Source organism: Phascolarctos cinereus, unplaced genomic scaffold (genome assembly GCF_003287225.1).
Source record: "Phascolarctos cinereus isolate Bilbo 61053 unplaced genomic scaffold, phaCin_HiC Scaffold_3;HRSCAF=262, whole genome shotgun sequence".
NCBI lineage: Eukaryota > Metazoa > Chordata > Mammalia > Diprotodontia > Phascolarctidae > Phascolarctos > Phascolarctos cinereus.
This window is the reverse complement of record NW_027555736.1, coordinates 11164217-11235668: the sequence shown is the minus strand read 5'-3', so window position 1 is coordinate 11235668 and position 71452 is coordinate 11164217. Positions and strand designations below refer to the sequence as shown.

The window sequence follows — 71452 nt, the reverse complement described above, 5'->3', positions numbered from 1 at the left end:
GAGCATTCCAGGCATAGGGGACAACCAGAGAAAATGCCTAGAACCAAGAAACGAAGTTGTCTTGTTCATAGAACAGCCAGGAGCTCGGAGTCACTTGATCAAAGAATACACGCAGGGGAATAAGGTGTAAGCAGCCTGGAAAGGGAGGAGGGAGTCAGGTTATAAAGGCTTTGAATGCCAAGCAGAGGATTCTGTATTTGATCCTGGAGGACCCACTGGAGTTTATTGGGGGGCGGGGAGCGATGACGTGGTCAAATCTGCACTTTAGTGGCTGAAGGAAGGAGGGACTGGAGCGGGTGGAGACTTGAGGCAGGCAGATGCCCCCAGCGGCTACTGCAATAGTCCAGGTGATGAGGGCCTGCTCTAGAGTAGAAACAGTGTCAGGACATATTCAAGGGATGAAATTTCAAAGGTGAATTTGCACCATATTATATTTGGAGGGTGAGGCCTAGTGAGGAATTTAGGATGGTTCTGAGGTGATGGAGCCTAAGGGGACTGGGAGGATGGTGGTGCCCTCTACAGTAACTGGAAGGGGGGGCAGTTTAGAGAGAAAGGTAATGAGTTCTCTTTTGGACATACTGAGTTCAAGATGGATGGACATCCAGTTGGAGATGTCTGAAAGGCATTTGGAGACATAAGATTGGAGGTCAGCAGAGAAGTTGGGGCAGGTGAGTTAGATTTATCAGCATAAAGATGGTCATGGGAGCCAATGAGAATTGGAGTTAGAAATGGAATTAGGGTCAGCCTATCACCACAAGTTGGAGGGAAAAGTGGGTGTATGGTGCTGTGCTGGACACTGAAAACATCTGCACTTCATACAGCTTTATTCAATCTGGCATGAATTGTTACTGATTCATGTCTTATGACCATTATTACATTGGCCATTCAGCCAGTGCAGTAGGAAGAGGAAAGCAATCTTGCTTGGATTTTTAATAATTTCTTGAACTATTCACTTTTATATTCTCCTGATTCCTGTACATCTTATTCCTCATTCCCTCTCCCATGATGAGACTGTAGTTTCTCAAAGGTAGGAGTTAACATAATTATGACACATTTCTATACCACTGTCCTTAACATCTCAGTATGGTGTAATGGAAAGAGCCCTGGGTTTGGAAAGCCAGAGGACCTGGGTTTATTCTTTCCTTCAAAACATACTCATTAAAGATTTAACAAGTGCTGAGTCCTGTGCTCTACCCTATGGATAGTCATAAAAGGAATTAGTCACGGATACTATGCTAGGCATACAAAGGGGACTGAATGTCAGTAACAGAAAGAGTGGTGAATGTGATTCAGGAGGCCTGAGTGTGAATCCCCACAAACACACCACTACTGGGTGACCTTGGACAAGTCCTTTCACATCTCTAGGCACGTGGTTCATGGACTCTAGGAACTGCAAGGAACCTCAGTGGGCTTCTTGTCCTGCCCATGCTGAACAAGAAAGGGGACTAGGACTTACCCAAACAAGTGGTCACCCAGACTTTGCTTAAAGACCCCCAGGGAGGGGGCAGCTAGATGGGGCAGTGGATAGAGCACCAACCCTGAAGTCAGGAGGACCTGAGTTCAAATCCGGCCTCAGACCAAACACTTGACACTTACTAGCTGTGTGACCCTAGGCAAGTTACTTAGCCCCAATTGCCAAAAAAAAAGAAAAAGACCTCCAGGGAAGGGAAAGCCACCGCCTCTCTCTAGAGGGGGTGCATTTCACTTCTGGATAACCCTAAATCTTGGGACACCTTTTTCATGACACCAACTGCCTATTTTCTCATCCCCCCTCTTGCCCTTAGATCTGTTTTCTGGAGCCAAGCAAAACGTGTCTAATCCTTCTTCCATGTACCGCCCTTTCCAAGCACAAAGGCAACCACCGTGGCCTCCTGGAGTCTTCCAAGTTCCCTCTACTGGTTCTCGGAGGGTATGAGGCCCTTTCCCACTTTGGTTTCCTCCTCTGGACACTCTCCAACTCATCAATGCCCTTCCTAAAGACCAGAACTGAAGACAAGACCCTAAAAGTGATTGGACCAAGGGAGAGGAGAGAGAGAGATGTCCCATTCTGCCCTCTAGACCCTCTGTTTTTCAATGAAGTCTGGGATTGCATTTATTTTTGAGACTTGCCATGTCATATTGGTGGCTACCACTTAGTTCACAGCCCATGTAACCCCCAGTCTTTGCCTCCCCCACCTTGTCCCTGGGCTTGTCGACCCCAAGTGGAAGATTTTCCACTTTTCCCTATTACATTTCAGCCTATTCGTTTCAATCAATCCCTCAGCCAACAAACACTTAGTGAGAGCCTGCTGCTGTATGCCAAAGCACCTGGCCGATGATGAGTTGTTTGAATCTTGACCCTGTCCATCCAGTTCACGAGGCTTTGTCCCCAAGTGGGCCACAAGCAGATGTTTTTCCAACTCAGTGATAAAAATGGCCAACGACACAAGGCCAAGGACAGATGTCTGTCTTTCTCCTTCTACTCTGTCATTAGTAGTTAGCACTTAAACCATTAAACCATTACATGATGACTCTGATTTGGCCCATAACCAGTTCTGAAGCCATCTAAGTGTAGTCTTTCTCCATCTTTCCCCCGAGAAGAGTGACTAGAGGGGACTTTGCCAAATGCTGTGCTGAGGCTTAGGCAAATACCATCAACAGCATTCCCCCAATCTCTATACTCCGTCCAAAAGAGAATGTGCTTTCTTGCCCCGTAAAGTGAGGTGAAGAGACTGAGGCAGGGCTTCATAGTATCATGGCAGACTGGTTAAAATTGTGGGCCCCTTCTCACAAAAAGGTTTTAAACACATCAAATAAATACACAGAATGACAAAGAAAACAAAGTATATTGAAATGCAGTTATCAAAATATATTTTAAAAACAAGTGGCTGGACCCTCGATGGAGAAGCCCTGTACTAAGTGGTCATTCAGTTCTGCTTCAGCAGTAAATCAAATGTAACTCCATTCACCGTGCATTTGTTAAATGCATCCTAGGAACAAGGCACGGTCCTCAGTGATGAGAAGGCAAAGACCAAACCCAAAGCAGTCTTGGCCTCCAGAAGTTTACATCTGACTGGGAGATGAAACATGAGATGGCAGCCATTAGAGGTTTGCATTCAGGCATCACAACAACCTTGCACTCCCATTTTACAGAGCAGTAACCTGAGGCCTCGAACTCTCTTCACTAAGACATATACTTGTATTCAAACAGATCTCGAATCATATCAATGTATGTCCCCCCAAATCCCTGGCTGCCTGTCCTGCCTATCCTGCCCCGGACCAGAGGCGACAGAAGCAGCAGGGCCAGCTTTTCCTAGGCCCCTTAGCTGTGTGAAGTTGGAACTGGCTGAGCCCCCTGCTGAGAACAGCTGAGCATCGCCACTGGACAGCCTTCCCTGGCTTATAGGCTGCTGGGCTCCTCAACCTGTCTCTTCATCCACAAGGCACAGCCTTCAGCTGGACAGGACTCGGTGCCCGCTTGTGGCCTTTGGCCCAGTCCATCGGGCAATGACGGAGAGTAGGAATGAGTTGTGGGGCTGTGGAGTAACCAGAAGGGCTCCGCTAGGTTTTCTGACTGGTTCCCTTATTTTCAAGTGGTGGCACTGGGCTGAAGGGCAGATGCCCAGTGCCTTCCTGGTTGTTTCTCCTGAGGGGAGCTGCTGTGATGGTAGAGGTGGGGGTGATTTCATCCTTTTCAGCAGGTCCCTAGAGGGCGGCTGAAAGGGAAGCTGCGATTCCTGTGTCTTGGAGCTTCGTTGTATCATAGGTGGATATAAGAAGTCTTGTGATTTAATGGAGAAGGGGGCTGGGCTGAGCCTTGAACCCTGGCTCTTCGCTGCATGTACTATGTGGCTTTAAGCAAGCTATTTCTCCTTTCTGAGATTCAGTTGCCTCTGCTATAAAGTGGGGATATTTATTCCACACTCTTGGGAGATTAGGGGTTGGGAGGAAGAAGGCTGGATGGTACAGTGGGTAGAATGCTAGACTTGGAGTCAGAAAAACTTCAGTTCACATCTGACCTCAGACACTGACTAGCTGTGTGATCTTGGGCAACTAGCTTGTTTGCCTCAGTTTCCTCACCTGCAAAATGAGCTGGAGAAGGAAATGGTGAACCCCTCCAGTGTCTTTGCCAAGGAAACTCCACATTGGGTCATGAAGAGGCTGAAACAACTGAATGTCAGGTTCTCTTCTAGCTCTAAACCTCTGGTTCTAGGGTTCTTAAAGCACTACAGAAACAGGAAATATCAAGAAACTCTTTGTCTCCATTTCTTAAATTTGGCTTCCAGGGTAAAAGATGATTCCTCGTGATTCTGCTAACATGAAGAATCACCTCCAAAGCCAACATGGGAAGCAGAGATGACTTCAGCAAATGCCAAAGTATTCCCAAGTGGATTGGTCTGCCTTAATAGGTAGTGAGCTTCCCATCTGTGGGGGTATGCAAGCAAAGGTGGGATGATTGCTTGGCCAAGGGGATCCTGTTCAGGTATAGGGTGCACTGGACGGGCTCTCAGGGCTATAGAAATGAGCTGTGGTTGTTCTCTTGTGATTGTCATTACTCATATTGGCCCCCTTCTTCCTTCCCCTTAACACTCAGGCACAGGACATTCCCCACCCAGCCAGCAAGGCTAACTGTAACATTATGGGAATGTGGAAGGGCCTTGAACGCCCCACCTCTACCCCCATCTCAGACTTCCCAAGCTCCCCAGCAGGGGATGAAGGCCGCCTGTCTGCATCTCCCCTAGAAATCTGGCGTAGACAGACTAGGAAGCTTTAAAAAAAAAAAAAAAAAGGCCCACACTGCCACCGTGTGGCCAAGCAGCAGCATGGCGCCCATCGTCAGGCTTTCATCATCCCTCTATGGGGTCACATTAAACTACCTTCCCATCCGTGGCCCACACAGAGCTGCAAACCTGAGCCTAGCACTGGAGAGGCATTGAGGAGGTGGGGGAAGGGGAAAAGGAAGATGGGCCTGCTAGGAGCCCCCTCCTTCAGGGCTGGCTGCCCGTGCTGGGATCCCTCCATCCCAGAATGGGATCCAGGGCTGAGACAGATCACAGAAACCACCAGATAAGGTCCTGCCTCAACTGTGTGGCCAGAGATGGCAGGAAGTCCGGCCCATCCAGGATCTCATCCACAGGACTTTTGAGGCAGTGCGGCAGGACTTCCACTATTTCAGCCTCCAAAATTTAGAGCTAAAAGAGACCTTAAATGTCATCCATACCACCCCCATTTTATAGATGAGAAAACTGAAACCCAAAGAAGGAAAAGACTTAAGTCCCAAAGGTGAGATTTAAACCCTGTTCCTCAAGATTCCAACTTCAGTGCTCTGACCACTGACCCTTACTACCTCTCATCAGCTCTGTGCTTTTCCATCAAGTCAGCTCAATGAGCTGAGAGATTTCCAAAGGCCTAGGAGAAAAATTGGAAGCTTTGGCCATGTTTAGCCAGCTGGAGAAGGAGGGGCTTGTGGTTTGGGGAGACCACTGGAAATGTCCGCCAGCTTCCACAAGGGGCTTCCCTTCAAACGCTCCAGTGATGTCACTCTCTAAGACCCAATTGCATGATCCCAGTAAGTGAGTGGACTAGGTTATTCCCCTCCTCCTCCTCAGTGGGGGCCACAGGCATGACCAGCAGATGAATCAGAAAGAAGGCTGAGGTCCCATTCCAGCTCAGCCACTTGGGACCTTTGTGATGCTAGACAGGACCTCTCTGGTCCTCACTTTCCTCATGTGTGAAATAAAGGGATGACTATCCTCTGGCCTAGACAGACCACACTAACATGGCATTGACCAGCCAGAGCATGACCAAAGGGTTAATGTATGAGACCTTCCCTATCCACAGCCCAAGCCGAGGGACAAGGCACTTCCCTAATGTATTGTGCTCGGATTTGTTTCAAACCAGACTCACCTTGGGGAGCTATTCCTTAGAAACAGGTCTTGAAGTAAACATCCAGGGTCTTGGCCAGTTCCTGGGCATTGACCTGAGACGTTTTTGACATAATAAAGATTGCTTTTGAGGTCAGAGAGTTTCAGCCAAAACTCTCAGGTCCTTAGGATCAATCACCTGTTCCTTGGCTCCCTGCCTTCTTTCGTATAAGGATGATAAAAAGGGTCTCTCTTGGGAAAGGGACTTCAGGGAGTCTTTCCCTCAGAGCCGATGCTCTGCTGTAGGGACTTTCCCAACCGAGCCCCTGAGGGCTGTGATACAGGACTCTCCCAGCCAGATGTTCAGGAGCTGGTGTTTCCTTCGACTGGTGAGGTACTTCTTCCTCTTTATCTCTCTATTTTTCTGTTAAGAGTCTCTGCTTCTAAGATTGTATGATCGTATGTAATCACATTTATGTGCACGTATGTTTATGATTTTTAACAATATTAAAGCATTTACAAGCTAGGAAACGTGTGAACATGTCTTTGTGGGTACAGATCTGACCCTGTGAAACAAATGACAAGTGCTGCACAGCCCGAAACCCCTCACTGTTACAATGACTTGAGGAAGACAGCCAGTTTGGGGAAAGATCTCAAAGTCGTACTTGAGGCAGCTACTCCAGCTGTGCCTAAAGTCAGGAAGACCTGAGTTCAAATTCAGACACTTCTTAGCTATGTGACTCTAAGCAAGTCACTTGATTGCTGTTTGCCTCAGTTTCCCCAACTTTAAACTGGAGATTCTATTAGTCCCTACCTCAAAGAGTTATAAGAATCAAATAAGATAATGATTGTCAAGTGCCTGGTGCAAGGGAAGCATAATAGAAATGCCTATTCCCTTCCCCAGACCACAGGAGGGCTGGTTGAAGGAACTGGGGAGATTTGTCCTGAAGAAGAAAAGGCTGGGGGAAGGGCAGGTCCTCAAAGATCTGAAAGGCTGGGACCTGGAAAAGGAATCAGGCTCATTCTGTTTGTCCATCAGCCCCCTCAACCTCAGAGCAACGAGTGGAAACTGCAGAGAGGCTAGTTTGGACTAAGTATCTAGGCAAACTTCGTAACAATTCAGGCTTTCTAAAAGTAGAATTGGTTGCCTTAAGAGGTAGTGAGCTCCCCATCCCTGGAGGTCTTCAAGCAAAGATGGGATTGCCCTTCCTGAGTAAAGTTGTACCACAGAGGTTGTTGTTCGGCTTTGTGCTGGCCCAGATGAACTGAGGTCTCTTCCAGCTCAGAGTTTCTGTAATTCTTTGACAACAGAGGCCGGACCTCTGGTTTCTTTGGTACAGGAATTCCTATGAAGAAACACCCTTTCCCGGTGCAGGTTCACACCTGCCCAGCAACTTAGAGCCTTGGTTGAGAGTTACCCCGAGCACTGAAGTTAAACGACTGTGCCCGAGGTCATAAAGCCTGTATGTGTGAGCTATTTAATAAATGCTTGTCAAACTGAATTGAATTAAGTTGAGCTGGAACAAAAGATGAATGGGAGGCTGGAATGGGAAGCAAGAGTAGAAAGATATTTGTTTCTCTACCTGGCTGGCCTGTTATCGGTGGCTCTACTTACCTGGCAGTTTCATTTTATTTTTGCGCAGAGGTAAATCTGAATGTGTCCCTTCTCATCTGCATCAGGCACCAGGCACAGCCTCAGAGCCAAGAATGAACAGACGTTGGAAAGAAACTATAAAAATAAATAGATAGATAGATAGATAGATAGATAGATAGATAGATAGATAGATAGATAGATAGATGAATGAATAACTAAATAAATAAATAAATAGATAGATAGATAGATAAATAAATAAATAAATAGGTGAAACCACCACCCCCCCAAGGAGATGTCTGGCAGAAGGAAAAAATTCAGAAGAGCAGGTTGAGTCCTCCCGAAGAACAACTATACTTGGTCTCAGGTATTCCACAGATTCAAAATCCTAAAGGATAGCTCAGAAGCCCTCACTGGTGTGTTCATATTTACTTTAGTACCCCCAAAGGATATAATCAGCTCAAAATAAAGGCACTTACAAGGTAACACAGCATGAACACCCCCCGGAATGCTGGGGCATACTCTCACAAATACACACAAAGTCACTGGGAAGAATGGACACACAGGAGAGTGCACAGATAGAGAGGCAAGCACGTGAGGAGCTCCTGTGGTAAAGGCAACTCACCCCTTTTGTTTCGGGGCCCTGGTTATCCAGGGCGGCACAGAGATTCCAGGTGTTAGTTTGGTAAAGGAGCATGGTTTTAAAACTAGCTGTTTTACCCCAAATAGCCGAAGGAAAGTCAAAGACATTTTGCCCAATTTTAGATCCTGTACCAGAATCCTAATAACATTTCCCATTTCTATATTTTCCCTCATGTCAACCTTGGGAGGAAAGTAATGAAAATAGTATTGGTCCCATCTTACAAATGAGAAAACTGTGTCTCAGATGTGAAGGGACTTCCCCAGGCTAACACTGCTGATAACTCATTGAAGACAGGAGTCAAACCCAGGTAATCCAGATGTCAGTTCAGTGTCTTACTCACTATTGCCAACCTGTCTCTCATGCAGGCCAGTGAAGTAGATGGTGTTATTGGTGGGGGGGGGGACGACACAGACCCTGAAAACAGAGAACCTGGGTTTAAATGCTGCCTCTGGTGTTCCCTGTGTGACCCCTGGGACTCCAGCTCCTCATCCTTTAAATGAGTGGATTCAATGACCTTTCTGATGACAAGACCAGAGCTCAGTAAGAACTTTAAAATACAAATTCGATCATCTAGAACAGCCTAGATTGAATTTATTTGAGCGATTGGAAGGAGCTAACATTCTAACAGGGAAAAAGAAACGAGTGTTCCTTTAGAAACATAGTGTCTTCAGGGGTATTGAGGGAGTTAAATAAGAAATGGGGGTGGATTGGACCAGTTCTGAAGGTTTAAGGCGGGGAAATGCAGTAAGGTAGAGAAGAAGAATGAGTGTTCTTTCTCACAAATGGGGTGAATGAGGAAACCACTAGAGGAAGTACTGGAAGGACCAGGCACTTGGTGAACGCGTCATCTGAAATAGAGGAGAGATGGCTGAGCGCGAATATACACACAGCCTGAGCAAGATGTCAAATTCCACAGGAAATCTAGCAGGAATGGGGAGGGAGGGCTAGAGGTAAGAGGCAGAATGATGCTGGTGAATAAATAACTACCAGCAAAACCAATTTCCTGATCTTGAGGCAGGTGATTAAAAGGGGAAAAAAGGAAAACAAAGACCAAGGCTGTCCAGGGCTTCCTGCCTGTCACCTGGGGAATGGATTAACAAATAGCCACAGGGGCAATATAATGACATGTTGTTGTACCTTAAGAAATGGCAAACGAGACCATGCCAGAGAATCCTGGGAAGCATGAACTGATGCCGAATGGAGTTAGCAGAACTAGGAGAACAATGTATAAAAGGACAGCAACACTGTAAAACTCTGAAAGACTTTAGAATGCTGATCAAAGCAACAGCCGGAGGACCCGGGAAGTGATGAACACGAGGTGGGAAAGAAACATATGTTTTCACATGGCCATCGTATGCATTCATTTTCCTTGACTATCCTAATCTGTTACAAGGTTTTTTCCCCTCAGTATTGGGGAGGGGTGGCTTAGCAATAGAAATATCCCCAAAAAGGCTTTTGAAATTTTTAAAATTTAAATTTAAAAGACTGTACAGAAAGAGAGCAGATTTTTTTAAAAGTCTACACAGAGGTGACTAGAAGAAAGCAAAGAAGAACAGGACAGTTTGGAAAACGTGGAATTATATGCTTCTTTTTTTCAAGCCAGTATTATGAAATTCATTTTTCAGATTCAGTCTTCTGCTGTGTGTATAGACATGTTCATTTTCTGGAAACTTCAAGACAAAAAAACCCTTGAGGGGTTCCTATGTGACTAGAAAGCGGTGGCCCATCTCCTGTTGCCACATTCCAGCATGAGGTCAGGGTGGGCTACTGCAGCCAGCATACCTGAAACACCCACCTTCAAGCCCTTCCTCCCACATCTGGCATCCCTTCAGAGCCTAAGCATGGAAGGCAGATAGCTACATCGCATTCATTCATGCAGGTGATGGATCAAAGAATATGTGACCCTTCCTCTGGTCTCCTCTCTCAGCCTCCTTCCCTCCAGTGTCACCCCCAGGAAGCTGGAGGACCTCAGGTTAGGCTACCTGTCTTCCCTACCTGTCTGGAGCCCTCAGTACCATCTGGGGTGAAAGTAATTATTAAGAGTGACAACTCAGAGCATGAGAAGCAGTGTCGTAAACCGAGCAATGAATGTGGAGTAAGGAATCCCACTTCTGACACTTGGTGGCTTTGTGACTGTGGACTACTCATACGACCGTGGCTTTAAGCAGCTAGGTGGCAGAGTGGATTGGGTACTGGACTTAGAATCAGGAAGCTGTAAGGCCAAATCCAGCCTCAGATTCTTACTAGTTATGTGACCCTGGGCTGGTCACTTAACCTCCGTTTGCCTCAGTTTCTTCAACTGTAAAATAAAGATGACAGCATCTACCTCACCAAGTTGTTGTGAGGATCAAACAGGACGTTTCTAAAGCGCTTAGCACAGACTCCGGCACATAGTAGGCACTTAATAAATTCTATTCATGGATCTAGAAGGATCTCAGATGTCCTGTAGTCCAAAACCCTCAAGTTACAGATGAAGAAACTGAGACCCAAAGAGTTGGAGGGATTTGTCTAAGGTGACGCAGCTAATAAGAGACATTTGAACCCATGTCTTCCAGACTGCAAATGTAGCCATTTTCTGCTCTGCCAGGCTCCTAGATCAAACTACAGTCTCTCTCTCCTCCCCCTCCCACACCTTCCCCCCCTTCCCCGTTATCCACCACAACCATCTGCTTCTCATTCGAGACACTCAAAGCAGTCTAAGATCACAGTCCTAGCACCCAGCTCATTCATGCTGAGCTTGCTGTCCATTGAAACCCCAATCTCTTCTTTTCTAAGAACATCTGCTTCTCACATGTACTCCCAATGCTGGACATGAATACTTTCCAGACACAGAAAGAAGGGTGCAGAAGCCAAAGAGAAACTAGAGAAAGCAGAGTTTGTGAATGAATATTCCCCTTCCCACCCCACCCCCAAAAAAAGACAACTTCTGTATTACTGTGTAGATCATCCAGTTTTATTGGACACATCTTTTTTCAATTCCAACATGCCAGTAATAAAATAACCTTTGAACATGTGGGCATCCTCCCAACTTTCATCATAACCTAGTATCCCTAAATTCTAGTTTAGTCTATAATTCAAGGAGGAAATTATGTCAGGAGTATCAAAGCCCCCATGCCCTGGTTATCCATAACACACATACACACAAATGTTTGTAAATCAGAAGCAAGAAAATCATCCATACAGCTGAAATAAAAATATCCAAAGGCTAGCACTCCCTGACAGATTCCCACAGTCATTTTAAAAGGAAAAGGAAAGCTAAAGCCAGCAGTGGCTGCTTCCAAGCTGCACCGAGTTCCAAGACATCAGGAGGGGGTCCCTTCTTGGGGAGCTGGCAGGGGAATGAGGAAGGGGTGAATGTTGCTCAGGATTTCACCAAAGCAATGAAATGTGGGCACCTCGTTCACAGCATCCGGGGCCCCTGGACCAGCAGAGAGCCCCGGGGTTTTAGGCACAGACAGTCCAGTGGTCTCAGTCCTCAAACTAATCAAGTAAGTTTTACGTTACCCCAAGACCACTCCAGGTTACTCAGACACTAGATCACTTGTCTAGGAAGTATTTCTGGCATCTGCCAACCATGGTATCAAAAATGCCTATGGCCAGAAACACTCCCCCTAGTGGAGAGGTCACTACCATTCCATCCATTTGCTTGTTTAAAAGGCAGGAACCAAACCAAAAAGGCCCACAGATTTAAAAATGTAAACTGGCCTTCAAGGTCATTCCCCTAATTTTAGAGATGAGGAAACTGAGATTCTGCGGTTAAGTGACCTGCCTTACATCACATAGCTAATAAAGATCAGAGGTCTGTCTATAGGTCTACTGACTTAGAGAGAGGTTAAGTGATCGGCCCAAGGTCACACAACTAGTAAGAACCAATAGTGGGATAGGAACCCAGGTCTTAAGGACTCAGAGTCCAGCACTGCGCCCAGTAGGTCATGCTGTCTCTCTTGAAAGAGCTGGGGATAGAAAGAAAGAAAGAAAGAAAGAAAGAAAGAAAGAAAGAAAGAAAGAAAGAAAGAGCTGAGGATTTTTAACTTGATAAAGAAAAGACTTGGGAGCCTGGGGGACTGGAGGGAGGGGCGGTTTAGGAGAGTGGTGAGGAAATAGGAGCTGTTTCTAAGCTTTGAAGGCCCTCCCACTGAAAGGGGACAAGCCCTGTTCTGTTTGGCTTGGCAAGCAAAGCAAGGAGCAAAGGGCTGCAAAGAGGTATCTCTGAGGCTCAGTGTCAGGCGACCACTACCCCACCTTACAAACATAAGGGAAAACAAAATGTGGCTTTTGGCTCCTAAGTTTCTCCAGTGTGAGAGTGGCCTTATTGCCATAAGGCATTCATCAAGAAACATGAGAGTTTAGAGGTTTCAGGCTCTAGCAGAATTTGTCCCCTGGGGACTGTCTATAAACTGTCCCCAAATAAACAACACAGGTGTGGGGGCTGAAGAATCTTCACCCCAATCTGTGAGGGTTTAAAAATGCCCAAAGAGCTTTGACTTGATGGTTTCATCTCTGAGCCTCAGCTTCTCCATCTTTAAAATGGGGGAAAGTCAGACTCCACGAGCTCTAATACCTCTTCTGGATCTCAAGTTCTAGGACTCTGAGAGATCTGAAGAAGGCCATCTTTCCTAAGACAGTGTCTTGCCACACCCCAGTAGGCTGAAAGGCAATGCGGACAAGTGGTGTGTAGTAGGCCAGGGTCAGAATGGGTCCCCCACCTTATTGTACAAAAAGCTTTGGGAAAGTGCAAACTGACCAGAGAAACCAGCAAAATGATTGCCATGGCCCTGAGCCAATGGTCTGAGCTGAGACTGCACTGGGAGGCTTCATTCATACTTCTTCATCAGGTCGAGGATCTCACTATAGAGTCTCACCGGGGCATCGATGCCCCAGATGAAGTCCAGGTGTTCCCACTCCGGAATGTTCTTGTGGTACACGAGGTTGGTGATCTGAGTCAGTAAGAGGCCCATGTCCTTGGTGTCTGCCAGAGTGTCTCGGCTCCCGCTCCAAACGGCTGTTGGGACCAGCATGTCCTTGATTGGATAGAGAGGAGGCTCAGTCTGGGAAGAAAAAAAGGCCAAGGAAAACCCATTTTTAAGTCACCGTTTTTTTTAAAAGCTACAGTAAAACAAGAATCACGTGTCTTAAATTGAATTCGGTCAAAAGGGATGGAGGAGTTTCAATTAAAAATTGGGGCCTGCTGGCTTCATTTCAGAGCCACTGGAGGAACCCAAGCCCAGCATGGAAGGATGGCGTTGAGCTACAAAGGTCATCCCCCACCACGGTCTGTTGGGGGGCCACGCGGAGAGGACAGAAAGGAAGGGGAGCCTTAGCTGGCACGTCCAGCCGTGGATGCGATGAGCAAAGGAAAGAAGCCTCCAACTGCATCCAACCACTTCCTACTACTATCCCAGATAGCCACCCATCCTCCCCACCCACTGAGGAACCTCCAGGGTCATCTCAGCTCCAGCATCCTTACCTGGTTATAGTGAAAGTAATTCTTATCCCGGTTTCCCCAGTCATAGGCTCTAAACTCCCCGGACCTGACAGCCTGAACATTCGGAATTTAAGACAGAAGGTTAGGAAGAGTTCACTGATGCATTGGAAGCTAATACAGCAACACAGCACACGTGCCTTAGCAATCAACAAGCATTTATCAAACACCTACTATGTGCCGGGCCCTGGTAATACAAAGGCAAAAGTGAAACAGGGCCTGCCTTCCAGGAGCTTGCATCCAACTGGACCAGACGGCCTCTGGGGCCCCTCCCGCCATTGCCCTGCAGCCCCCTCCTCTGATCAGTCAGCTGAGCCTCCATTTTCAGGAATTGCCCAGGCCAGCCATGTTCACTTGTCCATTCCTCTCCCAGCCTCCCTGCACACTTTTCTGCACCTGGCCTCCTCTGTCAGATATTTCCTCCCTTCCTCCCTGATTTTCATCTCTTTTAAGGGGTTGTCTTCTCCAATAGAATGTAAGCTCCTCGAGGGCAGGGACTGACTTGCTTTTTACTCCAACTGCTTAGCATAGAGCCTGGCGTATAATAATCATTTCATAAATGTTTGTTGACCGCACTGCAACATTTCTTTCTCTTTTTCCATTTCCTGATGCTCCACCCACATACAACCTTCCCTTGTAACAAAGAGTAACAATGGGACGCTTTCCCGGTGGCACTTCTGTCAGTGTGGGAAACGTTCTGCACTCCTGGCCCCCTACCTCTTTACCAAGCAAAGGAAAGTGTGCTTTATTATCTGTGCTCTACGGAGAAGATGGCTCACAGTATTTCATGGGAAGTAAATACCCCAGTTCTTTTCCTATTTGCAATGAGACCTGTGTATTTTTCTTTAGTCAAACAGTATAACTCCCATAAATCACTAGGACCCAGATCCCTTTGTGTGTTCCAAATGAGCGACTTTCTAGAAATTCTGCCTGAACAGCCTAAGCCCCAGGAGCTCAGCAAGGCTTGCCCTGGGGACACCATCTAACCTTGGCCATAGGCAAAGTCAGCCCAGAATCACAGCTGGGGGCCCCAGGGATGGCTCTGGGGTCAAGCCCCCTGGGGGATTGACCTCAGTTGCACCGTCTGAGGCTGTTTTTACCTCTCTAAGTACTTGGACCAGCTAGTTCACAGGGTGAAGCTGAAAACCCTATGGAAAATGTAAGTCATTATCATTTGAGAAAAAAAAAGCCAAGTTTAATGTGGTTCTTCAACATTCCCCATATGCCAGGACTGTCCAAGGTCAGGTCGGGTCAGGTATCACTGATGACTGGACACAGACAAGACCGTGGTCACTTTGCCACAGAGACTGGGGGAGTCCACCACAGAAGAGCCTCAACTTCCAATGACAAAGTCTAGGACAAAGAGCATCACGCCAGCGAGAGGGCTCTAACCTTGGCAAAGCCCTTTCCCCACAACATGTGGTAAGGGAGGCAGGAGCAAGGGCCCATTTTATTACTGTTCCTATTTTTCAAGTGGGGCCTGCCCCCAGTCACCCACACAGGCTAAGTCATAAGGCTGGGATTCAATGCAAGTTTCCCAAGGCCAAATCCAGCACTCTTTCCACTAGGCTTCACTGCCCCTCTGATCTAATCCAATAAGCATTTATTAAGCACCTACTGTGTAGAAGCCACAAGTAGGGCTAGGTAGGAGGGATATAAACAAAATGAAGAAAAACCAGTTCCTACTCTCCAAGGATTTTCCTTCTCCTAGAAAATATCACATATATACAGGTAAGTACATACATGATTATTTGAAGAGGGAGACCAGGCACTACTATTGAGTTAATTAAATTCCTCATGGCTGATAGCACTGGAGCTGGCAGGAGGGGTCCAACTTCTTCATTTTACAGGGGGGGAAACCAAGGCACAGAGCAAAGAAGTGCCTTGCCCAAGAGTTCACAGGTAGTAAGCAGCAGAAACTATTTGAATCCAGGTCCTCTACTCCCAAATCCAGTATTTTTACTGTAGCTCCCATCTTCCACCTCTTAAACATTTATTAAAGGCCCCTTCTGAAGTCACCATGCTACATACAATCCAAAGGCAGACCCAAGAGTCACATGACCAGGAGATCTGGGCCCAGAAGGCCTTGAGACATTAACCCACTTGCCCAAGGTCAAACACATGTAGTCAGGGCAGCAGAGGCAAAATTCGAACCCAGGCCCCCAACTCCAAACCCCACTGCCCCAAGAGCTGATGTTTGATCTTCAACGCAGAAATGGCAGAGCCCTTGCTTGGGGCCTGGAATCACTTCTTTATTACTTATGAAGCAGCTTGGAGCCAGGAAGAGGTGAGTGATTCACCACTTCACAGGAAGAATGTGGGTGAAGCTGCTGGCATTTGGCCAGAAGCCTCATAAAGAGAGAGAGGATAAGTGGGGGGGATGGGAGGGGAGAGAGCTTAGAGCTGGTGAGATCTCCTTGTCTAAGTCCTTCACTCTAGAGAGGAGGAAACTGAGGCACAGAGACAGGCAGTGATGTGGCCAAAGACTCCCTGACTCCAGCCTCAAGACTGTATCCATGGGAACTTAGAGAAACTACAGTGGGAAAACTGTAAAACCAGCTATATTACTTTGTCAGCCCTGCTAACCCCGTCCTATAATGTTTTATAACTGTCATTTAGTACACTGAGCATTTTTACCTTTACCTGTAATTAAAGGAGGGCTTACAGCTGAAACAATTTGACTATCACTTATGAAAGTTATAAGATTGTTAACTAAGTTATTTGAAGTTACTGTTTTAATGTTAAAACCTAGAATTGTTAATTGATTACTGTGTGAAAAGGTGGGGATTGGGTAAAAGCCTTATCCAGATCAGTTCTGCCTATTCAAAACAGTCCTCCTTGGGATAAAGAAGTCGGCAGGCAGGGACACCAGGATTAGCCCCTCCCTGGGGTATAAGGCAATTCCCCTTATTTTGCAAACTTGCCCCAGTCCCTGGAAAAAATCTATGTGGGCAATGTCATCTGCTTCCTAAACAATGAACTTGGCTTGCTGAGAAGTTGCAAGTTTATGTACAGTAGATAGAAATGATTTCTAATGATTGGCTTTTATACCAGGACAAGTTCAAATTTGAGAAAGAAAGACGTTAAGTGAAATCTCTTACGTATGTGAGTCCTGGTAAATATTGCTTATTGCAACTCTATGGGAGTCAAATTAACTGTATCTGGCTTTAAGCTGTGATTAGTGAAACTTGCTGTTTGGGGTAAAAGGTTCTTGGGACTATAACTAATTTTGTTTTGAGTTTGAATTTGGGTATAATTGTCTGCATTAAATCGGTATCAGAAATGCCACAAGCTACTCAGAACAGGTGGATGTCTGCATCCGGGAAAAAGCTGTGCGGACAATCTTAGCCTCAATCTAGGATGGGATCCTCCTGGCTCAGTTTCCCCATTGTGTTCCTTTGAGAAGGAATGTGTCCCGCCTGACTATTCCTGAGTCTGGCTGTGATGTGGAATTGATACGGCATGATTGGAGAACTGTGACTGTTATCTGAATTCAAACAGAGCTGAGGATACTCGGTCCTGTCATATTTGGATGTCACATGTCCCTGTCTTTTCCTTTTATAGTAGATTTCTCTGATCAGAGCAAGTGGTCAGTAAAAGATATCAGCACAATATAAGTATGTGAGATCTTGCTGTTTTGATCTGAATTTGTAGTCATCCCATGGCCTAAGTATAAAATCAGTGTTTGAATTTATCATATGTAAGATTCAATTTCTGAAGTATAATTAGAGAAGGATAAACAAGCTTGTGGGACAAGATTGTGTATCTATTCAGTTGTGAGGTTAAAGTTAGGAACCTCTTTTGTCTAAGGCAGTTTTTGCAAGAGACCCCCTCCCCAATGCAACCACCTCAGACGTCTTTGCCACCCCTTTTGTACTGGCCACTCCTTTATGGGAAAATTTTTCTATCTCAACATCCTGTTTTTCAACAGGGAATTATTCCCTTGCTTGGGAGACAAGTTCTATGGCCACTATACAGGTAAAGGCCCTTGCCAGGGGAGGGATTGTAAATGTTTCTGCTGGTCTCTTGACTTGCACCACCTGTAATGATGCCTGCAGTGATGTGTCCCCAGTACTTTACGTCTGCCAGCCGTACCACCTGTTCTGAGGGAACACTCCCTACTTGCACCTATGACCAAATTCCTCCTGCCACTCTCCTAGTAGGTATTTCTTATTTAACCTTCTCTCCTCAGTTGACACACAATGTTACAGCCTCCCCTTGAAGCTATAACACTTTTGTTGATCTTTTGAAAGCTTCTCTCTTACCTGTAATATTAACATGTAATCGTACTGATCCATGGAGCATCCATGCTCAGCACCTTTTACAAACAGGCCCCATCTATACCCCTAATGGACCTGGCATCGGCCAAGTTCCAGACACTGGCTAGAGAACCGACTCCTTGACCAGAGGGACCCCAGGAGGCAGGGACGGCTTTATGCCCAAACCCAGCAGGAAGCAGTTTCAGAAGCTGAGACCATCGTCCCTAACCCCAAAAGATTTTGGGGTCCCATCTGTTTAAGGGGGGGATGTTGGGGTGCTTGGGTGCTTATGCTTGGGTGCTTGTACTCGGACCCCAATTTCTCCCTAGCCTCAGAAACACTGTCCCTTGATAATCATTTAAGATCAGTTGAGCCCCAATAAGGGCCAAAAACCTAAATTAATCTTTTTCTCTCTGAGTGAACTAAAAACACCCCTTCCTGTGTCAGCAAATTCCAGGAGCTGATGGAGCTGATCAGTATTCTTCCTGTTTGTTATCACTGGGCCCAGGATGTCTGGGACCAGATGCTCTCTTGAATAGTGGGATTTTTCTTATCTTGAGTTTCAATTGAGAACTGACCACTCCTTAACCACTCCCTAATCCCACCCTGAATCACCTAGTTGGCATATTTGACACATGTTTTATTTCATTTTATCCTATATAAACTTTACCTGTACCTCTCTAAGGTTGCAGGATCCTTTAAGAATCCTTGCCCGCTGAAAAGTGTAACAATAAACTTTGCCACCTTGGCTTAAAGAAAAAAAAAAGACTGTATCCACGGAACCTGGTACCTCCCACCCATGTGAGGCAGCAAGCCCCTCCACATGGCCCTACCTGACTCCAGTGTAACATGTTCTGCACAGACGTCCCGGCAGGATTGTGCGAGCTGTACACGTCCACTCGAGACTGCAACACAAAGAAAGGAGAGGATGAGCCCAGAGCCATGGGCAGGGGGGGGGGCAGCTTCCAAAGCTGCAGGGTCCCTGCTCAGAAAAGGTGGCAACCACCCAAGCCCAGACTCTGGAGCATCCAGGGCTCACCAGCAGCTGGTGGCAGAGCCCAGGATTACCCAGGATCTCCTGGCCCCAAAGCCTTTCATTTTGCAATGAGGAAACAGATCCTACAAGGAAAGTGACTTGCCCAAGGAGTGAAGATGCTCTAATGGGGAGCATCAGATCCAGAGGACCTGAGTGACAATCTTTGCTCCACTCTTCATCAGCTTGGGCAGGCTTCAGAAGGATGGACTAGATGATCTGTGAGGATCCTACAGGGCAGATCTGGGCTTGGAAGCCAGGTCCTGGGCCCAGCCCTTCTGCCACCAGCCCACCCCCTCCTCCTCCCACATTTGCTCTGTGACATTGAGCCCAGCTAATGTGATGTTAAAGGCAGAAAGCAATCAGCTCTGAGTCAACACACTAGAATCATCCATTTAAAGGGACCAAGGCCTTTCCCCTCCTTCCACCCCCAACTCCCAACACCCACCCTATGACTGTCCTAGGCTGGCTGCAACAGCCAGGACAGAGAGGAGAGGCAGGCTACTGATACGCCCACACCTAGCTTATGAACTAGATTATTGGCTGTTTGACTTATGGGGCGGGGGGGGGGGGAATTGTGGACTTTAAAACATGAAGACAGAGGCAAGCTTTGTCCAAAAAAAGAAAAAAAAGGCATACATTAAGGAATGAAAAGGGGAAGGAGGGAAGGAAAGGAAAAAGAGATGGGAAAAAGAGGAAGAGAAGGGGGAAGGAAGGAAGGAAGGAAGGAAGGAAGGAAGGAAGGAAGGAAGGAAGGAAGGAAGGAAGGAAGGAAGGAAGGAAGGAAGGAAGTGAGGGAGGAAGTGAGGGAGGAAGGGAGGGAGGGACCCAGACACAGGAGAAGAGAAGGCGCTAGTAAACATTCATTAAAGGCCAGTTCCTGGAGTTTAAATACCATGTTCAGGTTGCGCTCATTGAAGCCGCAGAGGACAAAGAGGAGGTTCCCACAGAGCTCCTTCAGAATCATGTGGGTGCATACATGGGTCCCCAGCCACTTCAAAATCTGATTTTCGGGGAGAAATTGCTTCATTCCAAATATGTCCTGCACAGAAACAGAAAACCAGGCAGCCCGTTTCAGAGGGTCCCCAGTGTGGTCAAAGGCCCTTTGGCTCACAGGTCAGCAGTAGGCAGGGACCCCAGAGGCTGTTAAGTCCCACCCCTCCATTTTCTTAAGGAGGAAACTGAGGCCCAGAGAGGGGGAGAGATCTGTCTAAGAGGCAGCAGCAGAATTCAAAATCACATCCTAAAACTCCAAATTCACTGTTCTTTCCCCTCCACCAAGCTGACCCTCTTTGTGCTAATTATGTCAGAATCCTGCTCAGAGAGCTCACTCCTCTGAGCAGCTTTAATCATCAAAGCCATAACTAGGGAGGGGCAAAGCCAGGGGAGGAGGACAGGAGAGGGTTGTGATACGACTACTTAGTCCACAGAGCCCGGCACGAAGGGTCACAGATTTCCAGCTGGAAAGGACCTTAGAAATGATCAAGGCTCACTCAGGATCACACAGCTACCAAGTGAACCCAGCTCTTCCAGGCTTCAAGGCCAGAACTGCAAGCGCTCAGCCATGCTGCGTCCGCTCTAAGCTAAAACCTGCCTCTCTCTCTAATCTCTGCTCCTGGATGCTCCCACCCTGGGACGCAGGCTAAGCTGGCCACCCCCTCCAGATGACAGGCCCTCAAATCTTTGAACACTATGAGCATGATCACGCCTTTCCCTCTTTTTGTATTGGTCTTCTCTGCATCGTGCTAAGGAGATGAAGAAAAACTGGAGCGCGAGCAACAGCCAAAGAAAAGAAAGCTTCTGGAGCCGTGAGCGTTCACAGGCACACACCAGCACCCTCACCGCTTCCACGGGAGGAAACGTGGCTGTGTGCACAGAATGCTTGCTGCTCCTAAAGACACAGGGATCTGGGCTCGCATCCCACTTCAGACACATGCTAGCTTTGTGCTTCCTGGGAGACCGAGGACCATCTTAACACCTTCCTTCCTCAGAGGATTGTTTCAAGGATCACACCGATCAGACCTGTAAAGTGCTTTTCACTTTATGTAAAAGGCAATGATACTTACTGATTGTTCCATACAAGGCTGAGGTGTGCAAAGAAGCCCCTAACACCTGCTAGAGGGGCTACATGGACCCCCCTGGCCAGGAGCAGGAAGTGGCCTTCGGGACACAAACGTAGCCCCAGGCTCAGCAGCTTATGGCAGCTGACAGAGACTCAGCGGGAGCCAGAGAGCAGGCCCAGATAGCCTGGAGAAGAGAGAAGACCTTGGGGGCACATGGGGTGGGCTGTCATGATTGAGAAGGACTAGAATCAGGAACCAGGGCCAGGAGCTGCCACGAATCTGTCTCAATGTCAAGAAAAGCTTTCTAACAATCAGGGCTTTGCCAAAGAGAGGGAGGTGGGGCAGCCTCAGAGCCCCCCAGGGGTGCCTCAGGCAGAAGCTGAAAGGCCATAGAGAGGGGGATTCAACCCCAGGGACCCCTGCCAGCTCCCGCTCCAGGACCTTTGCCTAGAAAACCTCAACTGGGGCCACAAAGAGTCAGCTACAACTGAACATCATCATTAGAATAGAGGCTTCCCTTTTAGTTTCACAGAACACAGAGAGGAACCTGTGGCCCCATTATCCCCAGAACTAGGGGCAGGAAAACATGCACAGTTCTTAACTCTAATCTGGACAGCAGGCCCCTGCAGCAATCCTGCCCTTTGGGAAAGGACATTTCACAACTGAAAAACAAGACAAAACCAGACTGTGCCCTAGCTGGCCTCCAAAGTGATCCCAAGGCACTTCCCCTCTGTGGCTGTTTCTTCCTCTGTAAAATGGGGCTCACTGGCCCAGGAGGTCCCAGTCGATGGGCCTTCGAGCTGCAACCAGGATCCCTACCTTGAATAACAAATCTGGGAAAATCCCCAGCTTGGCCATGGGGCTGTTGCTGAACTTGACAGTGGCTACTGGAGCCAGGGCAAAAAACATCTTGATCTTCTTGGCCAGCTGAGGCAAACTTGAGAAGGCGATGAAGGCTGGGGGAGGAGAGGACACAAAACAGGATGTCAAGCCGCTGCTCAGTGAGCCTCTACACGCCAGTGACCCCCCAAGGGAAGAGGCTGCATTGACCCACCCGGTGTGACCTCCCCAGCCCCTTGGAAGGCAGCCCTCCAACAGTGCTTCTGGGCTCCAGGGCTGACAGGACTCTCCAAGCCGGGCCCCATGTCTGCTATTGACCCAAGGCATGGATTCAGGCTCGACAGAGCCTCAAGGACTTGTCAAGTGCATGTTCTCAAAGCTGCTTCAAGATCAGCTGGAAGGAATCCAGGACCCTCCAGGGCCACTCCAGCCCCAAAGCCTGAGCTGAGGCTGCAGAGTCAAGCAAACCAAACCTGGATGGGGCCTCCTGGCCCCCACTCAGCCCTTCCTTCCTGGGAAACCCTGGAATTGCCCATAAGTCAATAGTCAAGGGCTCCACCCCTTAAAATCTAAGCCTAGGACACCCATCCCTCCTACCCAGGTTTGGACCTCACTCATGCTTGATTCCAAGGAAAGCTCTCTTTCCCACTCCACCCTGTCTCCACTTAAGAGTAGGGGAATTAAGCCATAAAGTTTGGAGAGAGAAATGGCCCTGCCTACTGAGCTTCATTGGCTGTCTGAGGTCACTGGACAAGTCACTTAATCTCTGAGACTCAGTTTCTTCATCTGTAAAATGGGGATGTTGGAGGATCAAATGAGCTAATATGTGGAAAGTGCTTTGCAAATCTTAAAGAGCTATAGAAATGCGTGCTAATTTTTGTAAAATTTTTTATATTATATTCAAAGAGAAAGTCAGAATGGGACACTTGAAAGAGATCTTAGGAGCTATCTAATGTGTTCTCCACCCAGTGAGGAAGCCCTTCCCCAACTCCTCATGACATAAGAGGATCACCTATTTGCGCATCGGAGCCCCCCGTTACCTGATCTTGCTCCTCTTGACCACTAACACTGTCTGGCACGAGCTTTTCTTTCCTACACACATGCATGCACACATGTGCACATGCACACACAGCAGGGCCGACGTTGAGCACAGCGGCCGTCAGAGAAGGATATCCTCAGACTGGAGTTCTCATTACACAGACTGCCATTGAGAACCCAGAAGCATGGACTCCTCTTGACCTACCCATGGTGGTGCCTTGGGAATGGCCGACATAATACACTTGCTCTTGCCCAGTCTTGTTCAGGATAAAGTCGATGACAGCAGGGAGGTCATGTTTTGCCATCTCATCAAAGCTGCAAAGTAAAAAGAGAAGGTCCCAAAAGAAATCCCAGCCAGTCCCTGCATCTCCTGGAGGAGACAGTAGGAGCAAGAGCTGGGAGGACCCCCATGGGTCATCAAGTCCAGCTCCCTCACTGTTCAGAGAAGGAAACTGAGGCACACAGAGGTTAAGTGAAATGGAGTCAGGATCACCCAGCTCAGAGGAGCTAGAGGTGAAGCAGGTCCTGACTCTAAGCCCAGGGTCCTTAACTTATAGGTAAGTGTCTGTTCTGTACCACTGGAAACCATGCCAGCAACTAGGGCTGTCACTGCTATTACTACCACCACCACTACAACAACAAATAATAATAGTAGTAGTAGTAATAGTAATAATAACAGCTTTTAGGGTGTGAAAAACACTTGAATAACAGCTAACACTTATAAAGCACTTACTATGTGCCAGGCATTGTGCTAAGCGCTTTGCAAATATTTTCTCATTTGATTCTCACAACAACCCTGGAAAGATAAATATAGTTGTTATCCCCATTTTACATATGAGGAAACTCAGGCAAACAGGGGTTAAGTGACTTGCCCAAGGTCACACAGCTATTAAGTGAATAAGGGAGGATTTGACCTCAGGTCTTCCAGTCTCCAAGTTTGACACTTTTTCCATGGTACCACCAACTGCTTAAAGAAAACATCCTCTGCCCTCAAGGGGCTTACATTCTACTGGTTATAGGTGACAGTTATTGTTCTGTGTAGACATTGTTTCAATGGAGCCTCTCAACACTCCTATACAGCAGGATCAACAGGTATTAACATTCTTGCTTTACAGATGGGGAAACTGAGGCCCAGAGGTAGAGTGACATGTTCAAGGTCACAGAGCTGAGAATGTTTTAGCAGGATTCAAAACCATGCCTCTCCTAATGCCAAATTGTACATGCTATCTGCCACATGCCTCATATGCTGCCTTAAATATAAAATGTACCAGAGAAACCTCAGCTGTTGTCATCAGTCCATGTGCGTGCACCATGTGAGGTAAAAGATGTGCATTCCTGGAGAGGTCATTCAGGGAGGAATCCCCCTCCAGTGCCAGGGTCAGCGCCCAGTACACAGTTGCCCTGGACTGCTTCACCCCCAACCTACCTGAAAGCCCAGAACTCATCCTGGAAGACCGAGAGGGTCATGTGTTTGCAGGACCAGGTATTTCCTCGGCTGTTCCCCATCCACACGTCATAACCGGCATCAGCCAGGATGAAAGCTAGGCTGCTGCTGTCCAGATTTGAGATCCAGTTACTTGAATCGGCAAGCAAACCATGCTGCAGAAACACCACCTGCCGGGGACCTGGAAGACAGACTACATATGCTCACACAGAGCTAAGTTTGGGAACAGTCATAAAGAGGAGAGATGCTGCCCATCAGGAGCAGGACTGGCCATTGAGGTACCCTCGGACCCTTTGAGAATCACCAAGTCCCATCCTTCCCACCCTTCTGCAACTCAACGGTCACTGAGTTGGGCAGGTCCATCTACAGAGAGGAAGCAAAAAGCACAGACGCAGTCAGCAGTGGCCAGGCTGTCAGAGCAGTCCACATTAGCAAGGCATTCCTTCTTTATCCCAGATGGCAAGGATCCAGGATTTCCTGGCTAGCCATTCCATTCCTCTGATCATTATACTTCATATTACTACACCATTTAACAGTTCACAAATCCTCATCACAGCCCTAGGAGGGAAATGATGCGACACCATCATTTCTCTGTGACTTGGTAGACTCTTAGATCCTTTCCATCTCTAAATCTATGGTCCTACAGATGGGGAAACTGAGGCTCAGAGAAAGGAAGTAACTTGCCCACAGTCACATGGACTACTAAATGTCTAAGACAAGATTCAAACCCAGGCCTCTCTTGATGTTAAGTTCAGCACTCTATCCACTAGACCATAGTAGCTTTACTCTTGGTTACTGCCACTGACTGGATGATGAGCCGCTCCAGACTTTGCTAGTCTGATGCTCAAACGACAATCCATAGTCATTCTATATTTTTTTTGGTAACAAGACTGTGTCTTTACAAAGTTCAAAAACGAGAGTCATGAAAAAAAAGCAACATTCAGGAGACTAAAAACAGAGAAAATACACTATATACCAATTTCCCTAATGAATATTGATGCAGAAATTTTAAATAAAATATCAGCAAGGAAATTATAGCAAAACAGCTTGAAGATCATTATACTATGACCAGCTGGGATTTATACCAGGAATGCAGGACTGGTTCAGTATTAGGAAAAATGCAAGCATAAATGACCATATCAATAACAAAAAAAACCAAAACAAAACAAAACACATGATTATATAGATGCAGAAAAAGCTCTTGACAAAAGACAACATCCATTCATGTTACAAACACTAAAGAATAGGAATAAAATGTAGCTTTCCCAGACATGATAAGTAGTATCTATCTAAAATCAAGAGCAAGCCTTATCTAATGTTGAAACCTTCCCAGTAATATCAAAGTTAAAGCAAGGGTGTCCATTATCACCACTATTATTCGATAGTGTACTAGAAATGCTAGCTGTAGCAATAAGACAAGAAAAGGAAATTGGAGGAATAAAAATAGGCAATAAGGGAAGAAAAGTATCACTCTTCATATATGATATGTTGTGCTTACAGAACTCTAGAGAATCAATGAAAAAACTAGCTAAAATAATTAACAACTTTAGCAAAGTTGCAGGATATAAAATAAGCCCATATAAATCATCAGCATGTCTATATATTACCAACAAAACCCAACAGAAAGAGATAGGAAAAGGAATTCCATTTAAAATAACTACAGACAATATGAAATACTTGAGGGTCTACCTGTCAAAACAAAGCCAGGGACTATATGAACACAATTACACAATGCTTTGCACACAAATAAAGACAGATCTAAACAACTAGAGAAATATTAATTGCTCATGAGTAGGTCAAGCCAATATAATAAAAATGACAATTCTACCTAAGTTAATGAACTTATTCAGTGCCATACCAATCAAACTAGCAAAGAATTATTTCATAGAGCTAGAAAAAATAATAACAAAATTCATCTGGAAGAACAAAAGGTCAAGAATATCAAGGGAATCAAGGGGAAAATGTGAAGGAAGGCAGCCTAGCAGTATCAGATTTCCAGCTGTTGTGCTGTTCATCCTTCATTTCAAAGAGGACCAATGACATCACAAAGTGATGTCTTGACTTGTGCATGAATTGGATTTAAATGAGGCAGAGCTGCACAAAATCTTCAGCCTCACTCTCTTCCAGAACCATCAAAGTCCAGTGACAGGACAAAAGTCAAGACAACTGGGGATGGCCCAGGATGCAATGGATGATCTTGGTGTCTTCAGTGTCTGATCAAGCTCTAAGCAGTCCACAATGCCTACTTCAGCTGCCTTCATAGTCATTGGAACAAATCGTTCTCATCCACCCATTCCACCAAATAAAGTCTTCAATACTTGGGGTAGATGCCCCTCAAACTCACTGACAGGTTTGAGGACTATCAGTTACCCTCAACCTGGTCTAGCCAGTCTGCAGAGACTTACCAGGGTGTGGCTACCAAGTATGCTACAGCTTCTTGGAGTCACAGGTGAGAGTTGGGTGAATGAAGTGGATACCAAATGTGGATAAGCAGCCCTGAAAAGGACTCAGCAAGCCCTCACACCAGAGATGCTAGTCCTCCCTGAATGCCCCATATCCTCCAAACACCCCACATTTCAAACTATGTTACAAAGCAGTAATCATGAAAACAATCTGGGACTGGCTAAGAAATAGAGTGGTGAATCAGTGGAATGGATTTGGTACACAATACACATCAGTAAATGATCATAGTAATCTATTAGTGTTTGATAAATCCAAAGATCCAAGCTTTTGGGGTAAGAACATACTATCTGACAAAAACTAATGGGAAAGCAGTTTGGCAAAAACTAAGCATATACCAATATCTCACACCATATACCAAGATATGGCTCAAAATGGATAAATGATTTAGACATAACAAGTGATATCATAAAGAAATTAGTGGAGCATGGGAAAATGTACCTGTCAGATCTATGGAAAAGGGAAGACCAAGCAAGAGACAAAGAGGGTCATAGGAAGTAAAATGAATAATTTTTTTATATTAAATTAAAAAGATTTTACAAAAACAAAACTAAGACAGCTAAAATTAGAAGGAAAGTAAGAAACTAGGATAAATATATTACAGCAAGTTTCTCTGATAAAGTTCTCAACTCTCAAATATATAGGGAACTGAGCTGAATTTATAAGAATACAAGTCATTCCCCAACTGAGAAATGGTAAAGGATATGAGCTGGCAGTTTTCAGAAGAAATCAAAGCTATCAACACTCATATGGAAAAATGCTCTAAATCACTACTGATTAGAGAAATGAAAATTAAAAATAACTCTGAGATACCACCTCATTCCTACCAGAATGGCTAATATGACAGAAAAGGAAAATGACAAATGCTGGGGGGATGTGAAGAAGTTGTCTAACTGGTCCAACCCATTCTGGAAACAATCTGGAACTAAGCCCAAAGTACTATACAACTATGCACACTCTATGACCCAGAAATATCACTACTAGGTCTGTATCCCAAAAAGATCAAAGAAAATAACTTATTTATGCAAAAGCATTTATAGTAGCTCTTTTTGTGGTAGCAAAGAATTGAAAATTGAGGAGCTGCCCATCGATAGAGAAATGGCTGAATAAGTTGTGGTATATGATTGTAATGGAATACTATTGTGCTATAAGAAATGATGAGCAGGATGGTTTCAGAAAAACCTAGGAAATCTTATACAAACTGATGCAACGTGGAGTGAGCATAACAAGGAGAACATTGTAAATAACAGAAATATTGTAACAATGATCAACTGTGAAAAACTTAGCAACTCTGATCAAGGCAATGATTCAAGACAAATCCAAAGGACTCATTAAGAAAAATATTCTATCTTCAGAGAAAGAACTGATGAGTTCTGAGTGCAGATTGAACCATACTTTTTCACTTCCTTTATTTTTCTTTTTGTGTGTGTTTTATTTTGCAACACGGCTAATATGTAAAAGATTTGCATGACTTCACATGTAAAATTAATATCATATTGCCTGTCTTCTCAATGTGTGGGGAAGGGGAGGGAGGGAGAGAATTTAGAATTCAAATTTTTTAAATGAAATGTTAAAAATAATTTTTAATTAAAAAAAGAGGACTATTCTGGAGAAGGGAGAGGGAGAGGAGACATCAAGAACTGAGAAGAGAGAGCAAAACTTCCCAATTCTCACTTTGCTTCTATTTTTTCTCCCAAAGAGAATGATCTTTGGACTGGGATGGACAGAATTAAAATTACTAATAAGGAAGCGACACTGAAGGTAAGGGAATAGTAGATAAGGGGAGAGTAAGAGAACACTCAACTGCCCTGAATGAGTGCTGGGTTGGACAAAACAAAAAATTACTAATAAGGAGGTGACACCCAAGATAAGGGAACAGTAACAGAACACTCAACTGCCCTGAATAAGTGCAGAATGCAGGTCCCACTGGGTTGAACAGAACAAAAAAAAAAGGCTAATAAGGAGATGACACCAGAGATAAGGGAACAGTAAGAGACCACCCAACTGCCCTGGATGAGTGCAGGTCCCACTCGGTTGGACAGAACAAAAAATGACTAACAGGGGGCAGCTACGTGGTGCAGTGGATAGAACACCATTCCTGGAGTCAGGAGGACCTGAGTTCAAATCTGGCCTCAAACACTTGACACTTACTAGCTGTGTGACCCTGGGCAAGTCACTTAACCCTATTGCCTAGCCAAAAAAAACAAAAATGACTAACAGATAAGGGGATAGTGAGAGACCACCCAACTACCCTGAATGAGTACAGGTCCAAGCTGAGACAACCAACATCTCGAGAGCTACAAAAATCAACAGCTGTGATTATTAAGCCATTGTCAGCCATTGCTGAAAAATCAAGGGAAAAAAGGAGAGGTACCCAGGGCCTGGAAAAAAGGAAACATCCCAATTTTCAAAAAAAGGAAATAGAATACAGTCTAAAGGTTGGTTTTTATTCTTGGCAAAATGTTAAAGGGTATTATTATTAAAGGGATGGTTAGTTAACATCTAGAAAAGGAAGCAGTGATCACAGTCCTGAGTGACTTCAACAAGCACAAGCCATGCCAGGCTCACCTCGTTTCCATGTTTGACTGAGTTTCTAGACAGGCAAGTCAGAGGACAGTTGCATATGGACAAGGAGCCGCCCATCGATAGAGAAATGGCTGAATAAGTTGTGGTACATGATTGTAATGGAATACCATTGTGCTATAAGAAATGATGAGCAGGATGGTTTCAGAAAAACCTAGGAAGTCTTATATATGGAGTTTACATGGATTTCAGCCAAATTTTTGATGAACTGTTTCATACTATTCTTGCAGAGAACATGGAGAAACATGAGCTAAATGGCAGAACAATTCGGTAAATTTGAAACTGATTAAGTAGCCAGATGCCAAGACTAGTCATTGCGAGATCAGTATCGCCTGAGAGAGTGAAAGGACTAGTGGGCAAGGAGCCAGCCTGGGTTCAGGGCCCCTTTCTGGCACATACTGTCTGTGTGACCCTAAACAAGGTGTTTAAGCTCTAAGCGTTCCCCCCCAACCTCGGAACTTCTCTAACATTATCAATTACAGAGCAAGTTAGAATCTGCAAAGGTAGAACAGGTTTCCTCATCAGACACTCCTCATGCCAGTGAAATCACAAACTAGATTTGCAAAATTCTCAGAAGGGAATCTCATGTGGGGTGCCCAGGACCCTGTGCTTTGGCCCTGTGCTATGTAGCATTTTTATCAAGGACTCAGATAAAAGCACGGAGGGTATCCTTACCAAATTCACAGATGACCCAGGACCACAAGGGGGATCTGGGGACTGGATAATACAACCCCAAATTGTCTTGACAGGCTAGAGAATTGGACCAAATTTATATCTGGCTTTAAATAATCAGCCTCACAAATGCAATCCAGGAGTGTGGCTGGTAAGCAGGTCACCTGCAGAACATCTGGAGGGTTTGAGTGAGTTCAATTTGAAGTAGCGGCCTTCAAAAGTCTGAAGGGCAAAAGAGGGGCCGGCCTCATTCTGCCAGCCCCAAAAGGCAGAGCTAGGAGAAGTAGATGCAGGATCCAGAGCCCAACATTGGCTTCAGATAAAGAAAACTTCCTGCTGGTGCCATCTCAAAGCGAGCTGGGCTGCCCTGGCAGACGACGACAGGACCTTGGACAGAGCGTGGATTGGATGATGGTTTCTCGAGAGGATTTTGGTTCGAGTCCAGGCAGGGCGGGATGGCCAACTCTGAGGATCTCGGTAGTTCTGCCCAAGGTGCTCATCTGCCAAAAAAAATGCCTTACCCTTGCCCATGGTTTTCCTGGCAGCATTAAAAGTCAGCTAGGTGGTACAGTAGTGCCAGCTCTGGAGTATAGAAAATCTGAGTTCAAATCCAGCCTCAGACACTTACTAGCTGTGTGACCTGGGGCATGCCACTCCACCTCTGTCTGCCTCAGTTGCCTCTCCTGTAAAATGGGGATAATAATAGCACTTACCTCACATGGTTATTGTAAGGATCACATCTGCACTTAGCACAGTGCCTGGAATATAGTAGACACTTAATATCATGTTTTAAAGTTTCCACATTACCTTCTCTATGAGATTGATAGTACAAGCATTATTATGCCCATTTTGCATATTGGGAAACTAAGGTTGAGAGCTTGTCACACAGTCATGTGTCCTGATTCATTTATTCATTCCACAAGCATTTATTAAGTGCCACTTTGTAACAGGCACTGATAATAAAAAGATCAAAAGTAAATAATTACTGCCTTCAAGGAGTTTTACCTTCTACCTGGGGGGAGGGAGAGCAGAGAATGACAATACACAGAGAAATAGATATATATTATTTTGTATAAATAATATGCCAAGTCAGTACAAGGTAACTGTGTGGGGGAGGCCTAGCAGCCTGGGGAAATAGAGAAAGGCCTCCCCAGGAGCTGTTATCTGAGCTGAGCTGGGTGTTACACAGAACTGCTATCTAAAGAAGCAGTGAAATGTGGTGGAAAGGACAGTGGGTTGGAATTGGAAAACCTGGGCTTGAGCCATTTATTTAGCAGAGTCTACATGGCAAAATCATTTCTCTTTGTGAAATTGGCTTCCTCATCAGCAGAATGCAAACACGTTAATAAGGGACAGGGTCTGATTTTCATGTTCTTTGTGTCCCCAGAGCCTTGCACACAGTAAGAGCTTAATAAATGGTCATTGCATTAGATGGTCATTGTAAGATTTGCTTAGCTAAGCGCCAAAGTTCATCTTTGTAGGGTGGGTCAGGAGATGTTCTTTGGGGATTCAAAAGGCTGTCTACAAAGGTACAAAAGAGCCAAACTCCAGGAGGAGAGACAGTGCCTTCAACAATGAAATCACAGTGAAGCTTCAGTGCATTGAACCATGAATGAATGGAAACCATAGCTTAAAAAAAAAAAAAAGCTACCTACATCCAAGAACTGAGGTTGCTTATTCCGAAGAAGAGCTGGTTTAAAATTTATTTCCTACCTCTTAGGATTGACCTTTCCTGTGATTATCACTAACGGCTTCCCCCTGTGCCCTATCTGAAATCCTAGGTTTAAGATATTTTCTCTCTGCTTCAACCCACGAGGACAAACTAGCAAACAAAATTCTAATTCTGGAAAAGTCTGGCAGCCCTGGGAACTTCCCGAAAGTCCTTGAGCAACATCTAGCCGAGGTGGAGAAGCTGCACCCCCTTTCTGGGTCCGTGGGTGCGACCTTTTGACTCAGGCCAAGTTTTACAGAACCAATCCTTTTATTAAGAGATTTTGTTCTGTGAAGTTTGGATTCAGCCAAAGGGCCCCACTTGAGGACCTAGAGGGCCACATGTGGCCTCGGGGCTGGAGGTTCCCCACCCCTGCATGCTATCCAGTTCTTTTTAGAATAAGGTTTCAATCCTAAATCCTGAAAAGGACAACACTAAAAGAGAAAATTTTAGGTCAATTTCCTCAATGGATATAGCTGCAAAAATAGCAAACAAAACTATCAGTAATGAAACATTTTTAAAAAATCATTCATCATAACTATATATAATTCATTACAGTAATAGCAGAATGTGCTACTCAATATTAGGAAAAATATATCATGCTAATAAGAAAAAGCATATCAAAAATCACATGATCATATCAAGAAATATAGAAAATGCTGTTGATAAAACATTAACATATCTCACAACTTTAAAAAAATCACTAAAAAGAACTTTAGTGGATTTTTCCTCAACATGATAAAAAGTATGAAAGCCAATATTAACTGCACACAGTAGGGAAACATTAGAAATATTGCCATTCACAATGATTGGGCATCTGCTTTCTAGTAATACTAAAAATGCTGGTACAGGAAACAGAAATCGGACAGATTAATGCAGCAAAGAAAACAAGAGTGTCTTTATTTACTGAGACCAGAGTGTTTACTGAATTCAACTGTTTATTTAGAAGATAAGTCATAACAAAAAATTATCTGAGGCAATGAGTGAGTTCAAATACGTTTGCAAGCTATAAAATAAGCTTACCGAAAAATGTTGCCATTGTTAACAACCAACAAAGATCAAAAACACATTCTCTGACTCCACCACCTACCCTTAAGTTTTGTCATATCATGATGAGGAAATGGATGAAGAAATAGCAGCTGCTAGCTACTAGATTTTTTTTGTTTATTTTGATGATTTTTAAAAAAATTAATGTGCAATTTTTATTGGCATAACCTCAAACACACAGTTACTTAGAAAGTATTGTGATTTTTACCAGATTATTTCAGTTTCTACTCACCTTTGTATTACTAGAAATAATTTTTTAGGTTACCGCTTTACAATTTGGCCCTGATTTTAAAAGATATTTTATAAAAAAGATTTAAAATACATATATTTAAACTATTACTTTGAGGGAATGAATAGGCAACTTAATAAATCTTCAATATGCTGTGATTTGTAACAACTAATAAATACAGAACAAATCACACATTCTAGTGTGAAATACACCCTGCCAAAAATACTAGGAAATGCCGGGAGTAGCAGCTTTTTATGAGTTCTCCTTTTGTGGCTATGGTCACTGATGAACAAAGAACGACAAAAAGTTTCACTCACCTGAAAAAGTGAAAGAGGGAGGAAATCTAGCAATCTTAAAGATTAGTGCAGGTGAAAAATTTCATAGCATTTCATTATCAATTTGTTTTTAAAAAGGCAGAGATCTCTCCTAAGCTAAGGAAATTTACAACTTTATCCAGAAAGAATCTGTTGGCTTTGTGTTTTGACTCATGGCATAGTCAACACAATTGAAATTTCAGGAGGCTATAGTTTTAAAACTTTATGTCTTCGCTGTTTCAAACTGCAAAACTGATTTCACTTTTTTTCTTCCCTCAATGAGGAGAGTAGGAAGAAACCTTCCAACAAATCCAGTATCAGGTTGTGGGTTATTTACCATTTTCTCTGTGATAAAGAAGACTGAAGTTATAGAATTAGAATCATTCTAGTATAGAAAACTGTAGACCAATATTAAATTTACACTTTTGGGGAAAGAATATTTTTAAAAGGAAGATGGGGTCAGGGAGGTACTACCAAAAAAAAAGCTTTTTAATAAGAGGTCAAAAAAGGACATACAAGCTCTTCCGAAATATAAATAAAACCATACAAGCTTATATAGAATTCACAATTTGCTTAGAGAAAATTTCTCACACTAGGCAGCATTATCTTGCTTTCAAACTGTAAAGATGCATTTTTGCAGCATTTATATTTTATATTTTACAATAGTTTAGAGAAAAAAGACATAAAACCAACAATGTACGATTTGCCACGTACACTTTTAGTGCTATTCCATGATACTGGTATAACCTGTCCCGAAAATTTTTCTTTTTTGTATTTAAAATGTTACTTTTCTATATGATGTGTATGCAAGGTTTTATGGTAATTCTTTTCTTAAACTTTTTAGTGCCATTTCTAGTATATCCTGTAAATGTCAGTTACTGAAAATAAGCCAATGTAAAGTTGTTTGGGCTTCTTTTTTGCAATGCTGGTCTCAATACAACTGAATAAAAAAAAAGTAGCAAGTACTCTTTGATGTTACTGATAATCATAGACCCTCCTCCTTGGGCATTTGTTTTATTTTCATAATAAACCACAACCAAAAAAAATCAAGAAAACATTACTTTAAAAGAAACCTCATTGATAACAATAAAAATCATTGACTATTTGGAAAATAACTTAAATTTAAGTGTGACTAATATAACAGATTAAGTATAAAAATACATTGATAGATGGGGGGGGGAGAACACCTAAATAATTGGAAGGAAAGCAATGTTCAAGGTTAAGTAGAAATAATATAGTAAAAACGACAATACTTTCTGAATACTTTATATATCTGAGATTATACCAATAAAAATCACAATGGGTTTAACTGTAGAATCATTGCTCTAGAGCTGGAAAGAAGCTGTAGTCCAAGTAACACATTTTACAGATGAGGAAATTGTCAGAGTTTGAATTTGAACACAACCCATGGACTCCGGATATGGTGCTTTTTCCACTATGCGATTTATGTGGAAAAACAAAGAGCCAAAAAATAGCATGGGCTGATTTGAAATGGGAAACAAAATCTGGTAACGGTAGATTTATTATTCTAGACTTTGTTATTGTTCATTTTCAGTCGCGTCCACCTCTTTGTGATCCCATTTGGAATTTTCTTGGCAAAGATACTGGACTAGTTTGCTATTTCCTTCTCCAGCTCATTTTACAGATGAGGAAACTGAGACAAACTGAGTTAAGTGACTTGCCCAGGATCACATAGCTAGTAAGTCTGAATCTGAATTCAGGTTCTCCTATTCGGGCTGCCCTATTCCAGTCTTGAAAATATATTATAAGGCAAGCCTCCTTTAGACAATTTCACACTAGGACCCAAAAAAAAAAACACAGAAATAAAACAGTGTGACAGAATGAGAAACCCCAAATAGACTCAAATATCAACCTGACAAACCATTAAGTCTTTCCAGTCCTCCCTTACCTCTGCTGTGAAGTAAGTGGAGACTTTTGTACTAAGACCTTTGTACTAATTTCTATTAAGGTTCTTTCCAGATCTAAATCCTATGATCTTTGGAAGAACTGGGCACATTGAGCCTGGGGAAGAGAAGGCTCAGGGAGGACCTGAGAGCTGGGTTCGAGTATTTTAAGGGCTGCCCAATACAAGGGAAATTAGACACACTGGGCCTGGCACCAGAAGGTAACAGTAAGTTAGAGCATTGAACACAGAGGTGGGTTTAGGAATAACTCACATTCTATCATGGTTTAAGGTTTATGAAATACTTCACTGCAAATAACACTGAGAAGAAGGTAATACAAGTGACTTCCCATTGCATTCTGAAGAATGGATGGATGGAGGGATGGATAGAGGAAGGCATGGATGAATGGAAGGAGGGAGGGATGGAGGGATGGATGGATGGATGAATTTCTGGGAGGCTGAGTGACCAAGATTCCACAGCTTAGAGAAGAATCCTGGATTAGCAGGAACAGCACTAATATCGTCCCCCCCATCCCGGACCTGCATTCCAACTGGGCCTCTCTTACTGGCAGCTGAGTGACCTCGGACAAGCTGCTTTCCCAAAGCATAATGAGCTGCCTCCAAAGTTCCCTGCTCCCACGACATCCCAAAGCAAACACTGGATGACTACTGGCTGGGGAAGGTGTCAAGGGGGTGCTCCTGCAGGGACCAAAGGCCCAGATGGGGCTCCAGAGAACCTGCCACTTCTAAGCATGGGTTATTCTCCCCTTGAAGGACTCCTGCTCTATACATCTAGCTCCTTATCTAAAGTGGAGAGAACTAGATTGCCCAGACTGGTGTCTTAACCATGAACAACCCCTAATTGTGCTCAGAGCCCAGAAGAAGCTTTATATCTGGTCTCCCAGAGGAGATTAAGGCCGAGAATTGGCCCCAACCCCAAGCTGGGAGGCCCAGGGTAAACAAGACACAGCCTCCCAGGCCCAGCCCCTGGGCTGCATCAGATAAGAGACCTTTCAGAAGGCTGAGACAACCTAGCTCGCAATCTGAGTAGGTTAGCTCTCGAGCAAATGCCCTAGCTGTTTGCTAAAGTTTATCTCAACAAGCTTGTGTCAAGATCCAGAGTCAGCTGGAGGATCTGAGCCTCCATGTCCTCAACAGTCAAATGGGCATGATAATAGCATCTGCTTCACACGGTTGTTGTGGATCAAAGAAGCCAACATATGTTTGCATGCCATCGCCCGTCCTTTGTTTTCAAAGAGGGCCAGCACATAAGGTGACATCTTGGCTCCTGTGTGATCTGGATTGAAGTGAGGCAGAGCTGCACGAAGGCAGCAGCCTCCCTCTCTCTTCCAGAGTCATGGAATCCAGTGACAGGACAAAAGTCGGGATCACTGGGGAGGGGCTGGGATGCAGAGGACAACCTTGGTGTCTTTGATTCCTGACCAAACCTCTAAGCAGCCCAGAAAGCCTGCCTCAGCCACCGTCCTGGCCACTGGAGCAAATGTTCTCATCCGCCCATTCTGCCAAAGACAGTCTCTATGTGTTTAGGGTAGACATCCCCCTAACTCATCGATGGGTTTGAGGCCTGTCAGTTACCCTCCACTTGGGTTAGCCCATCATTTTCCATGGTGTGACTGCTGTGCATGCTGCAGCTTCTTGGAGCCACAGGTAAGAGTCAGATGAATAAGTGGACACCAAAGGTGGACAAGCAGCCCTGAGGGGGGCTCGGCAAGCCCTCGTACTAGAAATACTAGTCTGCCTTGAACACCCCTATACCCCAAAAATACTGAAGTGGTTTGCCATTTCCTTCTCCTGCTCATTTTACAGTTGAGGGATCAAGGCAAATGACTTGCTCAGGGTCACAGAGCTAGTAAGAGTCTGAAGCCAGATTTGAACTCAGGAAGATGGGTCTTCCTGCCTCCAGGCCTGGTGCTCTATCCACTGTGCCAGTATAAACTGAAAGATCTTTTGCAAGCCTGTTGATGCCATAAACTACAACTGAGGCAATCCTTGACTCTTTACCTACCTCTTTTCTCCCAACCTGTCCATCTCTCCCAGAGCCACTACCAATGTGTTGTTATGATCAATTGGTGTTAACAAGGACTGGGGAGGGGGAGAGGCAAAGGGAGTGATGATGAGGGCCAAAGAGGTGCCTCCAGTTAGAGCTCCCCCATGAACATGGTCCCAGAAACCTTGCTCTGTGGTCAGAGTTCTGGACCTGTACTGGGGAAGGGGGAGGGGAGGAAAAACAGGAGGAGGGGAGGAAGGGAGAAAAGGAGAAACATAGTCAATAGGGAGCTGATCTGGGTTCAAGCCCTACCTCTGATCCATCTAGGCTCTACGACCCTGGGCAAGTCACTTGGCCCCAGGTAAGTCTCTAAGACTCAAGTCACAGAGGGGGGCATGTGAACTGGTAAAGGAAATACTTCGCTGGTTGCTCTCTGTGGTGCTGAAATCACAGGTTCATCCCAATAATCATAATTATTAGTACGTTTGCAAAGTTCTTTATCTGACCCTTACAACAACCCCTGCAGGGTGGAAGCTATCTTCTCCCCCCCCCAAAGCCTGCCTCAGGCACTTCCTGGACAACCCTCTGTTCCTCAGTGTGCATATCTGTAAAATGGACATCATAATTGAAATCCTTCCCCACCCCACCCCCGGGGTTGCTGTGGGGAATGCCATATGCCTTGAGCTAGAAGGACTTTGGAGAGCTTCTAAACCAACTCCTACATTTTTCCAGATAAGCAAACTGAGGCCCAGAGAGGGGAAGTGATTTGCTCAGGGTCACACAAAGAGTGAATGGAAGAGGAACTCAGGTCCTCTGACTCCAAATAAAATGCTCTTGGCACAGTGCTAAAGGCAGGAGACCAAGGAATGAGTGGCTTGAACATTAGGAGGCCCTACTGATCAGGCTAGACAGAAACAATCAAGCGATCAACATTACTTAAGAGCCTACTATGTGCCAGGCACTAAGTGCTGGGAATACAGAAAGGTGAAAGACAGTCTCTGCTGTCAACAATCATGGAGACCTCGAATCCCAAGTTGGAAAGGTCCTCAGGCCCATCTAGACCAACCTGAACCACACTGAGAACTCCCTCCATAGCATCCCTCACAACTAGTCAGTCAATGAGTATTTATTGAGTACTTACTATGTGCCAAGCACTGCAGACACAAAGAACTTTCAAACCTCAGTCCCTGCCCTCAAGGAGCTCACATTCATCCAAACCTTTGCCTGGAGCCCTCCAGCGAGGGGGAGAACACCACCTCCCAAAGGGGCGCATTTCACTTTGGGACGGCAAAGTCAGACAGAGGCACAACCAAGAGGGAAGCTTTAAAAGTAACACTCAGCACGTCTTACATGCATGTTTCTTCTCTTTTCTTTTTTTAAGCAAATAGTACAAAATGGAGATTTACAGTTTCATACAGAATCGTCTTTTTTGTATCCTGCTGAATAAATGGAAATGTTCTCTTTTGGGGGTTTGAAGTTCAGAATTTTCTTTTTAATTGTGCCTTCTTTTCCATCTCAGAGGGAAGGGCAGAATAATCGGGACCCAGCTCGAGATCCTCGAATAAACTATCAGAGCTAAATAAACCTATTTTAGAAAAAGAAATTGAACAGGCCATAAATGAGGTTCCTAAGAAAAGAGCACCAGGACCAGACAGATTTACAAGTGAATTCTGCCAAACATTTAAAGACCAACTAATTTCAATATTAAATCAATTATTTGAAATAACAGGCAAAGAAAGGATTCTATCAAACTCCTTTTATGAACAAATGTGGTGCTGATCCCTAAGCCAGGAAGAGCAAACACAGCAAAAGAAAATTATAGACCAATTTCACTAAAAAATATGGATGCAAAAATCTTGAATAAAATCCTAACTAGGACACTACAACAATATTTCACAAAGATTAGCCATCATGACCAAGTGGGATTTATGCCAGGAATGCAGGGATCGCACACTTACTGGACTGGTTTAAAGGACAGAAGGGAAAAAAATATTGTTTGAAGAACAGCTGTGAATGATTAAGCTATTGAGAATATTATAAATAATCAAATCAACTACGAAGGACCCATGAAGGAAGATGCCATCCACCCAGAGAGAGGGCTGGTGAATAGAAGTGTGCATAGCATGGTTTTACACAGAGTTACAAATCTGTCAAACAGTGGCCTTCTCTAGTATAGGATGGGGAGGGAGAAAGGAACTTAAAATGTAATTTTAAAAAAAAGTTAAATTTTAAAAATAAACTGTCAGAGCAAAAAGAGCCCTGCCTGGCCTTGCTCTCCAGCAACCTCTCTGTCCAGCCACTCCCAATTCTAAATCATCCTCAACTCTGATGGCCAAGCACATGCTAGACCTCGCCTCCTGGCTGGCTGCCAGGCTCAGGGCTCTCTCCACTATCTCAGCTTCAGCCTCTCTTTCTCCTTGAGTACACATTGATTATATTTTGACAGAGGCCACTACTGGTAATGGATAGGCACCGATCCAACTTTCATTCCCCAAAGGACCACATATTTGTCCTTACTCATTCAAGTGGAAAAGCCCAACACTCGGCCTATTTCCTCTTCTCGTCTACACAGACAGATCTTGTGCTCTGCTGACAGTCATGAGGTTCGTTTGTGCCTCACATGTCTATAACCTGGGGCCCTTGGGGGCCTGGGCTCCATCTTCTACCCTGGGCTCCATCTTTCCTCCCTCGGCTCCACCTTTCCTCCCTCAGCTCCACCTTTCCTCCCTCAGCTCCATCTTTCCTCCCTCAGCTCCATCTTTCCTCTCTCAGCTCCATCTTTCCATCCGAGGTTCCTCTCCTCCCAGTCCCTGATCCCTCCATCAGTGCAGTGGATTTAGAGTCACACAGTCCATCTTCAAAGGCCACAGAGTAGATGGGCTTTCTCTCTGAACAGACACATCCTTCTCCTCACTCTTTCACTCAATAGCTTTTGGCCACAGGAAGACACTGAGTCACAGAATTTAAGAGTTGGAGGGGACACTTCAGCAGTCATCAAGTCCAACCCATACCCCAAAAGGAATCCCTTCTGCCACACTTCCCCAACAAATGTTCATCCAGCCTCTGCTTGGAGACCCCCATGGACAGGGAACTCACCACTCCTCCAGGCAGCCCATGCCACTTCTGGACACCCCTAATCATTAGCAAATTTTTCCTGATACTCAGCCTAAGTTTGCCTCTTTGTGACTTCTACCCACTGCTCCTGCTTCTGGTCTGGGGGACCAAGAAAAATAAATCTAATGCCTCCTTCAAATACTTGAAGACAAACATCAAGTTTCCCCCTCCCCCCAGCCTGCCTATCCCCTACCACAACCCCCCAGTCTTCTCTGGGTCCTTCCCTTCTTTGCGTCTCATTTTCCTCAACTGGGAAGTGGCCTGGATTATCTCTGGAGCCCCCAGCTTGCCAAGGACCTTACTCCCAATCCTCTGCAGGCAAACCCTTCCTTTTATATTTCTAAGAAGCTACTGGGATAGGGTTTGCCTCGAGCTCCCCCAGAAGCCCAGAAGCTCTTTCAACCAAGGAGCAGAAGGCGAGTGAGGCAGAGGACGGAGGGATTCAGGCCTCTTCAATGGCTCAGACTTTCTGGGGCCTGATCCCAGAGCTGGTGTTGAGCAGCACCCTAGCCATGGATGGATCACTGAGACTTTCTACACAGTCACAATCCACACAAAGCATAATCACAGCATCTCTGAGGTAAACCACACAGCTTTGGAGACCCAGCTAGGGTAGATGAGAAACTGGGAAAAAACCTGGGAGAGCAAAAGCCAAATAGCCCCACTCTGATACCACCACTGCTAGCAATAGGAAATGAAGGAGAGAAGTCCCTGCTTTGTTCTTCCCCCTCCCCTGTCCCAGGAAAAGCAACAGGCCCTTCCCCCTTCTGATGGCAGAAAGTAAAAAGGAATTAAAAAGCTTCTTGATGAGAGTAAAAAATGGAGGGTATAAAAGCTGGCTTGAAGCTTAACACCAAAAACCTAAGATCTTGGCAACTTGTCCTATCACTTCCTGGTAAATGGGGGAGAAGAAATGGAAGCAGTGTCAGATTTTATATTCTAGGGTTCAAAGATCACTGCAGAGGGTGACTGCAGCCATGAAATTAAAAGACACTTGCTCCTTGGAAGGAAAGCTATGGTAAATTTGGACATCATACTAAAAAAGCAGAGCCATCACCTTACCAACAAAGGTCCATATAGTCAAAGCTCTGTTTTTTCCAGTAGTAATGCATGGCTGTGAGAGTTGGACTATAAAGAAAGCTGGGTGCTGTGGAATACACGATTTCAAGTTGTGGTGCTGGAGAAGACTTTTGAGAGCTCCTTGGACAGCAAGGAGATCAAATCAGTCAGTACTTAAGGAAATGAATTCAGGCTCTTCGCTGGAAGGTCAAATACTGAATCTAAAGTTTAAATACTTTGGCCACATAATGAGAAGATGGGACTCAATGGAAAAGACTGAGGTTGGGAAAGATTGAAGGCAAAAGGAAAGGGGATGGCAGAGGATGAGATGGATAGATGGCATCATGGAAACAATGAACATGAGCATGGACAGACTTCAGAAGAAAGTGGGGGCCAGAAGGGCCTGGCGTGCTGTGGTCCATGGGGTCACGAAAAGTCGGACGTGAATGAATGACTGGCAGCTTCCCTCCCAGATCCCCATGTCAGCACTGATTTGAGCCTACATTCCTTCCCTCCACCAGGCCCTTGAGAGAAGATGCTTCTTCTTACTTTGTTTTTCCTTTAAAACAGGAAGCATTTATCAACATTGTTTACTTTAGAGAGTTTTAGCTTAGAGTCTTATAGACAAGGACCCTTCTGGGTTCCCAGGTTGAAAAATCCTGACAAAGGGATGATATTCTCATCTGCTGCAGTCAGTCTCTGAGAGCTGGCCCCCTCCCAGAGGCTGCCCTTCCTCATTCATTCATTCATTCATTCATTTATTTGATAAGCATTTATTAAGTACCTGCTAGGTACAAAAGCATTGTACTCACTGGGATACCAGGCAAACAAAATAGTCTCTGCCCTCCTGCAGCATCTGTCCCATTGGAGGTGGGGAGAGGTTTTCAACACACCCCATACAAGGGGCTGCTGTTTTATATCATTAGAAACCTAGCAATCATCAACAAAAAATAAACACTGCAAAAATCCAAAGTAATAGGCATAATATGCCCCAAATAAATGGGAGGCATTTTTCCCTTGGAAATCTCCATACCTTTGCCCCATCCATTCTTTCTGCCATGTGGAATTCGGTTAACGTTTAGGATGTAGCCATCATCGGTCACAACATCATACTCCTCACTGGGAAAGCCCCAGTAGGAGATAATTTCACTCTGTAGGGAGAAAAAATCAAATGGTGACTCGGGGGGGAAAACCTGAGGACAGCCAAGAGATTAATGGGGGAAAGGGGGAGGGGGCAATAACGTTCATCAGACTGGACAGGAGACCATATCTTTCCAATTATTAAATGAGGCCCAGCCTTCTCAAGATCATTCATGGGGCAGGCCACAGGACATCCCTAAACAGGTCTCTTCGAATCCCACCGTCCATATGAAAAGAGTCTAGTGTCCAGAGACTCAAACCAACTCTCCGTCTGCTATAAATGTGGGTCCCATTCACCTTCCAACATGGCCAATGTGTTGATTGGTTTTGTTTGACTATATTTACCTGTTATGAAGGAGAGCTTGGCAGGGGGCGGGGAGGGGGTGAATTGGTGGGTAGTCATAGATATGAAAAAAAATCACAGAAGAAAGCAAAAATAAGTTCAGAAAGGAGCACTGAAAAATAAGCAGGATTGAGTTACAACTTTGTTACATTGAATCTACGTTGTTTTCTATGTAACAGACATGCAAGTTCAGTCTCATACCTCATTGCTTTTTGTTTTTTGGGTATTGGAATGTTTGTTTTTGTTGGTGACAGATATGTTAATAATAAAAAACGATTTTATTTTAGTGGATCCCCAGCTTGGTCCAGGCATTGGGAGCCTTTCCCGCCCCTCGGGTCTTTATCTTCCCAGCAAAGGAGCAGAGATTGCTCCCTCTTGTTGACGGAGACTTTTGAGCCCTGCTCTTCACCAAGCTCTCCCTCCTCACCCTTCTGCCTTAGCTTCCCCAGCTTTCACAGGCTGCCTTTCTTCTTCCTGACTGTTGGCACTGTCTCTTCTCCCATTACCTTCCATCTACTCTGTATGTACCTTGTATGCATCTCTTTAGGTGCATGAAGTCTCCCCTACTAGAATGGGAGCTCCCTGAGGCCAGGCACCATTTTTTTTTGCCTTTCTTTATATCGTCAGTGTTTAGCATAACACCTAACACATAGTAAGGGCTCGGTATGTGTTTATTGACTGATTGCCTACTATGGAGCTGAACATCCCAGGACTTCTTTCTCCTCTTCCAGGGCCAAATCCTACTCACTCAGAATTGCCAAATCTACCATTGCCCTTCTGATGTCCTGAACCACAGGGGACCCTCTCTTCCTCCTAGGTCCTTCTAGGCCTACCCCACAACTCCATTAGGTTGTTAAGTTGATCCTATGGATCCACTCAAAAGCTGAAGGAAGAGAAGGAACTGAAGCCAAGGGGAAAGAAGCCAGTGACTTATTCCTTTTCTCTCTTTGGGTGACCTCTGATCCAGTTTCCATATGAATATACTATAGATTGCACTCAAGTGAAGAGTCTCCTCCACTCCTCAGGGAACTTACTAGCCCCCACTCCAACACCCCCATGGGTTATTCAGGCCCCTACTTCTCCTTTTCACAGCCAATGGTTTCTCCAATTAGAGGATAAAAAGGAGAACAAGAAGAACTAAAATCAACAAAACCGATTCTATTCAAAGGTCTTGGGGAAGAGCAGGGTGTGGGACAAAAGGTTAAAAATGGAAATGAAAAAGAGAAGTTAAAACCAGTGGCTGAGAGTGACCGACTTGACTCAGCTAAATGACCAATCGGGCGGCAGCTACCCCAATCCCAAATGTCATGGCAATGTCAAAAATGACAAGCCTCACTTACTAATCAGCCGTGATCTTCCCCTTAAATTCAATCAAAAGGGCATTTATTAGTCACTAACTATATGCCAGGTGGTAGGAAATTAAAGACAAAATGAAAAGCAGGCCCTGTCTTCAGGGGGCTTGCATTCTGTTGGGAGGATGCAACATGGGAATGAAACAAAATGAGAAACTTGATGAACTGAAAGGGGAGAAAACACTGAGGACTAGGAAGAGCAGGGCTGGCTTCCTAGAGGTGATGCCTGACCTGAGCCCATTCAAAAGAGTGGAGGGGAGTGGAGGGTTGCTTTTCTGAGCTCTGGGAATGCCTGGACAAAGGCCCAGAGGTGGGAGATGGAAGGCTGACAGTGAAACAACAGGTAAAGTAGCTTGGTATGCACAAGGATTGGGAGCACAGAGGATCTTACCAAATATGAAAAGAAGGCTTTCAAGTCCTTTTCCAAAAACCTTATTTTTGTTTTAAAAATGGGAAGATTCTCAATGGAGCATTTTCAACAAGACAGACAGCAAAGGCTGTGCCAGTAAAGGGAGCACCCACACCGAGGAGGTCTGAGAGCCCTAGCACTTATCCATCTCTGTATGTGCTGGCTCCTTCCAAGTAGTCACCTTGGAAGGATCGATACTTATTCCAACAATGCCAAAACCTCTGCAGCGCTCCTCTTTATGAGACCACATAAACCACACTGGATTATCAGCCTGTCTACTCCATGAACCTGCCTCATTTCTTGAGCAAAAATAAGATTTTCCCCAAGGAGACCACCTACTGTATTCATCAGACTGCTCTGCAAATGGCATTTAGGATACTGAAAAAGAGGAGGCAGTGTGGTACAGTGGGAAGAGAATTGGCTCTAGAGTCTGAGGCCCTGGGTTCAAGTCCTGCCTGTGTGACCTTGGGCCAATCACTCTCCCCAAGCCTCAGTTTCCTTAGCTGTAAAATGAGGTCAGACTAGATGGCCTTGGAGGTCCCTTCCCTCTATAGCTCTAGGGTCTTAAAATCTGTGAACATGACAGAGAAGGCCTCATGGGTTTGTCTGAAATCATCAGTCATTAACTTTGACAGCCTTGGCCCTTCTCAGCAATGCAAGGATCTAAAACATCTCCAAGAGTGATGGAAAATGCTATCCACATCCAAAGAAAGAACTGCAGATCGGAGCAGACTATTTTCCCTTTTTTTTTCTTCTGTTTTGTTTTGTTTCCTCTTTCTGGTGGTTCCTCCTATTGGTTCTAATTCTTCTTTACAATATGACTAATGTGAAAATATGTTTAATAGGAATGTATATCAGATTGGATGCTGTCTTGGGGAAGGAGGTGGAAAAGGAGGGGGAGAAAATTTAAAACTCAAAAGCTTATGGAAGTGATTGTCGACAAATCAAAAAAATTAATAAAAAAAATTTTAAAAAGCAAACTAAAAACATCAGTCATGCCACTTTTTAATCATCTTGGAGATGCTGCAACTTTGCATGATTGGGCCAAATTTAATTAGCATGATGGTCATCGTGAAACCGGGGGAGGCCGAAACTGACTTGGAAAAAACCACCTCACTCCTATATTCAGTGAGGTTAAGAATGATCTGGGGGTGGCAGGCTTGGGTGTATTTTCTGACCAATGAAAAGAAGGAATGAGGAAAGGAATCATTTAACCTTGAATGAATGTGCTAGACTGAAGGAGAAAGGAAGAAAAGGGAAGGGAGGAGGAGGAGAGAGAGAGAGACAGAGAGAGACAGTGACAGACAGAGAGAGACATTAGAGAAGGGAGAGGAAGGAAAGAAAAGAGGGGGAGAGAAGGAGATGAAGGTGAGGAGAGGGAATAGAAGAGGAGGAGAAGAGATGAAGAAGAGAGAGGAGAAAAGAAGGAAGAATAGAGAGATGAGAGGGAGGAGAGGAAGAAGAGAAGAAATGAAGAGAGAGGGAGGGAAGAGAGATGAAGGAGAGAGGAGAGGAAAGAGGAAAAGAGAAGAAAGAAGGGGAGGGAGAAGAGACAGGGAAGGTGGAGAGAGAAGGAGAGAAAGGAGAGAAGGAAAGAAGAGAAGAAGGGAAGAGAGGGGAGAGAAAGAAAAATGAAGGAGATGGGGGTGGAAACAGCATCTTAAGGGTTGGGCCAAAAGAAAGATTGGGAGGAAGAAGAAGCAACTATGAGCCGAATCCCAATGTCAACTCCTCAGGGAGGCAGAGCAGGCCCCAGAAAGCTGCCACAGACTTTTTTCTCCCAAGCATTCCCCAAATCTCCTTGGAGGAAACTCACAATATTCATGTATGCTTCAGGATTCACATGTCTCTTCTTCCTGGAATCTTCCTCTGAATGCACCAAGCCAAGGACCACAGAGGCCGCCAGGATCAAAAGCCACTTTGGCATTCTGCACAGAATAAGGTAGCTGTTAACAAAGGAGCATTGTAACAATAATGATCAAACTTGACCCTAGACGAGAGTTGAAAAAATGTACCTCTCTCCCTTAAAGGCAGAGTTGGGGGACTAGGGGTGGGAAGCATGGGATATACTCTCAGATTCTACATATTGGTTGATTTTGCTTAAGATGTCCCTAGCTGTTAATAACCAGCTACAACACTGTGAGGTCCATTCTGTAGAGCAATTCAGAACTATGTCCAAAGGGCTATAAAGCCAGGCATACTCTTTGACCTAGCAATACCACTATTACATCTGTATCCTAAAAGAGATTTTAAAAAAAAAAGGACCTATATATACAAAAACATTTATAGCAGCTCTTTTCTGGGGGGCAGAGAATTAGAAATTGAGGGGATGCCCATCAATTGGGGAATGGCTGAACAAGTTGCGGTATGTGATTATGATGGAATCTACTGTGCTATAAGAAATGATGAGCAGGATGCTCTCAGAAAAACCTGGAAGGACTTGCATGGACTGATGCAAAGTGATGTGTACCTGTACAAAGTAAGAGCAATATTGTAAGATAATCAGCTGTGACTGACTTAGCTGTTCTCAGCAATACAATGATCAAGACAACCCTGAAGGACTTACAATGAAAAATGCTCTCCATCCCCAGAGAAAGAACTGACGGTGTCTGAATACTGATTGAAGCGTATTTTTTTTAAACTTTCTTTATGTCTCTTGATTTTTTCTCTATTTTTCTTTCACAATGTGACTATCATGGAAGTGTTTTGCATGACTACACATTATAACCTATATTGAATTGCTTGCTTTTTCAATGAGGGGATGAGGAGGAAGGAAGGGAGAGAATTTGGAACTCAAGAGTTTTAAAAGCAAATGTTAAAAATTGTTTTTACATGTAACTGGGGGAAAATAAAATACTAAATAAACAACTTTTTTAAAAAATGCTGTGAGGACCCATGTCTTCTCACAGTTTCATCTCCTCCTCAGCCCCTGGCATTGTACTCTCTTCATACAGCAGGAGTTTCATAAATGCCTGCTGTTTTGAATTAAATTATGATCCTCTAAAAAACCACCAAAAGCAATTTTTATGTCAATGGATTCAAAGGAAAAAAAATTATTCTGTCTTTATGACTAAGCAAAAAAAAATTTTTTTTATTGCCTGAACTGAAAGAGAGGGAAGAGAGAAAGACAAAGGAGCCCTCCCCTCAGGCCCACTAACATCTGACCAAGTGACCAAGCTTTCCACCACCCGCATCTCCCATACCCTTTGCCCTGAATGTAAATGTTAACTTCTCCCCTAGAAAGCCTGAGTGGGCAATCACAGAAGAGGAAAACTCAACAACAATGAAGGTTAATCTATCTCCTCCTAAGGTTAATCTATCTCCCCCCTAACACACTCTCTCTCAATAGTTTCTTTCTCTCTCTCTCTCTCTCTCTCTCTCTCTCTCTCTCTCTCTCTCTCTCTCTCTCTCTCTCTCTCTCTCTCTCCCTCTCTCTCTCTCTCTTTCTCTCCTGCTCTCTGTCTCTTTCTGCCTGTCTCTTAGATCTGAACCGTCTCCTCCCCACTTAGCGCCAGCCTCCATTCCCTCCTGGTCCCTGGCAGAATGACACATCAAGAGGGTCATCGTCGGTTTTCTCCAAGAAAAGTGAAACGCCATAGAGAATGCACATGAGGGGAAGAAGAGTGAGCAGGAGCCTCCAGCTTCTTGACCTCCTGCCTCTACCTAACACCAAATGATAGTAACTTCCAATGATTCAACATTAAAGCTGAGACCTCCAAGGCTGAGACAGTTTTGAAGAAGCATTTGCATTCAAATCTTGCCTTTGCCACCTCCCCACCTTACCTGTGGGACCTTCAGTGAGTCACTACTTCTCAGGGCCTCAGTTTCCCCATTTGGGCTAGCTGACTTCTAAGTTCCCTCCTGGCTCTGAATGTCCTCACTGGGAAGTCACTGGTGTGAGATCAGAGGGGTCTCAGAGGCCATCTGCTCCAGCCTCCTTATTTTATAGATGAGGAGACAAGCCTGGGGAGGCTGGGACCCAGGCAGATAGAGGATTTGAACCAAGGTCTACCGACTCCTTGTCTTCTCTTTCCATTGCAACCAACACACCTTCCACATCTAGGGAGTTTCAGGAATGGAACTGGAACCCAGTCCTGTTCTCTGTCCACTCCACAGTCCCTTCCTCTCCATCAACTTGAAAGCATTTATCCAGCAGATCCAGGGGTCAGTTTGCATGCTATCTTCCACATTAGAAAACCCTCTTTTTGAACGCAGTGGCTATGCTATGTTCTTGACTTTCTTTGTATCCCCAGAACTTAGCACAATGCCTGGCATGGCACATAGGAGGGCTTAATAAATGCTAGTCGACTGACTGCCAGGCACTAGGGATACACATACTGAAAAGAAAAAAAAATCCTTCAAAGAATTTACATTCAATTAGAAGGCAAGAAGCTACAGCTAAGACTCAGTTTGGAAAGGAATCAAAGGTGGGTAGGTGAACACAGACGAAAGTAAAGCTGATCACTTAAGTAAATCTACATCCTTTGCCTCCTCCCCTCCAAAACCGAAATTAACTCTATCCGTAGATGACCCTTCGCACAAGCTCTGCATAAAATTTCTAACACACACGCACACACACACACACACACACACACACACACACACACACACACGAAAGACCCTTTCTGGTTGTTCGGGGCCAGACGGTGCCCAGGGGTGCCAGCTAGCACTCAAAACCTTCCTAAAGCCCATCGAGTCCAGCCTTTCGTTTCCAAGGGGAAATTGGGTGCCTTGCCCAATGGTCGCAAGAGTTTCCCGCTGGAAAGGACTTTGGCCATCCTCTTGAGAAAGCAGCCCGCCTCAGCTTACAGCGGGGAAAGTGAAGGCAGGGACAACTTAACTGAGTTGCCCAAGGCCACCCAAGTACACTGGCAGAGGAGACCTGGAGGACAGGGGTCAGCGCTCGCAACTCTCGTACCTCAGCCCCCAAGCCCAGAGCCCGGAGATTCTGGACCCGCCACCCCTCCCAGTTCGTCCTCTCCAGGATCCAGCTGCCCGCAGCTGCCAAGCAGACTCACCTGAAGAGCAACCAGGGCCTATTTGGCATGCGTGGCGGGGGTGCTGGTCAAGTAGGACCAGGGAGGGAAGAGCCGGGAGGGAAAGAGGCACGGGCTGCCCCTCCCCAGGCCCTGGGGACCCCCGCTCAGGCTACCGCGGGCGGCCAATCAGGAGCGCCGGCGCCGGGGAAGTGGCATCCCAGCTCCTCCTAGGTCTGGGCTCGGAGGCTGGTGACTCGCTCCTGACAGCGGGCGCAGCCCCCAACGTCCTCCGTCAGCCCGCGCCAGCTCGGGGCGGGGCCTAGGGAGGGAAAGGGGCGGCTCTCACCTCGTCCCTGGTGCCCCTCAGCACCAGAGCCGGGGAGAGAGCCTGAGAACTGGCCTTTCGTGGAAAGAGGCCCAGAACTTTAGATGGCCAGACTGGGAGGGCCTTTAGAACTCTGGGGCATGGACTGTGCGCTTTGCAACTCTGGGTGTCAGATCCCACATGGACTATGGGCTGGTCTGAGAGCGAAGAGCTTTAGAACGTTGGACAGTGCCGGGAGCCTTAGAACGCCGAGTGTGCCTGGGAGCCGGAGCGAGGGGCGTTAGAACTGAGTGTCAGCACATAGAACATAAACTGGCAAAAGGGAAGCGACCTAACAATCCAGATATTAGACACAGAGTAAAAAGAAAGGTGGATTGTCGGAGAAGAAAGGATTCTGAAACATGGCGTTAGGACAGAAAATGTCTGAGCTGGGAAGGAGCTTGGAATGTCAGAAAATAGATTCCGAGTGGAAGAAGTTTGGAGTCATAACTTACTAGCTGTGTGACTGTGGGCAAGTCACTTCACCCTGTTAGCCTCAGTTTCCTTATCTGTAAAATGAGGTGGAGAAAGAAACGCCAAACCCCTCCAGTATCTCTGCCAAGAAAACCCTAAATGGGGTCACGGAGAGTCAGACATGACTGAACAACAAATCAACATAAATAGAACATATTGTGGTTAGATATTCTATGGTAAGAGTAAAAGGAACGCAGGTTAGCACTTCTGTGAAAACAAGGGGATTATCAAAACACAGGACATTAAGAATTTGGACAACTGGAAAGGGGTTGAAAAGTCAATGCACAGAATGTCATAGGACTCTAGCTCTGGAGAGCTCTCTTTTTTTTATTAATTTATTTATTTTTAGTTTTCAACATTCACTTCCACAAGATTTTGAGTTCCAAATTTTCTCCCCATCTCGTCCCTCCTCCACCCCAAGATGGCATGCATTCTGAATATGGCTTCCCCTAATCTGCCCTCCCTTCTCCCTGCCCCCCTTCTCTTATCCCCTTTCCCTTCAATTCTCCAGTAGGGCATGATAGATTTCTATACCTCATTTCCTGTATATCTTATTTTCGGGAGAGCTCTCTATTCCAAAGCCTTCCCTCTCAAATATTTCCCATTTATCCTGTGCCTGGCTTGCTTTGTGGACATTAGTTTGCTCCTAGTCTCCCCCATTAGACTATAAGCCCTTGAAGGCAAGGACTGTCCTTGGCTCTTTTTGAATCTTGCCTGGCCCATAGCAGTTGCTGAATAAATGTTTATTGAATTGAATCAAATTAAGGAGTCACAGAGGCCACCCAGTCCAACCTCCTTATGTTACAGTTGAAGAAACTAACCAGGTCTTTCAGTGACTTGCCCAAGGTAACAAGCTGTCAGAGCTAGGATTCCAACCCAGGTCTTTTGACCCCAGTGGCCCCGCTGATTCCACTGAGGCATGCTGTCAGAGTAGAAGACCTTAAATAGCAGGTCAAACACCACCCATCCCCACTTCACAGATGAAGAAGCTAAGAGTCCAGTAGGGGAAGTGCTTTGCCAAAGGTCTCACAACTAGAAAGCAGCAGGACTGGAAATGAAGTCCAGAGTCTCCAGGGCATCTCTGCCTCCTGGCTTCCCCGGCTTCCTTCAGGTCCCAGCTAAAATTCCACCTTCTACAGGAAGGCTTTTCCCATTCCTCTTAACGACAGTGCCTTCCCTCTGTTAATCATTTCCACCTTATTCTGTCAACAGCTTTCTCCATGTTGTTGTCCAGTACTTTCACTTGTGTCTGACTCTCAGTGACCCCATTTGGCAAAGATACTGGAGTGATTTGCCATTTCCTTCTCCAGCTCATTTTACAGATGAGAAAACTGAGGCAAACGGAGTGAAGTGACTTGCCCAGGGTCACACAGCTACTAAGTGTCTGAAGCCAGATTTAAACTTTCAACAGGATTTCTACTGAGCCAGTCTCTAACCTGAAAATGCTCAGAGACTCGCAAAGCTGGCCTAGAGACAGGAGTGCCAGTAATCAACTCGTTTAATTAATCAGTTTCAGAGTGAGGAATGTTCTCTTAGCCAAAGTAAAAGCATGGGTTATGTACTTCAAGCACAACTGGGGAAGGAGGGGGAAAGCGGATCACAAACAATCATCGAGAAGCCCCTAAGGCCCACAATACGACCGTTCTAGAGCCGTCTTTGGGGTCGTGACCGCTACAGAACCAGGGTTCTGTGACAGCGACAGGTTCTTCAATCTTTGACGTGGTTTTAGAGGCTCAGGGACCCCTCAGGGACCAGAGTACAGGACAGGGTCATCTGGAACAAATTCAAGGACTCAAGCATTCTTTAATGCTGGTGGGCATCAAGTTGGCAAAGGTTTCTTATAACACTAATATGGCAGGCAGGCCTCCCTAAGGGATCCTGCAGCCTTACAGGAATGATGCTAAAGCTTACATAGGAGTGGTAGTAGACAGTGTGCCAAGTGTGCTAATTAGGTGATAAGATACAACCTGAGTCACAGGCATCATTCCCTGCTAGAAACCGGGGAGGGGGGTTCTCAAGGAGTGTAGGTTATGTCTGTCACAAGATCGCTTCCAGAGTTGATGTCTATAACTTGGCCTCTGGATCGTATACAGTGACTGTGGGAATCAGTACGTGATAGTTTTGTCGACACAAGATAATCTATTCATACAAGGGCAATTCTACAGAGGTCACTTTGTTCTTGTAACAGGAAGAGATAGTGAGATAATTGACCTCACTGGGCCCCCTCGTGAATTATGGCCAGAGACAGGGTCTTTGGGCTGGGGAAAGAACTGCCAGGGAGAGTGTTTTGAGGCTAGAGAGAAATATGATCTTGGAAGTATGGTCCAAGTATAAGCACCCAAGCACCCCCATCAGCTTTACTTAAGATCCAGTGATTGTGAGCATTGTCAGAATTTTGATTAATCAGTTTAAGCTGCATCGTGAGCTCTGACTCCCAAGCCAGAGTCAGCGCTTGAAAAAACTAAATTGTGAGTATATTCATTTCCACATATCATATCAATTAATATGAAAATTATGAATTCTCTTCTCATTCCCTCCTTTCAGCCAAAAAAGTCAGCACAACCCTTGAAGGCTGGTGAGGAACATTCATTTGAAACATGATTTTGGAAAAAAAATTTTTTTTGATTATAGAAACTTGCTATAAAAGGGAAAAAGAGAGACAAACAAGGGGGAAAACTCCCTTAACTCTGTTTGATTCCAGGCATGAGTCGCATCTGACAGCCAATCATGTAGTTACAGAGTATTAAAGCAAGGCACAGGATTGACCAGGTGAGAATTTTCCTTTTTCAGAAAGGAAATAACACAATGGGGAAATAAAGTCAGGAAGATCCTATCTAGGTTGTGTCCTAAATCACAACCTTTCCTCACAAACTTTGCCAGGTGAAGACAGCCACCTTAGCAGTCCTCAGACTGCCACGCATGCCATTTTCTATTATTGGTCTTGTGACAATTCAGACAACTATTTCTGAAATCAAAGCTCAAAACAAACTACAGTCCCAGGAATTTTTACCTTAAATAGCAAAATTTTCATTAATCACAACTTAAATCACAACTTAAGGAGATAAGTACAACATCCAAGCGAAAGGGAAAACCACTCCTTCCATGAACATTAAGAGGTTGAAGGGACAGTAGCAAAGAGGAAAAACAAAGACTTGGTTCATACAGGGAGTAACTGCAGATCTCAGGCCATGTCCCATTCTTGGGTTGGTAGTCTACATCAGCTGTCATCTTCTCATCCTCAGGGTCTTGGGAACAGCTGGCCACCTCAGATGTCAGCTGCTTCTGACCCCATTTAATCTGTAGGGTCAGGTTACCAGAGGGTCCTGAAATCCAAGTGGGCAGTACTGCCCTTTTGAGATGTGACAGGTGGGTCCGGGACTCCACTCCCCCGAATTTGGCTGCAGTGTGGATGCCAAGCAGGACTTCAAAGGGGCCTTTCCACCTTGGCTCCAAGGAGTGTTTTCGGAGATGATGTTTCCTGTAGACCTAGTCACCAGGTTGGATCAGGGACCGAGTTTTGGTTGGAGTTTCTAAAGACTGGAAGGAACTGTGAGACAAGTGAGTAAGTCTCTGATATCTTCTAAGCCAACCCAATGCAGTATTGTAGGAGGGGCCCTTTGGCTGTTATGCTTCCCACCCACGGGTACAGTGGCATTGGGTAGGCTGTTACTATCTCATAGGGACTGAGCTTATGGGAACCAAATGGTCTGGACCTAAGGTTTAACAAAGCTAAAGGAAGGGCTTTGGGCCAGGGGTGCCTAGGTCCTCAGAGAATTTAGCAAGAGAGGTTTTAAGCATCCCATTAACTCTTTCAACCATTCCTGATGACCCACAATGGAGGTGCTGAGTAATTGGCCAGGATGAAAGTAACTTAGCTAATGAAGCTCCTGTGAAATGAGTACCTCTATCACTTATGTATCTCTTTAGGAGCACCCCCCCATAACCGAATGATTTTTTTCTAAGAGGATTTTTGCTACCCCAGAGGCTGTGGCAGTACAACAGGAGAATACTTCCACCCATCGGGAAAACATACAGACCATAACCAAAACATATTTGCATCCAAGGTCAGGTAGCAATTGAATTAAATCAACCTGACAGGTTCTAGAGGGTGCATTTGGAAGAGGAAACTGCCCGAGAGCAGGCTTCAGAGGCTTGGATGCATTTGTCCTTGGGGCAAGCAGGACACATCTCGTTGGCGTGACAGCAGCTCTGTGAAAACTCCCCTACCAAAAAAAGAAAAAGAAAAAGAAAAAGAAAACTCCCCTACCAATATTGGTTTTGATAGCTTGTCAGGCCCCCAATGGCTGAATGAATGAAAGTGTTCTATCATGGGGAGGGACAAGTTCTTAGGCAGTCCTATAAGTCCATTTGGGCCAACTGACCCATAGTAGCAGTTTTAGCAAATTTACATCTCTCTTTTTGAAGCCAATCTTGCTTTCTGATAAGCATTCTGTTCTGGGCAGTGGCTGTCTCTTCTCTCCTTAGGCTAGGAGTCAGGCAGGCCTTCAGAGAGAAATGGACATACCAAGGTGCTACTTCTGGGGTCAAGTGAAAGTTCTGCAGGGAGCTGCACCCTCAGGGGCCTGACGAGTTAAAGCTGCAGTTTACGTGGTTAGCCACGTCATTTCCACGGCCGTGAGGGCTGTTCTCTGGGCTGTGCCCTGGAATTTGAATTACTGCTACAGACTGGGGAAGCAGTAAACAGTCTAACAGATGGGAAACCTGTTTCTGATTTTGGATCAGCTGTCCTGAGGAGGTGAGGAAACCCCCATGCTTCCATAGCAGCCCAAAGTCACGTGCCACCCCAAATGCATATCTGCTATCAGTGTAGATATTAATCTTTTTTCCTTTTCCTACTTCACAATCCCTGCCTACTGCCACGAGCTCAGCTTGCTGTGCCGGATGGGCATCAGGGGGTGATGAAGCTTCAACCACTTCTCTGGAAGACCGGCAGACCGGTCATAACCGGCAACCAAGCCTCCTTCCTTATTTCTGAGGCAAGACCCGTCAGTATACCGGCCCAAGTCTGATCCCTCCGAGGGAGTTTCTTTCAGGTCCCCTGGGACTGGGGTGGGTGGGGAACAAGACATCCAAATAAATTATGCAGCCATGATCTAAAGTCTCATCCTGCCTTCCATTTCAGGCAGATAGGGGGCAGGATTGAATATATTTATACCAACTATTCCCTCCTTTCCCGGAAATATATAAAGCAGATGGGAGAGCTAACTGCACAACAAGTGAGGCCCTGATAACTGACCCAATATCAGTAACATCTGACATCCGAAAGTGTGGAGGGAACTTGGTTTAGAGCTGGAATGGTTGGAAGGGGTTAAGGAAGGTGTTGGGGATAAAGGACAAAAAAGAAGTGGTCCCTCCTGGGTCAAATGAAATAGTGGCCTGTCCTAGCAAGTGGCTAGGGGCCTCAGGAACCAGGACAAAAGGATGAAAAGTTCTGATTTCTCCAAGAAAAAGGGAGACTGGTTCTGAGATATTGGCTACAATGGTCTTATTAGCAACCCCAAACTGAGATACACTCTTAACTGTGGGGGAGGGGAGCAGGGGAAGACAGAGGGGTTTAAAATTGAGAGTATGGCACCAGTGTCTCCAACAGGAGTCATGGGGATAATGGGCATCGCCTGTACATCCCCCTCCTTTTGCCACCCCTCCTGCCAGCCCTCCCCAAGCCTACTCATGCTGAGTGACCAGGATTGCAGGGAGTGTCCCTCAATTCTTTTTGAGGTGCTTTCTGTCACCAGCTCCTACTCTCCCCTTTACCCCACTGAGACTACCATGAGTTGATACAAACCCAGATATTGGGGTCTGTATGGACACAGGGTGAGTCGGAGCTGCTCAGCAAAGCCTATGGGATCCTCCCTGGGGTTGGGATACCTGGGAGGGTATTGAATCCGTAGGTCCTGATCAAGCCACTTTCCTCGGGGGTTTTTCCTTGGAGAACTTTGACTTACACTTTGAAAGGGAACATAGAAACTGGGTAGCTGATGGAGTCTTTTAGTAAAGGTGGGTATATTTTAGGTGGTTGGGTACATTGGGGATTGTTAGGAAGGTTTTCACATGATTTAATCCTTTCTTTCATTGATTCTAATTTAGACCCATGATCTCTTTCCTTTGCCTCTGGGTACCATTAGCTGTCCCACTCAAGAGGCTGTTTCCTTACTCCTCAGTTTCTGCCTTAAATACTCTAATTTACTCTTATCAAAGCTGCCCCAATAAGGCCAGCAAAGTTTAGGGTCATCACAAGTCAAATCAACCCAATCCTGGCAATGGGAGGGACAGTCAAGGCCATGTTTCTTATACATTTGAAAGGCACATGTTTATTCTGGGGGTTTGCTAGTAGGAACTGCTGTGTTTCCCCCCCATGCCTTTACCACACATCTGTCCCATTTTAAAGGTGTACATTCAGAGATAATAACAGCACTTAACTAACAAGTATACACAATGCACAATACACAAATACACTATAAGGGGATATGACAACACAAATACACAAAATACAAGTACACAATTACAAGTATTCCACTTGAATTATAGAAGTAAACATTCCACAATTCTAACCAAGCATAAAATTAAAAAGTTCATTTCAGCTGGTTTAACCTCACACAAAACCAACTGCCCAAGCAACTCTCTCACAAAAAAAATTTATGGCATGCAGAAATGAAACTCCCCAGTCCATAGCTCAGACTGCATTTAAGAAAGAGAGAAGAGAAAAACCGCAGACCTCACCAAAGTGATCCAGATCAAGAAAAGGGGCCCGGCAGCATTCCTCACAATGAAAAGCCTGGCTTGATCAGAGGCTGCCTGTCCCGTCTCCCTGTACGGAGGAGCTCAAGGCTTTACCCTACGCCCACCCCTTAAAAACTTCTGACACCAATTAATGTTAAGAGGATTTTTACTGAGCTACTCTCTAACCTGAGAATGCTCTGAGATGCACAAAGCGGGCCTAGAGACAGGCATGCCAGTAGTCAACTAGTTTAATTAATCAGTTTCAGAGTGAGGAATGTTCTCTTAGCTGAAGCAAGAACACAGGTTATACACTTAAATCACAACTGGGGAAGGAGAGGGGAAGGTGGATTACAAACAGTCATTTAGAGGTTTCCCTCGAGAAACCCCTAAGTCCCACAATACAATAATTCTGGAGGCAAGTCTTTGAGGATTGTGACCACCTCCCCTAAAGCATAGAACCAGGGTTCTGTGAGAGGAACAGGTTCTTCAATCTTTGATTAGCTTCCCTTAAGGTGCAGTGATTGTGAGGGCTGTCAGAGTTTTCGGTTAATCAGTTCAAGCTGCATTGGGAGCTCTGACTCCCAAGCCAGAGTCAGCTCTTGAGAAAACTAAACTATTAGTGTATTCATTACACATATCATAGTAATTAACGAATACTTTATTTATTAATATTAGTATAATGATTACTAATAATTAATATTATAATTAATTATAACTTCTCTTCTCAGAACTCAGGTCTTCCTGACTTTAGGCCCAGCTTCTCCCTTTTTCTGTTCATAGTTGTTTTCATGTTGTCTCTCTCATCAGACTCAAGCATATATCAAAGTATATGCAAAACAAATATATGCTCAAATAGGTCATTTGAAGGACATTGATGGGGAGGGGGGGAGTGTCAGGAATCAACCAATTCTGGCTCAAAGGCAGACACCTGCTGTGTGACCTTGGGCAAGTCACTTAACCTCTGCCTGCCTCAGTTTCCTCATCTGTAAAAGGAGGGTAATAATAGCATCTACCCCTCATGGGTTGTCATGAGGATCAAAAGAGATAATATTTGTAAAGTGCTTTACAAACCTTAAAGCACTATATAAATGCTATTATTATCTAGGCACAGAAACGAAAATGAAGCTGCCTCTGCCCTCCAAGAATTTACAGTCTATTGGGGAGCCAACATGTACATCTGATGCTCATGACCTGTGTGACTGTAAGTAATTCCCTCAACTTCTTGTGGCCTCAGTTTCCCTATCTGTAAAATGATGCAATTGCCTCCAAGGTCCCTTTGAACTCTGGCTCTGTAATCCTATTATAATAGGCATTTGGTATGTTCCTTGACCACTTAAGATTGCATTGGCCAAGTGGAAGATGTTAGGAGAAGCTTTGGGGAGACCAGAGGGCTGAAGCACGCACAGACACTCTTTGTTGGCCTACCATGGGGGTGGGAGCAGCTTTTCTTTCTATTGGCTGCACACTGGGAACTGTCCAAATCCATAATAGAACCTGATTCTGTGTTTGAGAGTGAAAGCGACTAAGTGAGACGCTGTGGGACTAGCGAAGGCTACCTCCTCCCTCCTCTCCCTTAGGCTCCCCCACATGACCCCAAGAAACAGGCTCTTTGCCCTCCTGTTCATTCTTTTCCCTTCTGGAGACTGTCAGGAGCCAGGAAGTCAGGCTGGGCTGCCTGCAACACCCAGGCAGGCAGCCATGCCTCAAAGCCCTAAAGAGCAAAGGTCTCAGGAAGATGGCAGCCCAGGAGGGCTGCGCACTTGAACTTGGTGGTACTAATGTCATAAGGGACCTGAGCTAAGCTATGAACCTTGTCTCTTTCCCCTCCTCAGGGACTGAATTGTTATGTGGAGGGAGAGGGAAGAATCATGCCCCTTTGGTGTGGGGGAAATGTTGCTATGTTTGTTCTTGCCATATCTTTGAAGAAAATATCCCCAATGCAAAGTAGTTAAATGGAACTAGGGTGCTAGTTACTGGGCCCCTAAAATGACAGAGTGGGGCCAAAGTCGCCCATATTCCACCATGTGCCTGTGTATCTAACTCTATGCAAAAGAGAAACAACAAGGTCATTGGCGGGGGAAGATGCTAACTGGCATCTGGAGGGATTGGACTTTGTGCCCAAGATGGTGCTTGGGCTGAGTCTCAAAGAGAAGCTAGGAAGGTGAGGACTTGGGGCCAAGTCTCCCCTCTGATATACTCTGCCTGTGACTTCTCCCTAAGACACTAAATTCCAGGTGAGCAGAGAGGGCTTCCCCACCTGCCTCTCCCTCCCTGAGGAAATCATGGATCTGAACAAACCAAAAATGATGTGCCCCTGAGCCCCAGGGTGACAGGTCTTAGCTTACCACTGTCTCTCTCCCAAGTAGTCCTCCATCTCTGGCTGGCTGGTGTCCACACAGAATCACCAAGGGTCCTGCAGCGCATCCTGTATCCCGTCATACCAGCCTTCACCAAAAGCCAGTGGAGGGGGAAAGGAAAGCACTGGCCCTGAAAGCAGACCTGAGTTCAAATCTCACTTCTGGCACTCCTTGGCTATGTGATCATGGACAAGTCATTCAGCCCTTTGAGCTTCAGTTCCCAAAGCTGTAAAATGGGGATAATAATTCCTATAGTGCCTGCCTCACAGAGTTGTTAGGAGACTCAGATAAGATCATGTCTGCAAAGGAGTTTGCCAGCCCGAAAACCTATAGAAGCCTCCGCTCTAAGTATAATCTGGGAGGCTAGAATGAGGGAAGGCAGGACCCAGGACTGGAACAGAGATAGCAAGCTGGAAGACTTCCTGGGAAAGAATCATGCCCCCTCCAAAATGGTGACAGCCTTGAACAAAGTCCCAGTCACCCTACCCTAGTTACAGGAGGTAAATGCTTTGGCCATCCATGTGACAAATGGATGGGTGGTAGAGTCAGGTATGCTGAGTTGGAAATCTAAGCAGTTTCTTGTACCCCAATTCCAGCCAATCACCTCACAATGATAATAACAATAACAGTTATCATTTATATAGTAGTTTATTATCTCATTGGAGCCTGAACACCCTTGTGAGGTGGGTTCTACAGGTATTATTCCCATTTTACAGATGAGGAAAGTGAGGCTCTGAGAAGGTTCCCCACAGTCACACAGATAGTGAGTGTCCCAAGAGGGTTTTCTACTCTGGTCTCTCCTGACTCTTGTCTGGGACTCTTTCTGCCTCAGAACGTGAGCTGGCCCTCCACACCAGCTCCAGGCATGACTTTATAGCGGGACAGCACCATGGATAGAGGACGAGGCCTGAAGATGGCAGGAAGACCGAGTTCAAATTCTGCCAGAGACACTACCAAATGGGGTATCTACCAAGGTAGATACCTACCTTGGGCAGGTCACTTCACCTCAAGTCAGCCTCACTTTCTCACCTGTAAAACAAGGGGGCTGAGCCTGGGAGCAGTAAAATGTGGGATCCTCTGACCCTCTGACCTCTACAATGTGCCCCCATCAGCCTCTCTCCCAATCTGTGATCTCATTCAAGAGCATGTTGGTGCCAGAAATCAGTGGAAGCAGCCTGGGCACCAACTGCTTCTCAAGGCATCCTCATGTTGGGAGAAGGAGCTCTCTAACTCTTCAACCCAGCTCCCCCATCTCTCTCATCCCCGTGGGATTTTCTGTGTGGAAATTAGTCCTGACCTCTTGGTGCTCCTTCCTCCCTCCCTTCCTTCCTTCTTTTTTCTTTCCTTCTTTCTTCCTCCCTCCCTTCCTTTTATTCTTTTTTTTCTTTCCTTTTTTTGGCTTTCTTTGTAGCCACAGCCCTTAGCCCAATGCCTAGCACATAGGAAGTACTTAATAAATGCGTGTTGACTGACTAATAAAAAAGAAGGATACTTGGGTGAAAAATCAATAAAAAATAAGAGAAGGGAGCAGAGGAAAGTAAGGGAGAGGGAGTCAAGGGGAAGGGAGAGAAAGAAGAAAGTGGGGAAAGGAAGAGATAAAAGGCAGGCCTGAGACTCTCATGACACGTGAGTCACTCTCATAAGTGACTCTGGCTTCTTTCATTCATTTGATTTCCAACCCCCATCCAGGAACCTGAGACAATTACACCCTCACCCTCACCCTCACCCTCCCCAGCTCCCCAGCTGCAAACATGTGGTTCGTGATATTACAGAGGAAAGCTTTATTAAAAGAAGGAGGAAACAGCACAGGTCCTCCCCTGGCTAAGCAACCATCACTTAAGTAATAATTCTCGAGTCTGTGATTTCACCATTATGAGTATTCTCCAAACCAAAGTCAGTCACAATCTCTCCATAACTTAGCAGATGGTCTTTGAGAGTTCCTGTGGCCAAAAAAATGCATCCCCTTTACCAATGAAATCATAAGTCTGGTCCAAAAGGGAAGGAGGAGAAAGGGAAAAGAGGGGAAGGGGGGAAGGAAGGAAGGAAGGAAGGAAGGAAGGAAGGAAGGAAGGAAGGAAGGAAGGAAGGAAGGAAGGAAGGAAGGAAGGAAGGAAGGAAGGAAGGAAGGAAGGAAGGAAAGAAGGAAGAAAGGAAGGAGGGAGGGAGGAAGGAAGGAAGGAAGGAAGAAAGGAAGGAGGGAGGGAGGAAGGGAAGAAAGAAGGAGAAAAGGAGATGGAGAGAGGGGAGAAAGAGAAAGGTAAGAGTAAGGATAGTGAGAGTGAGGAAAAACAAAAAGAAGAAGAAAGTTGAATGAAAAAAGGAGGTGAGAAAGAATCAGAGCCAGGGGAATGGGCCTGTACCTAATCTGCTTCCTTCTCTCATTTACCCTGTTAGTACTTGAACTAGGCAGAGTCATAACTAAGAATGTCTTTCCCTGGGACAGTTGTTGGGAGTGGGGGACTACCAGTGTAGAATGCTGCATACACTACCAGCAGCAGCCACTTTATGGACTTGTTTAGCTTGGCTGACTTGCTTTGTTACAAGGAATTCTTCAAGTGGGGACCAGGGGTGGGATTATGCTTAGAAATGACTGTGATGTCAAAACAAAAGCTGGAAATGAAACTTTCTTCAGGTTCAGTACAGATCAGGCAGCCTTCTTGTAAACCTCAGCCTGTCATGTCTGGTCTTCAAGGCCTAGGAGGGAGGTGCTTCTCTGCCTGGAGTCTGAAGGCCACAACCTGCGGTCCAACATCGCCACCTAGTGGGCGTGAAGGCAACCCATCCTCTGGCTGGTCTTCATTATTTTTTTAAGCAATTTTTAAAGGCTTCTTTTTTTCTTTTTTTTTATGTTTTTAAGCAGTTGGGGTTAAGTGACTTGCCCAGGGTCACACAGCTAGTAAGTGTCAAGTCTGCGCCACCTAGCTGCTCCTTTTTCAATCAATTTTTAAAAACCAACCGGTTTTCTTGACACCTCTTGCTTCTTACCCCAGTCATTTCACACACATTACTGCCTCCACTGCAACAAAAAAGGCTAGTTAAGGCCCACCCACCACCCTACAGCCTCTCCAATGCTCCTCTCCCACAGCCTACCACTTCCCCGTTGGTTTCATCGCCCGGGACCAAGACTGGCCAGTGTGCTCTAGCAGAGCCAGGTCGCCTCGTGGGAGGGAGGGTCCTCGGCACCATCTGGTAGTTTGGGGTGGGGTGGGGTTCAGGATATAGAGATGGAAGAGGTGACCTAGGTCTTCCCAGATACCCACCGCTAGCCCTGAGCCACTCCAAGGAATTTCTGCCACTGTGGCACTCAAGAGCATTTGACACTGTTAAGGGCCGATCTTAAGAGTCCAGTTTGGGTTTAAGATCCAGGGCAGAGTTTGACCTCTTCCCAGGCTTTTACCAGAAAGGCTTCAATGATTAAGAGGTATGGCTGTCCAATCCCTTCCTGATTAGGAGGTTTGAACTTTAGATTTACACATTCACTCCTCTATGCAGGTGGCACCAAGGCGCCTGGGAAAACCTTGGAAAATACAACCCAATCTAGGAACCCTGATAACGAGGAAATGTATGTTGCCACATCCTCAGCAGATGTTTTGGGGAGTATCTCCCAGGGAGGACTCTTTGAAGTTAGGCTAGATTTTCTCTATATATCCTGTACCCTCAGATGAATAAACTGAGTCAGTTCTGTTGCTCCGCCTGGCCCATGTCTCAAGTTTATTTCACGCCTCTCCGTTCAGTGTACAATCTGGTTGCAGGCAACATGACACAAAGAACTAGCTGCCCTCTCAGACATCTTCAAAGAAGGAGCCACAGCCATGAGGAAGTGAGGCCTATTTTATCATTTATGACTGTCCCTCTTTCCAGCAAAATAGCCCATCTCCTTTTGGGTTTTGGTTTGGGATATTTTGTTTTGTTTCATTTTTTTGGCCAAGCTAGGTCCTAGTAAGAAGACTACATATTTGGTGGGGAGAGGTCAAGAGCAGAAGACATCAGGAGTGAGAAAGTCTGGGTATGGGCCCCAGTTCTGATCTTCATTCATTTTGTGACATTGGATAATACACTTTCTCTCTCACTGGACCTTGGTCTTCTCACTGGTAAGGTGGAATCAGTCAAATAGGGTCAGATTTAAAACCAGAAGGGACCCCACGGTCATCTAGTGCAATGTTCCCATTTTTACAATGTGGAAACTGAGGCCCAGAGTAAGTGACTTCCCCAAGGAAGTCCCTCCCAACTCTGAGTCTTCTGAACTATGGGTCAATTCTGTTCAACGATCTTTAAGTGGATCTTTATCCACTTCAGAGACTGCCTTTGAATGTGACAGCCCCCAAAACTGCCTGACCACATGTGTCCTGGAATGGGTCTGAAGCTTTGCTGCCAGCTTGAGCTGCCTTCTTTCAAGAACAGAGACACCCTTCGGGGGACATAGGACCCAGAACAAGTTGGTCTGAACTCTCTCCCAGCCACCCCATTTGGGAAGGGATGTGAAAAGGATCCTGGAGGTCAGTCCAAAAGGAGAAGTCATGAAAGGGGTGGAGAACAGCCAGCATTGAGGGTTAAAGATTTAAGGGTGATGGAGGGAGCAGGCAGAAATAGGGCAGGAACTGTGTACAGGAGAGAAGGACAGCTCAGTCTGCTTTGTCTTGGTGATAACAGTCATGAGAGCCAAGGATAAGGGGAGTTCTTGACCTTTTCTGTCTCCCTTGAGAATGCCCTTGGGCATTCTAGTGAAGGTTGCTCGAATAAGACACTTAAATGCACTTAAATACAGTTATCAAAATATAGCCTGCCACATGTCAGATGCCAAGATGACCAAAACACAACTCTGTCAATCTACAAGCATATATTAACATCTTATGTGTGCCAGGCACTGTCCTAAGGACACATGTTACAAAGTCAAAAGGGGAACAGGAGGGGAGGGGAACTATACATGAACACTGCCCATGCGACATGGATGAGAGAGCTGCAGATGAGGCTGTCCGAGGGGAGAGGAGCTGTTTCCAGCAGCAGGAGATAAGGGCAGGAAATGATACATTTGAGCTGCCTATTGAAAGGCGGCTGGGAACAGAAAGGGAAGCAGGTGAACTGATGTCTAGCCTAGGAAATCTCATGAGCAGAGCTCAAAGGTGGGTAGAATCAGCACACTGAGGCCAGTTCAGATGTAGCCTGGAGGGCTCCTGAGGGAAGGTGCTATGAGGGGTCCAAAGGAGTCAATCACAACCAGACTGGGAAGTTCCTCAAACGCTGAGCTGAGTTCAGACATTACTTGGGGGCAATGTGGAGCCCCTAATGGACTCTGTCATGAAGTGATGCTATCACCGTGGGATCAGAGAAGACAAAGAAGAAATCTGTAGCTCTTGGGCCAAAGCTGAACAATGTCCTCAGGAGGCTACAGGTCCTTTTGCCCATTATCCCTAAAAAATGACAGGCCTGTCGCTTGGAGCAGAGGAGGCTGCCAGGGAACCATGAGCATCCCAGTCAAGCCATCTCGTGCATCACAGCCAGCGTCTCCAATACCGTTATTCCTCTGGTCATTCTAGGCAACCAGTTCTTATTCACACTTTTTCATTGCAACTGCACGCAAAGGCGGCCCTGCTCTGAGGCCCTAGGAAGAGAGGGCTGGCTCTTCCCGAGCATCCATTCATCTTCAGAGGCAACTCCTGTCTTTCTTGCCTGGTTTTGTTCTCCCCATTGAGCACAGAAGTGGCCCTATTACCGGGCCCTTGGAACAGGACCCTTCCCGGGCCCTCATCTCTCTCTGCCTCTGGAGAGGAAGGAGAGGTGAAGAGGCTTGCAACGCCTGAGCTAGAGGGTTTCAGCAGGATGCCCAGGGCCTTCTCATAGTACTCAATGGCCAGTGACTCATTTCCTTCCATCTTGGCCGAGAACCCCAGCAGCCTCCAGCCCTGCAGGGTAGGTGGCTTCTGGGATCTCTGCTGGTCTGCTAATTCCTGCAGTCTGGCCTTCATTTTCTCATACTCAGCAGATTTTTCTTGTATTTTCATACCTTCTAAATAATGGTAAATGGCAGTATCTGTCTGGCCCCGGAAATAGTCCTGGAAGTTCCCATAACGCTGGTGGATCTGCTGTTTCTCTTTGGCTGTGAGAGGCTCCATGAGAAGTGCTTTTTGGTAGATGGCTTCCGCCTTCTTGTGGTGGCCTAGCGCTGCATACATGGAGGCGAGGTCTAAGTACATGTTAGGGTAGCAGCCGCTCTTCTCCAGGGCTTTTTCCATATATTCGGCGGCACGGCTGTGCAGCTGCCGCACCTTCTCTCGGGTCCCACGGTCCTGTAGCCCCTCCATTTTGTCTCTGTGAAGGATCTGGCTGGCCAGGGTCCGATAACAACATCCAATCTGGTGGTAGAGTGAACTCGTGGCGGGCTGAAACTCCAAAGCCTTCTCAAACAGGCTGAGGGCTTTTTCCAGGAAACCTTGGCTCCGGTAAAATTTGGCGGCCAGCCGGAAGACCTCTGGTGACTGGGCTTCTTCTAAGGCTTCTTCCACTAACTTTTCTCCCGTGGCATTGTCGTTCATTTTCTGGAGTTTCAAGGCCAGGAGCACCTTGAGGTAATTGTTGTCAGGATCCAGCTCAAGGGTCTGCCTCAGGAGGTCAAGAGGTTGGTGCCTCCATGATCTGCCAACTTCAACCTGACCACAGGTGGCAATGGCCAGGCCCACACGAAGCTCCAGGCAGAGGGGCTCCTTCTCCAGAGCCCTCTCAAAACAGGCCTTGGACCGCTCTGCATAGCGATTGCCACACTTGAGCCTGGCCCAGCCTTCCTCACAGTCCATCTCCGGGCAGTCGATCCTGTATGGGTTTGCAAACTTCCTGCATGTCTGCGCGACCTTGTCCAGGTAGGTGCGGGCCTCCTCCAGCCGGCCCATGTGGTAGTACAGCCAGGCATAGTTGCCCCAGGTGACCAGGTTCCTGACTTCAGCCTGACCAGGGTGCTCCTGCTGGGTCAGCTCTTCGGCTCGCTGGAGGCAGCTCAGGGCTTCCTCGTTGCGACCCTGCAGATGCTTCAGGTAGGCCAGGAGGTTGTGCCCCGACGCTTTGGACTGAGGGCACAGAAACCCAATGCCGTCTACGATCTTCTCCTCCAGGTTCTCGATGTTGCTCTCATCCTTAAATAAATGCCATGTAAAGTGACAGCTCAGCTGCTTCAGGGCTGCTTCCAGTGACTCTCGGGTCACCTCACTGCAGGGGTTGGAAAAAAGCGGGTTAGAGCTCACAGAGAGAGCCGGCAGGCAGCCCTGGCTTGCCAAGCCTCGCCTCCCATTGCCCCCACCCGCTAACTTCTTTTCTAGAATAGTAATAGGAACAAGAATAGTAACAAGAATAGTAATGAAAAACATAAGAATAATAGTAATTAATAAGAATAAGAATAGTCATAAGTAGTGTTTGTAGAGCACTCTGAATACAAGCTCATTCTATTCTCACAGTAAACGCTATTACTAACCTTTTTCCAAATGAAGAAAGTGGGGCTGAGGGAACTAATAAGTTTCTGACAGAGAATTTGAACTCAGGTCTTCCTGATTCCAAGGGCATTTCTCCAGTCACTAGGTAACCTAGTCAAAGGAGAAAAGAAGGTTCTCCCCAGGAGGCAGAGCAGTCCAGTGGGTTGAGCGCTGGACCTGGACTCTGGAAGACCTGGGTTTGTGTCCAGCTTTGGACCTTTACCAGCTAACTGCTGCTCATTGGCGAGCACTTCCTGTGCCAATGAATCTAAACGAGGGCTTCTCAATCTTTTCTGTGTCCTACGCCCCTTTTGCAGCCTGCTGAATTCCCTGAGACCCTTTTCCAAAAAAGGTTTCTAAGTGCATAAAATAAAATACATAGGATTACAAAGGAGACCAAAGCTGAATGCAATAAAGATTGATATAGCTATAGAGACAGATATGCAGATGTTCCTGTCCAAGTTCACAGACCAATCGGGGGCCTGTGGACGCCTGACCTACAGGATCATAGATCTAGACCTGGATGTGACCTCAGTGACCACCTTGTCCACCCCTTCATTTTATGGAGGAGAAAACTGAGGCTGACAGAGGGGAAGGCTTTACCCAAGGCCACATGCTAATTGCTGACATTTATAAAGCCTGCTCAGGTTTGCAAAGGGCTTTCCACACGTTTCAACCCCCTTGACACCATCCCTCTACTCCTTCTTCCTTTCCCACAGTCCCTGACAATGAGGTGGCCCTTGGTCTGGTCCTTCCTGACCTCCAGCAGACAGCAACCTCAGTCACCCCTTCTCTTTAACCTCCAACCTCTTTTGTCTGCAATCCTATGACTCTGGCCTCCTTCCTGCTCTTGCAAGATGCTCCACATTCTACTCTGGGCATTTTTACTGCTTGTCAATCAATCAACACTTATTAAGTGCCTACTATGTGCCGGGCATGGAGCTGAGTGCTGGGGATACAAAAAGAGGTACAAGATAGCTTTTGCCCCACAGGGGGCTTACAATCTAATGGTGTCTCCACGGCTGGAATTCTCTCTCTCCCCATCTGCACCTCCTGGCTTTTTTCAAGTCCCATCTAAAATCTCCCCTGCTCCCACAAGTCTTTCCTGATCGCAGCCCATATGAGGACCTTCTTTCTTCCTCCTATCTATGCCATGTCATACAGAGCTGCTTGCATGTTGTCTCTCCTGTAGGGCAGTGACCTCCTTGGGATCAGAGACCATCTTTCAATTTCCTTTGTGTATCCATCACTTGGCACAGTGGCCAACCACAGCCCCCAGCCCAAGCCTCTGAGGCTCCTGGTTTGGGTTCTGGTGGCTTAGAACGAGTGTAAATAGCAATTGTTTTCTGTTTCGGCCAGAAACCTTGAGGGTCTTTCCCTCCAGATTGATGTTTTGGGATGGTAAATTAAGCCCTCTTTTCTCGCACTTCTTACCCAGCCCTCAGTCATTGAAAGGGCATTGCCCCAGACAACCTGAGGCCTGGGAAAGCCCTGAATGTAAAAAGGCCAAGGTCACCGGCTGCATCCCGGGCCGTCACTAGACGTCTCGACTTTTGCCTTGCCACTGGATGTCTCTGCTCTGCAGGCGAGAGTGAGGCTGATGACTTCGTGCAGCTCTGCCCCACTTCAATCCAATGTGTGCACAAGTCAAGACATCACCCTCATGACGTCGTCTTTGAGAACCAAGGAGGAACAACAATATTTACTAGCTGTGTGACCCTCTGCAAGTCACTGAGCCTCTCTGTGCCTCAGTTTCCTCATCTGTAAAATGAGGAGGTTGGACTGAATGATTTTTAATGTCTCTTCCAGCCCTTTTGAGATCATTCCATTTCTTGAGAGCCATCCATGGCTCCCCATTGCCTAAAGGATGACATGCAAATTCCTCTCCCTGCCATTCAGAACCTGAAAGCTGGTCCCAACCTCCCTTTCCAAACTTTTCCAGGAACTCTCACCAACATCCCCCATGATCAGCACTTGACTTTCTCTCTCTCTTCCCTCTCCCTCTCCCTCTCTCCCTCTCTCTTCTCTCTCTCTCTCTCCTCCCCCCTCTCCCTCCCTCTCCCTCCCTCTCTCCTCTCCCCCCTCCCTCTCTCCTCTTCCCTCCCCCTCCCCTCCTTCTCCTCTCCCTCTCTCTTCTCTCTCTCTCTTCTCTCTCTCCTCTTCTCCTCTCTCCCCCTCCCCTCCCTCTCTCCCTCCTCTCCCTCTCTCCTCTCTCTCTCCCTCTCTCCCCTCTCTCTCTCTCTTCTCTCGATCCTCTCTCTCTCTCTCTCTCTCCTCTCTCTCTCCCCTCCCCCTCCCTCTCTCCCCTTTCTCTCCCTCCCTCCTCCCCCCTCCTCTCTCTCCTCTCCTCCCCTCTCTCTCTCTCTCTCCCCCCGCACTCCCCCTCTCTCCTCTCTCTCCCCTCTCTCTCTCTCTCTCTCTCTCTCTCTCTCTCTCTCTCTCTCCCTCCCCCTCCCCCCCCCCTCTCCCTCCCTCTCCCTCCTCTCCCTCTCTCTCTCTCCCTCTCTCCCTCTCCCTCCCCCCCTCCCCTCCCCCTCCCCTCCCCTCTCCCTCTCCCTCCCTCTCTCCTCTCTCTCCCTCTCTCCTCTCTCTCTCTCTCTCTCTCTCTTCTCTCTCTCTCTCTCTCTCTCTCTCCCTCCCCCTCCCCCTCCCCCCTCTCCCTCTCCCTCCCCTCTCCCTCCCTCTCTCCCTCTCTCTCCCTCTCTCTCTCTCCCTCTCTCCCTCTCCCTCCCCCTCCCCCTCCCCCTCCCCCCCTCCCCCCTCTCCCTCTCCCTCCCTCTCTCCCTCTCTCTCCCTCTCTCTCTCTCTCTCTCTCTCTCTCTCTCTCTCTCTCTCTCTCTCTCTCTCTCTCTCTCTCCCTCCCTCCCTCTCGACCCTCTCCCCCCCTCCCTCTCTCTCTCTCCCTACCATTGAGGGTAGAAGGAGAGGTATCACTAAAATGATTTTTTACCCAGGACAAAAACAGTAGAATGAAGATAGGGGTGACTTTCCCAAGGCACACATCTCCCCAAGGTGACTACTGTCATTTGAACCCTTGTCTGATTCCAAACTCATTTCCTTTCTGTTATACCTTATTTTACAGAGAGCTGAAGTCAGAACTGTAACATTAAAATTCACATAAATATTCAAATCTAAATTAAACTGTCTCAAGTGACATGTAGGGCTTGCAAGGACTTGAAGAGATATCCCCATCAACTTGACAAACCAGGAAACAGAGACATCTGGGTAATAGCAAAGCATGAATCATATTTCTATCACTCTTTAAAACTGACTTAATATTTTTCCCACAACAACCCTGGGAAAGAAAGCACTTCTAGCATCATTATCCCCTTTTTGCAGATGAAGAAACTGAGAAAGTAAGAGATTGGCCCAAAATGGTCCCGTCTCAGCAAAACTAGAATTGTAACCCTGTTCTGATCTCTTGAGTCCAAATTCAGAGTCTAAGGGAAATGTGAGCTTTAAATTTCCAAGTGACAAGCTTACAGAGAAATCAAGGAAACTTTACCTCATGTCTGCAGGGCAAAAACAGCCTTGATCAGATCTGACTGGAGAATTCCCCTCCGCCTGGAGTTACGACTTCGGTGAGATCTGTCTCTCAGCCTCCTGGCTCTTGAATTTAAAGAGTCGATATTATGTAACAGAGATACTTTGGTTTCCTTGTCTCCACCAAAGGAAAGGGAAACAGAAAAGTGAAACTAACTGCATTCAGTTCCAATCGGGAAAAGGAAACTGAAACCAGCCACTAATTGAAACGGTTCCTCCAGCCCAGCTGCTGGGGCTCTGCTCTCCCCAGCCCCCACTGCTGACTTTGATCATCATTATTCTTTAGCAATGCACACACGCCCTCTCCACATTAGTATACACACGTGCACACATGCAAACCACCACCACTAATACACACAGGCACAAATGATGCTGAAAAAAAGGGCAAGTGTATCTTTCTAGGAGGCTTCAGAGCTACTAAAAGAAAGACAGAAAAAAGGAGCGGGATTAAATGCAGAACTACCCTCCCTACTTAGGAACACAGCCAAAGACAGCTTTTCTCTTTGTAGTGACTCTTTATGATCACAATGTCCTTGTAGCCTCCAAATGGAAAGGCTGGCCGGCTGGCCATTCACTCTCACTCCCTGCACTGTCTCCGTTACCCGACCTTCCCTCAGTCTGGGGCTCCGCGTCTCGAAGAAGTGACACCAACATGCAGAAGCAAACCAAGGGTCCTCGGCTAATCCTCTTATTGGAGCATACTCCTGCTCCTGGCTTCTGCCAGGGTGCTTCCACTTACCCATAATCAATCACCAGGCACCGTCAGCTCTTCAGCATAAAGAAATTTAATTAAATATTGGTTTCAAACACTCTTAGTTAAACATTAAAAGAATTAACACTAAAAAGATAAATATACATTTAGTTACGTTAAAAGTAAACATTAAAAGTTAGAATAAACATAACATCACAATTATCCAACATAACACAAACTCGGTAATAAATCAAATAGCACCTCAGACA

General features: G+C 45.8%; 2 protein-coding genes across 2 annotated transcripts; both read right to left on the bottom strand.

The window, feature by feature from the left end:
• Positions 1 to 11008: 11008 nt before the first annotated feature.
• On the bottom strand, positions 11009 to 49782 carry LOC110198964 (lysosomal acid lipase/cholesteryl ester hydrolase). The gene is made up of 10 exons (XM_020973617.2): positions 49599 to 49782; positions 46397 to 46526; positions 42370 to 42487; positions 24219 to 24417; positions 22998 to 23107; positions 21734 to 21870; positions 19747 to 19893; positions 18652 to 18723; positions 13545 to 13616; positions 11009 to 13125 (listed from the first exon to the last, which is right to left on the bottom strand). Exons 1-10 carry the CDS (start codon positions 49625 to 49627, stop codon positions 12892 to 12894), a joined length of 1248 nt encoding a protein of 415 aa, XP_020829276.1. The 5' UTR covers positions 49628 to 49782; the 3' UTR covers positions 11009 to 12891.
• Positions 49783 to 64315: 14533 nt separating this feature from the next.
• On the bottom strand, positions 64316 to 70627 carry LOC110198959 (interferon-induced protein with tetratricopeptide repeats 3-like). Its single transcript, XM_020973604.2, has 2 exons — positions 70455 to 70627; positions 64316 to 66689 (listed from the first exon to the last, which is right to left on the bottom strand). Exons 1-2 carry the CDS (start codon positions 70457 to 70459, stop codon positions 65045 to 65047), a joined length of 1650 nt encoding a protein of 549 aa, XP_020829263.1. The 5' UTR covers positions 70460 to 70627; the 3' UTR covers positions 64316 to 65044.
• Positions 70628 to 71452: the final 825 nt, after the last annotated feature.

Coding starts and splice junctions, on each gene's coding strand:
- LOC110198964 (XM_020973617.2), bottom strand. CDS start 49,627: ATGCCAAATAGGCCCTGGTTGCTCTTCAG. Junction 24,418..42,369: donor AAAGAATGGATGGGGCAAAG/GTATGGAGATTT, acceptor TCTGTCTTCCAG/GTCCCCGGCAGGTGGTGTTT. Junction 23,108..24,218: donor GATGAGTTCTGGGCTTTCAG/GTAGGTTGGGGG, acceptor TTTACTTTGCAG/CTTTGATGAGATGGCAAAAC.